We start from the raw sequence: 52,504 nt of genomic DNA on the forward strand, positions 1-52,504 counted from the left end.
CAATGTTCCCGGCGCCCAAAATGCTCGACGCCCAATGTTCCCGGACACCTATTGGCAGGGTTCCGAGTCTGAAGGGGGCCTGAGATATTTTAAATGAGGGGTGAAAAAACCCCTAGTTTTCACTAGGATGTGACAGATTCAACTAAATACTGTAAGTTGGCAAGATATTGCATTGGTCTAATTTAAATTTTCGCTATACGAGTATTTTCATCGCTGAATTGCATACGGGAAAGCAAGTCTAGACTACGATAAACTGAATCTGAAACAGGAGAAAATTTCGACTTCGAAGGAGAGCTCCTGAATATAGGCAAAGTTAGGACTGAGTTCCAAGGGGGGAGAGGTATTATTATTATCATTATTATTATTATTATTATTATTATAATTATTATTACTATTATTATTATTTTCGAGCAACATTAGTTGTAATCAGAGCAAGATTTAGACTTGAAGACTTAAACGGAATACCTAAGGTATTTCAGGTATGAGATCCCTGAAATCACCAGCGATTGTCTTAAGTCTACAATTGAAGACTTTGATGGAAGAACCAGTGAAGTCCAAACTTTTCCTTAAAAAAAATAATAAATTCATTTTTGCATATGGAGAATACAGAAGTTCCGACTGGTACAACAACGGGACACAAATGCAAGATCAGACCTCTGCTTTGTAGCAAATAATGCGGGAAAGATATTAACCTTTCTATCGGACAGTGGGACACTGATGTTATTTGTTTGTCTTACCAAAAAAGAGAAAGTCTGGGCTTACCTGGTTATTGCATCAAGGCCCTCAATTGTGTTTTTCATATTTAAATATCGAAAAATTGCCAGAAAAGTCTTCGAACCTTCGCCATTCCTTTAAAGTCACTACGGATAGCTTAAAATTTCACTTATAGAAAGTTTTATGGGAGAGATCCGCAAGCTTTTTATCTGCAATATAGCCTAAAGTTGATTTCAGTTTCAGAAAAAAAATGCCCAGAGGGAACTAATGTTTCCTCCAGACCAAAAAAGGGGCAGTGTGCTTTCAGATAAAATGGTACTTTTTAAGAGAAGTTTTGTCAAATAAAAAAGGTGCTTCTTTTACTTTTTGGTATGCTGGGTACATACAAAGAACAAGTGTTTCCGATAGTAATTATTTTTAAAATATTGAAAAGCATTTTGATGCTTTGTTTTAAAGGTAATGCAAAAAACATTCAGATATATTCTAATCATATTCTTGTGGATAACTGATTGAAACGAGAGAGTGACGTTTCAAGGACAGGCTTGTGTGAATCTTTACCTTTTGGAAAAAATTTCGCCTTTGGTAAGTTTTGTTTAAAATTTTAAGGGGCAAAGAGGGTTGAGTAAGTTTAGGGTCAATGGCATGGCCGACGCCAAGGGGGAGGGGTGCTACCCCCCAACCCCCAGGTTTTCAGAAGTGGGGCTGCCAATTTCATTTTAGCGATGCAACAAAGAAAAGGAAAAACTATTCGTTGTTTAAAAAAATTCAAATAGCAATTATAAATGAACAATTTTAATAATAGTGACAAGAAGTATCTTTTCTGTAAAATTTGAACAGAAAATGTAATCTTAAAATACAATTTAGGAACATCCATGATTTTCTTTTATTAAGATTATCTAAGTAAGGGCCGTGAAAATGTACGCTTCGAACATTTTTTAACAAACTAAAAAGTATTCAGTACACTGTTCACTAGGTCGCAGAGTGGGTATGTCTGCCTAGTCGGAAACTATGGGCGCGGCTCCAAGAATTGTGCATAGAGTAAAATTAGCATAATGGAAGGGAAGACCGGTCACAAAACTAATGGTGCACGCCTTGTCTCTCGACGGTCCGGGTTATACAAAACCACGCTTCATGGTTCTTCAGTTAAAGTAATAATAATAATAATAATAATAATAATAATAATAATAATAATAATAATAATAATAATAATAATAATAATAATAATAAAAGATAAATAAATAGGATGGCTTTATAGGGACCGCCGAAACATTCCCACATGTTTTTTTTTTTTTTGCTGAAAAATATTGTCCTGAAAATCATTGCTGAGTGGAGAAAAATGCATGGGTCGCAGAAATATATTTGAAATAGAGAGAGGGGAAAAAAAGAACAGTTTAATGCGAAGAGAGATTCAAAGTATTGTGATGAATACTTAAGCAGTAAATGTTTGAAAGTAAAAACCGTAAGTAAATTAAAGCTTGATCAAGAGATGCAAGAGGCACAATTAAAATAAAATGAAGTGGAATAAAGAGGACCTAAGGTATCACAGAAAACTATCACATCCGTTCAAAATGTTAAAAGATCTTTTTTCTGGGGGCGCAGACGCTTGTATTTCAAGAAAACAAAAATATTAGGCTTTGAAAATTTTATTATGGAAAATCCAAGAATTGGAAGAAAGTATTACCACAATATATTTATCAACAATTAAAATTTAAAATGAAGATAGGGACGTAGCCAAACTGAGGGAAGAGTGGGAACTCCAAACTCTTCTTTTTACGTCCCCAAAGCTGGCCTGAAAGTGAGTTTTAAAACTTAGGTTTTGAAAAAATTCCGGGAAAACGTTCTCACACCCCATCCTTTGCCCTAACGTCATTAAAGATGTTCTAGACATGAGTATTTACACTTGAGTATGAGAAAAACGTCCTCTCAATCAATCATTCATCATCATTCACGGTCGAATAAATTCCGTATATTGGACTTGAATTTAAAAAAAAAAACTTCATGAGTCTCCATGAGATCCTCCTCCCAATATTATACCAAAGATCCTTTAAAATTTCCTTGTTAAGGCTTCAATTCAGAAAAATTTTCGCGGGAAATCTCCCAAACCTCCTACCCCTCAAACAATATTGAAAAGTGCCTACGATTGCGTTAGTTGAATTTCAATTCTGAAAATTTGTCAGGGAAGACTCCGAATCTCTCCACCCATTAACCTTACCACGAAACCTTCGAAAACTGCGTTTCCTACATATCGAAATTGTTTCGAGAGAATACCCCTCTCTCTCGCCAACATCATCGAAAAACGTCTTAAATCTCGCTTTTAGTGCTTCAATTACGAACCATTTCTGTGAGTGAGACCGTTCAACACCCCCCTCCCATTTCATCAAAGGTTGACTTAAATTGCGTTTTCGGAGCTTTAATTTCAAGAAACTGGCTGTGCACTCAATTTTAACGAAAAAAGCCTACAATTGCGTTTTTAAGGCTTCAATTTCAAAAAATTTCTGGGGGATTACTTCTGCATCTCTCTTTCCCTGAATATCACCATAAATCGCCTAAAGCTGCATTTTTCGAACTACTATTCTCAAATTTTGCCCTGGGGAGAGTCCCCGGACCCGCCGTATTTTTACCAAGGGTAGCCTAAAATTGCATTTCTAAAACTTCCCATTTCAGAGAATTTCTGGAATAAGCACCCGATATTCTATTGTTAACAAAGATAGACTAAAATGGACTTCAATTTTGAAAAAAGAAAAAAGGCTAAAAAAACAAAATTGTGTGGGAACCCCTTCTTTTCTCTATCCTCTAACGAAACCGAAAATTGTAAAATTACAGTTTTTTACATCAATTTTAAAATTATCGCTTGGAAGGGAACTAGAACCCCTTCTGCAGATTCTTTTCTCCTTAGCCTATATAGATCAACCAATTTTGAAAAATTTCCGGGGGGATTTACCTGATGCCTAATTTTCCTCGTGTTCTTATGTTGTCAGTATAGAAACTTAAAAATGTGCCTTTTCAGACTAATAACCATTTAAATTCTTCTTTCAAATCACATAAAATAAGTGTCAGTGTTAGCTTTATTTTACATTTCCCAATTTTCTGTTTTTAGAACTTCAAAACTTGATTTAGGAACTTAAAGAAAATAAGAACTAGCGGTTTTAATGTCTTTGCTCGACTCAGAAAAATCGAGATTTGGTACTAGTTAATTTAACTTTTTTAATTTACTTAGGTGGGCCAAAATACTCTTTTGCCGACTGGGCCAAAGTCAGCCAGTCCGCCCCTGTATATATATATATATATATATATATATATATATATATATATTATTTTTTCAATTTAGTTGTATTTATATTTCGCACTGGACTTTCGCAAGCCAACTTTCATTTTGACTTATAAATAATCCATAAAAAATGCATATAATTGTTTCTTGGGGTGCCGAGAAATGAAAATAAGACAAAGGATAATGTTTTTAATTTACAAATTTTAATTTTTAATTCAATAATTAATTTGAAAACTTAAAAAAAACACAAGTAAAAAAAGTTTCTTTCTTTCTTTCTTTTTTTTTTCTTTCTTTTTTTTTTTTTTTTTTTTTTTGCAATTTTAGGTTTTGATTTTATGAAGAGTCTTTTATTAATTTATTTATTTATTATTAATTTTTATTTTTATGTTTAACTCTTTGAGAAACAAGAGACATATTTGTCCTCAAAGTTCAAAATTTATTTTATAAATTATCGAGTACAAGTAAATAATAAAATACTATTTCCATGTATAAAATACACCGCCAGCTCAGTTATTCCATCCGAGGACTGCAATTTCGTGCTTTTTAGTACTCATCAGCCCGGAATAGAAAATAACTGAGCTGGAGGCGGAAAACCTCTTAAAGGATCCAAGAGAGTCAAACACATTGGTAGCTATTGCAGAATTGGAACACCAGACGAGTGACCGCAGCAATGGTGCGGTTCAACTCAAAGATTGAATGAGACACAATTATCTTAACGTTACCAAAAAAACAATAGATTGCATTGACCAAAAAAAAAACATTTTTTATCTATATATTTTTTTACTTATTTATTTATTCATTCATTTACTCATTTATTTATTAATTTGGAAACATCGCAAATTTCCATACTCTACCCTACCGCAAAGCTATGATCCTCAAAAAGTTGAGGGTTTTGTAGGGCTCATCCAGAGCATTAAAACCTACCCTCTACTAAAACCATTACGTCAACAATGCAACAAGTACAGAAATACATTTGTGCGAAAAGTGAAAGATAATACTACAACGTTAAATTGCACAAGTTTTCTGAGAACTGCAGACACGTGTTTCGAGGATACAAGTAACCCATTTTTCAATGCTAAGAAACGAGCTTATGGATGAATATCTTTTAACCTATCAATATGTTTGAAACCTTGATTTTATTCCAAAAGCAATCCAGGGTGAACAATAATAAACACGTGATGGTTTAGCTAATTTTGTTGTAAAATGCATTTAAAGCTACATCTAATTTCTGGTCAAGTGCAAAGTCGTATGATAAACACAAATGTTTCCCAATTTTATGACCAGAAAACAAGCTAAAAACATTTTTTGTTATGTCATGTTTTTCCTTACATTTCCTTACATTACGTTAATGTCATCTTTTCCTTACATAGTTTTAGTTCAAAATATCTTCTAATTAAAAATCTAACCGTATCTATCCAACTATTTATGTCTCTCGAACTCCTCGCGAACGGCAGAGAATTAAGGGTCGAACTAGGCATCAAAATATTTGAAATTTTACGAGGGTCATGAATAGCCTGATCACATCAATGTACCACTAGAATCCGTAGAACTTTTAAAAGATAGAACATTCAAAACGTCAATTTTCAGCAATGCTTCATCCATTCCGGAGCAGTAGCTCACCGATTGTCAAAAATGCCAGGTCCGAGCGAAAGTGAAAGTAAAGTTATCTGCTTGCCAATAATTCCTAGTTAAGGAACAAAAAGTGGATTAAGTAAAGTGCCTTTTTTGATGCGACGCATTATGTTTCTCATCTTTTCCTTAGAAAGCATAATTTTTCTCTCAAAATCGTCAATTTTCACTCTTTCGATAACTGAAGCAGCACCAGGGAGGTGTACTATACACCACCCTGCGATCGCAGCCAAGTAAGCTTGCCGGACTTATGACCCAGTAAAGAAATCCTGTAACAATAACATAAAAAGTATGAGGGTCATATGCGCAGCTCACCAAATGAATTCCGAAGATCAGAGAAAAATTGGGATGATAAACACTTTTAAGCAAATGTAACTCTTTTTTATTTGTGAAGAGTATCAAAGGTATCTACACTGAAGACCAACAAACCCCTTTCATATGTAACACGATATTTACTTTTCTAACTCAACCAAGGATATAAAAAGACTTTGATCTAACAAAACCACAATGTCGCATTTACATCAACAATGTTTCTTCAAACAAATCGGATCACATTTCCATACCTTTCAAGAAGCATTTGCTTTCCACACCACTGGAAAAGATACTATAGCAGCATTAGGCGCTTCTAAAAAAAGGAACTTTTTCCTGCAAAATTTAAAGACAAAAAAAAAAAAGATATGAAAAATGAATACTACGTGGGTGGAATATTATACATACTTTCAAAGGCTAACAAATTTTCACTCTTTTCATTTTACTAACAAAAGATACATGTTTATAACTTTAATATATTTTTTGGATTTGTACCGCAAGTTTAATAATTGTATAAAATTTGATACTGAGAATGTTTTAAATTTAATATTATTGTAATGAATGGCATTAAACAAACTAGCGTTATGAATGATGTTCAAGGAGAACCAACTATAAAGCTATTAATCAAAATAGCGTGATTTTGCTAGCCAAAATTTTCAATTCATGGTTGAATAATTTATAGTGTATTTTTTATTTAATGCTGAAAAATACAAATATTATCGCGATACGAAACATTAATGCAAAATATATTTTACTTAAAGTTATGAAATTTGATGCAAAGAAACATAAATAGTGTTATATATACTCAGTTTTACTTTGAGAAAAAATAAGAATATTAAAGTTATTGTCGAAATTTACTTCAAATGAAGCAATTTAAGAATTTATGGAAGCGTTCTGAACCCGCTGTCCAAATGGTCAGTCGGCGGATTTTCGGAGTGGAGAAAATCATCAACGCCCCTGTCAAATGAATATGCAGCATGCTAAAGACCCCTTGAGTGCCTGTTTGGCTCAGACACTCTCCGTCAAATTAAATTCCTGCTGCAATTTCGCATTCTGAGAGCCATGTGTTTCCATTTGGTGGGAAACTGGGAATCGAAATTCTCTGGGCCATTTGACATCGGCGCCTTAATGGTGGCACAATGCAAGACTGGATGCCATATTGGAGGATCACACTTGTGTGACCGCGTGAAGCATATTTGATTTAAGTCATTTTAAGAGTAAAATACTATGATTTTTTTGGTCAAGTTCGTATCACATGAACTAAAACTGCACGTGAATATTACCCATGGATGTCCAAGGGATGGAGGGTCACGGCGATGCCGCTGAAATTTTTAGGAGGAATTCATTTTATAGGGTTTTTGATCTCATTTGAGGAAGCGTCCAACTCCCGAAGATTGCTTCTCAATCATATTTGATTCGCGAAGATTTAAAGTGCCGGTTTTGAAGAATCGGTTACAATACACATTACAATTAGAACAAAATAAAAATCACAAACATCCTCCCATAGAGAAGAGAGTTTTAGTAAAACACTCATTAAACATAGAAAAATATTAAAATCCCACTGCAACCTGAAGACAAAACGAACTTAATTAAAATACGAATACCAAAATTGTTTTTAAAGAAGCACTTCAAAGAGTACCCCTATTCCAGGGTCGTCGGAAGAGGAAGGCGAGCGGGGCGATCGAAACGGGAGCCAAAATATGAGGGGATGTCATAAACTGAGCTGTTGCTGTATTTCTTTTCTTTTTTTAAAATTCTTCTGTTTTAAAAATAGTTATCTAACACATTAGATTTAATTCCTGATTTTTATGTGATACACATACATTTTAGATTACATGTTCAATTATATAATAATCAATAGAAATATTTCCGTTATCCGCCCAGCATTCTGCTTGTGCGTGGGAAAGAGGGGGGTGCACCAGAAAATGTTCGTCCCGGGTGCCGTCATCTTTTAAGACGGCACTGCCAGGGTTCAAACTAACTTGTAAAAAATTTCACAGCTTAAATGGCTACCTGAGCATAGCAAAACGGCAGTTTTGTATGTTTGAAAAGTCGCTTTCAAATTCGGGGTATCTAGAAATATATTTTGCTCTTTATCTCTGGGCTTGAAGTAAGTTCAGCTTAGGACTTTTCGCTAAAATCGAAACCCTTATATCTGCTGTTCTAATTGAGAAAATTGGGACAAGCTTTATTTGATGCAAAAACAAAATCTCTTTCGAACGACATTGAATGTTAACGGGTGTGGAAAATCTTTCATCCCTTTAATAGACAATTTACGTGAAATTTGAGCTTAAAAAATTAATTACAAAAAAACTAATTCGAAATTGAAAAAACAAAACCCGAAATGTAAACCACGGGGGCTCGAAGTAATTTAGTACAAAATTTCAATAGGTAGCAATATAGGGTCTCCTGGACGCAGGCCCGCCACAGATTTCCTTTCACAATTTCTTTGACCTTTACTCGTACTTTCTCGCCTAACCAAAGGTTTTGCTCTGTCTTCCACCCTGTAACCACCCTTTTTGTACCTGTAGACAAAAATTGTTTACTTTAAGTTGTTCTTAACAATTAATAGTTCTTCCTTTAGTTTTATCCTCCTTTTTTTGTTATAACCTTCCTTAAGTACAAATAAATGCCCTCTCCATTATTTCCTCACAAAGGTATAGAGATTAAAGTTAACGTATAACATGAGAATTTTTCTTTTAGTCCTTTAATTTAACTTAGAGGAGTACTTAGGGGCAACTTATGCATTGCCTGTCTTACCAAAAATAGTAGTCTGAGTTTTTTTCTAAGGTCAAAACTTATTTCAAGTCGAAAAAATATTAGCGATTGAGAAAAATATGACTTTTGAATTTATATCACTAACAATATGCAAGCTTTTTTTGTGTGTCCGTCCCTGTTTGTATGTTGTCAACTATCGTGAAAATCCGACATAAAAAATTTTTTGACCTGGAAATTGATTGAACAGTTAAAAAATAAGATTTGTTTCCACTTAATGTGAAAAAAAATATTTCAGTGCTCAAGGTTCACTTTTTGTGGAATCGCCCTGTGCATAAAATTCCCATTCAGCACTAAGTACAATAAAAATGCAGTGAGCTTTGTCTAGCTGATATTTTTAATGTCTATCTGAAATTTTACATGTGTATGAACATCCTGTGGGTGGAATAAAAAAAAGAAAAGAATTTAAGATAAAAGACCTGTGACCCACTTCCCCCCAATCGACACTAATTTGAATTCTGAAACTTTGAATTCAAATAATGTTTTTTGCAATCACGAGTTGCGACAAGGTCCTACTCATTGGAGTTGTTGTTTCTAGAAACGCCCCCCCCCCCCAAGCATATCCCTTCTCTTGTGTGGTTACGTGCGTCAAGTTGAGTGTGTGTGTATAGGCTTACTTGTGTGCACGTATGTGTGTATGTGCATGCATGTGTAGGACATGGACGCCACCACCCAGCAGAAGTGGATTCTGGGTGACAGTGCTCAGGACCAGAGGAGCCGCGCCAGTGGGCGGTGGCATTGCAGAGGCTCCTGGTCCAAGCTGAAAAAGGAACCAAGGACGGTCAAGTGAGAACAATAAGCAATCATGATTGCTCAAAAAAAAACAATAAATGGCTCATTGAAAGTCACTTAGGTACATATTGCATATGTAATCTGAAAATTTAGGTGCAAAAGAAATTAAGTTTACATTTGTTCTCATTGTAAATAATGAAAACCAACATTAAAAGCAAAACTTGCATTTCACACAAATAAAATCTATTTTGATCTTTTTACGTTGATGCCTAATTTTTATAAATGAATATATTATAATTATTTTTTGTATGTATGAATTGTTATAGATGACCAAATTTCAAAATAAGATTAAATACAGGTAAAGTAAAAATAATTTATTATTTGTACAAAATGGAATGATGATAATGCAATACTGAATAACATATGGAATAACAAAGTTTAAAAGGTAACATGAGAGCTCATGAACTTCTAATCATGTTCTAAATGCAGGAAAAGATTGTACATGTGACATATAGTATCTCCCAAGAGCCAATAATTTAAGTTCAGTGCTAAATAAGCACAAATAGACAAATACTTTATTCAAGTAGGTGGCCAAAATATACCAAACATTTTTTTTTTTAATTAAGCACTTTTATCACATTAGTATAATGATGTAAAATATAAGCATAAGTTTAAGCACCAATTTCAATTCTTAAATGAATTACAGTCATAAAATAGAGAAACTCGTAACAGCAAATACCAAAACATCCATTTCAAGAAAGTAAATATTTCATCCTGTTTTAATTCCCATTACATTGCAACAAAATTCCCTTTACAATGAACAAAATTTTTGGCCCCTTCAAGTTCATTGTAAAGAGATTTCACTGTTGTGCTTGAATGCTTACTTGAAAGCAAAATGATAGAGAATCTATAGATCGTAAAAAAATTCTTTACAAGGCACATTTCCTTTTATTGATAACCAAAATGTTTACTTTGGTTCAGGACAAATGATCGGCGTGCCGCAAACTGTATCACACTGCAATATGATATACTCTGTGACAAAAAGAATATGAGTACAGCAGCTAGAAATCCACAATATAATTCTACATGTTATTTGAAAGGAGCATATTATATGTGGCACAAGTAGAATTTTTTTGGACCATGTATATATTAAAATTGGAGCCAAGTGTTCTTTATTAGGCATAAAAAATTTAGCACTTTATAGTAGATATGGATTCATTTTCTTTTTTAAATAATTCAAAAAAAGTGTGCTTTATTGAAGATGTACAGAAACATTTAAATAGTTTTTAATGCATATGGTTCACATACACATTTTACCTACAGAGAGTAACAATATTGCATGCTTTTTACAATGTGTAAATATTTCAGCCCTAAAAACGACGTTAACATTAAAAATATGCAATAAGTACACTTTTAAGAGTAAAAACATTTTTTAACATACAGTGAAATGTGTTTAACGTGAAATCGCTTAAGATGAAAAATTGATTAACACGAAGTGACGTAGCGGTCTGGACGGTATAATTTGCAATTTAATACACATCTTTTAATAAGAAATAACTTTAACGGAAAGTATTATAAGCTCTTAAGTTTTGTGTTAAAACATGTTTTACTACTTTGGATGTGCCATGAGGATCCTTGCAGTTTTTCTATTTTGACAAGCTAACATTTACGAGAATCAAAGGATTTTGTACATTAGCAGCACTTTATGGCATCTCTAATATTTTTCTGGTTCTGGTTATGATATTTATACAGGTGCCGGGAAAAAGACCACTTTACCTGATGTTTATGGGAAGGTAGAAAAAGTCTAATTTGATGACTTGAACTGGGATCTAGATGGGAAAAGATGAGAAGAAAAAGAGGGGGAGGCAGGGACACTACGGCCTTGTTAGGGCGAGGAGACTGCTGAGCACAACTTAGAGTTGTTGTTGCTGGGCTTGAAGAAGAGCAACAGCTTTGGTGATCGTTGCCAGAATTTGGCTGAAGTCTTGGTTGGAACTGGTGAGTTGTTGAAGGGCAACCGGTCGTGGCAGGAAGTCAGTAGTAGTCTTGGGTGTTGCGCTGAGGGTCCTTCGGCTCCAGGTGTTGTCAATTTGTGTCAAGAATGTCTGAGTCGTCTTGGGTTTTAACATTTTTCATGAACTTCTTATTGGTTTTAAATGTCTTGACTCCATACTTTCTGAACATTTTCACATGTGTTCTATGATGGAAGCTAGCACAGACAAAGGTCATTCAAACCTGGACCCCAAATTGTTAATCAACATGGAGTAACTTTAACATTACTGTTCTTCATAATCAAAGGGTGTTAACACTTTTTAAAACGATTTTCCCTATTGTGTGTTACTACATTTATGTGCAGTACATTTCACTTTCAAATAAATTCATGTTTACGGTCTATTTAAACTGTGCACAGTTTAAGGTCAGTTAGCTCAGCACGACAATAAAAATTTCACTGTACTTGAAAACATTTGAAAATTTGGAAAAATGTAGTTGTGATCCTTGAACTTTAAATTTTCTAACTAATGCAAAAGGAAAGGGCTACCAAGATGTGCCAAATTCAGCTTCTTGATACATCCTGTGAATCAAAAATGTAAAAATCATGCTTCTTATGGCTTGACATACATTTTTATGACTCACATGTTTCTTATCTTGCTATTTATTTGATTCTAAATTCAGTATTTTGGAAGTTCTTTTGTTATTGCTCACTTTTATCTTACTTTTACTGCATGCTTTCAAATAATGAAGCACGAGAAAAAAATATTACACTAACTTTACTCTATTTTGCGCTACTTGTAGTTGAAGAAAGAAAAATAACAAGAAATCTATAGCTTTCTTTTTTAACTTAAAATAGGTATTTTTACAAGGTTAGAACAATTCTGTAAAACTACGAAATCAAATATCAAAATGTTAGAGACTAAAAAGTGCAAATGAAATACTTTAATTGCTAAAACCTGAATTCGCAACTCCAACAAACTATAGGGGGCGCTGCAGCCACTGTCTAATGGCCGATGAAAAAACTAAAACAAACGCACGCTGTAACATATAAATTGCTTCTAAACTTAGGAAATGATAGATATTTTTGTTCGCATGTATGATTTTTTGTTCTTTATTCATTTGAAAAGATTTTTCAAAGTCTTTTGGTTATTCTGACCCATGTAGAAAGAGATTAGAAATTATTGTATAAACCAAGTGTAAGAAATATTGCTTTAAAACACAACAGAAAAACTATTATGTCAAAACCTTAGAGCAAATATTGATCCAGTTGAATGTCAAACATACATACAAACAAATTCAGTAATATACATTAGTGATCAACTAATTATACAAAGTTTACAATACAGTATTTCTTTTTTCTGTCAAAAAATCATCATTGTAGATTCCGAATTTAAAACTATAAATGAATAATTACATTATTAATTTCAATTTTCTAAACCAAAAGTGATTTGGTTTGATTTTTTAGAATTAATAGCGACTTAAAGCTGCCACAATGTTTTATTGAAGACTCGAACCTTGAACATTTTTTTTTCTTTTTAACTGAACACATTCGAGTTTCAAAAAAAAAAAAAAAAAAATTCAATTACAACATTGCATTTGTAGCTTTATGCAGTAACTAAAATGGCAACTTATTTGCTGTATAATATTTTTAAAACAAAATATTTATACACCATAGCATTAATAATGCATCATAAAAATTTATTACTTTTCACATAGTATATTTCAGCTCAGTGAACTCTTATCTCAGAAACTTGTGCGATTCTAAAAGCTGCAGAACTTTCAATTAATACATTTTCAGCATAATATCATACTCGGGATGTTACAGTTATGTATCATCGGCACAATGTTAAACTGATGAATGTGAAAATTTGCACTTTTCACGAAAGTAAAAACAATAATTTTTTTTCCCACCTGAAGCGTTTAGTTATTTTCAATGTTTTAATTTCTATGTATAACTTTAAGTGTAAAACTATCGTTTTAGGTTGTTATAACCAGCAGATGGCCTTTTTTGAATACTACAGCAAACCATCAAATTATAAAAACGCAATTTGTGATATTTCACATTCGTTAGTTTAGCATGGTGCAGTCAATATAATGACGGTTATAAACGAAAATACATCAAAAATAGCTGCAATTAAACAAAGCTAGAGCCATCATTATTTTCTAATGGGAAAGCAGATTTATGATTCTGGTCATGATTGTGATTTGTTCGGTAAGGAGATTTGATGTTCATAGAATTAGATGGATCATTGACATATGATGTACTGCGATTATCCATAGAGCTCAATACTGTTGGCTTTGAAATAGATGGTGGTTTCGATTTGGGCCTGAAAGTGTTCTTGAAAGAAATATTCATATTAGATGGAATATTTTTATTTAACGAAATATTTCTACCATATGGAGTTCCATTGTAGTCTGATACATCATTATTGGATTCAGGAGAATAAGGGTATTTGCTAGATGCTTTAACTGTCATATCATTCTGCACAACATTATTGTTTGTCAATTCTGAATCTTGATCTGAGATTATATGACAACGAGTAAGATCACCCTCACTTCTACTTTCACGTTTGAGGTCAAAATTACCAAGGCATTTCATTTTTAATCTAGAAACTGGAGTGCATGGATTCATTCGTGCTTGAGACCAATGATTCCATGCAGAGCCAGACTGTTCATGCTTGGAATTCCCAGTTCTTAAATTACTATCTGGTTTATTTGCAGCAGCAGAACCATTCCATAATTTCCCATGACCAGAAAATCGAGAAGTAGCACCAGAAACCAAAGAAATGCTATTTTGATGACTCTGAGTATCTGACAACATATCTTCTGATTTGGACCTAGAAAGCCCACTTTGAGAATAATCCTTATTACAGTAAAATGTTGCACCGTTATTGTGCAGAGGAATGTCAATATTGTGCTCTGGTTCTAAGCCACTTTGAGCAGATGTTTCTCCTCTAGACCATGCTCTCATTTCAGAGCGCAAAGCTCTTGTAGTCCTTTCTTGTCTCTGGTCTAATTCACAACGTTCACGGAAAAGTCTACGATCAATTCTTTCAGCACATTCACCCCTTTCAGCAGCAAGGCTTTCTTTTACCCTTTGGTCAAGTCCAGAGAGCCTTTCTTTTGTTCTTTTCTCAAGACCTCTTATCTTAGCTTCCAGATTTTCGCCTTGGCCTTCTAGTTTTTCAAGAAGTTCCTTTTTCTGGGCATCTAATTTTCTTTCAACATGGTGGAAAAAAGGCGCACAATAACATGTGTAGCCAAGACCACGAGGTCCCTAGGAAAAAGTAAAAGAAAATTAACAGTAAGCACACATGTTTACTACAGTATAATTTAGTTCCAATAATATACGTTGCAATAATAATCCTAATATACCTATATTTTATGGTCCCCATAATTTGCATACATAATTTTATTCAGGACAGTTTTTAATCTCTATAAAACTATGCCTTCCCCCACCCCTACACACACAAGAATGATTGTTATTTCCTATCACTCGACATCAATAATTCAATTCAATTTCAAACTCTCAAAAAAAAATCCTTATTTCTCCAGTCTTACCATAAAATTTTCTTTGATAAACAAGTTTAGGTCAATTTAACATGTCAAAAAGAACTCCACGCTCTTCTAACAAATAGTATTACCTAGGATCCAGTTTTCACAGGTTGCAATTGAAATCTGTCTTTCAAAATAATTATTGCATCTTAAATGCATCAAGCCAGCTCAAAAAAACAATGATCTGAGAAGTGGCAGAGTTATCAACAAACAGCACTGTTGCAGAACAACTACAGACAAAACACTGAAACAAATCAGAAGCAGTCACAGACATTTTCAACAGAGAAATAACATTCCTTGTTTAGAATGCTGTAACAGAGCAGGGGTGTAATCGAACAGGACCAAGAGTAAACATAAACCTAGGTTACTCCTAATTTTTACTCCAGCATCCTTCCACTTTATTGAATTTTACTACAAACTGTTTTTAATCTGCATCTCCTTACTTTTTTTTAAACAAAGCTCCCCTCAGTTTTTGATTTCTTCAACTTATGCTTGTATCAGTAAGAGGGCCTCATCTTTCTTACAAGATAAAAGTGACAGAAGCGAGCTTTATAGTGATCTAGGGTTACAGCATATTGCAACATTCTGTTTAATAGCAAGTCAGCTTTAAATAATCTCAATACAACCATACACATGGTATTGAGTAAGCCTTGTATTGTTGTACCAAGATTTAGATAATTTTATGAATTAATATCACTGAAAAAAACTTTTTTTAGCATCACAAATGAAATTAACATTCACAGTTCTTTACTTTAAATTAATATTTATAAGGAATTTTTAAAAATGGCCATTTACCACCAAAAGTTCATTTGAGCATATATGAACCTTGCACACATGCCATCAATTTAAAGGGTTATGCAAAACCTTACTAAAACAGTTAGGACTCAATGTTATCTGAACAAACAGGAATGTGCATACATAATTATGAGGATAAACAACAAAAATAAGTACAAAACAAATTTTGAAATCATGTCTGACCATGCATATAATTACAAGGCCTAGAGATTAACTTTCTTCAAGGGTTGATGTGTTTTCTACATCACCATCATCTACATCATGTTTTTTTTTTTCTTTTTCTTTTTTTAAATTATTGATTCATTTGTCTCTTGCACATTCAATATCTTGTGATGCAAGTTTTAGCATACTTACTGACATATTATGTAAATTTCAAGAAATATATATATCTGTTCCAAGAAGTGATTTTCATTGTTTTCATTGCTGTCATGGTGGAATTGATGCAATACCAGAAAGGTTCAATTTATGAAAACAATGAAAGCATATGAATTCTTTAGTTTTCTCAGTAGCTTTTGATCGGAAAATTCAATTACATTTGTTGGAAGCATTTCATGGAGCATACGCGAGTGTCTGAAACATTTATAGTTAATTTGGATGCTTAGTTTCTTAGCCATTTGAGTGGGACAAAGGGCTATCACTCTTCTCTTGTGGTGTAAAGAATATTCGAGGAAGTGCGGTTGTGCCACTATTAGTTGGTATAATTTTCCAGAAGAAATAGTTAACTGCCCAAAAAATATTTCTGGAGGTGTGGGGAAAAAAACATTTTACTTTAAAAAAAATTTCTTGTTTGAAACTTTCGACAATGTAAGGTACACAGTAAAAAAAATCAATGAAATCAGAAATTGCACTTAATTTGAGCTGCATGTAAAAAAGTAATTCATGAAATTTGGGGAGAAAATTCTCTTGTAATAAGGCAACATCAAAATATTTTTATTGGTAAAAAATCACATTTTTTGAAAAAAATTAAGTTAATTATAGGCGTTTTATTCCTTCCAAAAATAAAATTGGATAAAACAAAAATAACTACGCATTTTATTTTATACGTTTTACAATAGGAGAAGAAAATTCGTCAGCACCCAAAGGATTAATGTACGCAGTATATATTTCTAGCAAACAATTAGATTTGTAGTCTTTTTCAAGAAGATTTGAATTTAAAGATTTATCTAATTTTACTGGCAGAAAAAAAATCATTTCGTTAATATGAGAGTTTTCTATAAGATATTTTCAAAAATTATTCCACAATTTACTTCTGATTCGATGTTACAAATAAATGTCCTGTTGTGTCAAAAAAAGACATCAATTTTATTTTTTACCATTTTGGAAAATATATCTACATGAAAAAGGATAATGCATTTGGAAATAAATATAGAAGCAAATTAAATGCTGAATCTACTGTAAGAATAAAACTACCACATATTTTTGCCTTTCTTTGAGCTTCTTTGTTCCAAAACCATCCCATACAAAGTTTTTTTCAAAATTGAAGCTCAAAGAAAAAAAAAATCCACTGGGTTTATTTTTTACTTCAATTTGTTTTGCATTCATTTTTAGTAGACATTTTAGTTTGCACTTTATATTTTGCAATTTTGTTCTCGCTATTTGTTGTATGTGAGGCTTTTTTTTTTTTGCTTCTTACATATTGCTTATTATGCCGGGGGTTCGCCAACTTCTTTCCGAATTTGAAAGGGGTTTGCAAGGGAAAAAAGGTTGGGAACCGCTGCTGTAGAACATAAGTGCATACGTTGGACATAAAATATTAAGCATGATAAGTATCCATTCTATTTCCCTGAAGCGGCAAGGAGGCTAAAAATGAAACCAATAAGAGCATTTTGATTAGGAAAAGTTGTATGTAAAGTACTTAACAAGAAAAAAGAATTTTGAAAATAAATCCAAACTGTAAACATCAATAACTATCATAAGTAAATTTATTAAAGTTAGTTATTAGCAAGCAAACTATTAAGGGTGCTATGAGAATTTTTTCTTTGTCATAGAAATGTAATAAATTAGTTGCACAAGATTTGCCTTTCCTGAAACCATACTGAAAACTAGTCAATAGATTATTAGTCTCTAGAAAATTTACTATCTTAATTTTTATCAATGTTTCAAAAATTTTGCAAACCACCGAAGTTAGACTCACAGGTCTATAATTTCCCGCACTCCCTTTAGACCCTAAAGGGGTCACACGTGAAAGAAAAAAACATCCCTGCATGAGAACCGCCAAAAAGCTTTACATGTCTTTCAGGCTGCAAAAGTCTGGGTACATAGCATTCCATTAGCCTAGGACATTGAAAACCATTTAGAGTCACAGAATGTTTACACTTCAAAATTTAATTAAATGAAATATAACTGAGATTCATTTCGGCCAAATTAATTTTTGAATTCAAGTAGTGTAGATGGATGATAATAGTCCATGTATCTAAAAGTTGTAAGTTTGCATACATTTTGGGCTATCCTTTAAGGTTTTTGATTCATACTAAAATTGAAATAAAAAACATCTGCAAATGAATTCAGTTAAGTACATTTAGTTCAGAAAATTCCCAACTGAAAGAATAATTCCACACAATTACCGTACTTTCAAAGTTACAACAACAACGAACAAAACACATTGGCTAGGAAATAATTTGACAACTTTTAGACACTATTGCTTTATGGCAAACATTTGGAAAAGATCTCTGGGACGACATATTGCATGGAGAGAGTCAGCAGAAGTACTACGATTGTGGTTCAATGTCAAGAGATATAAAAACACATTGAAGCAGACACTCAATAGGGGACATTTGTTTGCCACCACCGCAGAGAATCAGTGAAAAAAATTTTCAAAGAATTTTTTTCATGATTGGTACATGGAAACCAGGAACGTAAATTAATGTTGATCGGCATACCTGGTGGAACTGGAAAAAAATTAATAAATTCAACACCATCCAAAAATCAATCAACAGGCTTTTGCAATGTTATTTTATGGAACTGCCGGGACTTTATTCAGGGATATAAAAACTGACCATTCCACATTTAAACTACTTTGAATATCTCTCCCAGGAAGACTTCGTATGTTTAACAAGAAAAAACGGGCAATTAACAGAATTTCTTCAATAGGGCACATCTCAGGACTTCTTTTCATGCTTTTAAAATTAAAGACAATATCACAGTAATTTTATTATTCAAATTAAATTTGTCCAATCTATTCAATGGAATTTAACCCTAATTAAATTCACTATGGAATAATATGATTTCGAGTATTGTTCTTACAGCACCAACTGCAGTTCAGTTAGCTCATACTCCTTGCATCCCCCATGATCCCTGGGGTGGTTAAAAAAAAAATTCGAGCTAAAGTCCAGGACACCCCCTATTTTTTTAGACTTACTAACAGTATTATAGAATAATAGTATTTTTGTAAATAATTATTTTAATGCAATGTATATGCATATTACTAGTGTATATTATAATATGCAGCATTGTTTTTTCAGTTTAATGTACTTTTTTAACCCTCCTCCCCATACATATGAAGCTTGGGGAAGAGGGTTGAGCACTCTCTTTCAGTTGAAATAGGAAGCTAAAATTCTACCAGTATGTCACTATCCACAAATCTAAAAATATTGAGGGGTATCCCGTTATCTATGAGAATTTTTCTTTACATGTATTTTTGAATCACATTTATGATGTCCCTGTATATTTCCTTTTCCAAATTAAGTGATTACAATATCTAATGAAAATTTCTTATACCATCATCATCATTAAACATACAACTTTACAATATGTAGTGCAACATTGCATGAGGGAAGATTGTACTATTCAGTAGGAATTATATGTTGGTCTCTCTTGACTGGGAAATGAAATACATAAATTTGCTTCAAATCTCATAAAATCTAAACAAAAAAAAAAAGTTGCTTACTATTAATTTTCAAACTAAAAGCACCTTCATAATAAAGTAAGAAATAAACAACGTTAAAAAGCACAAATTGCAGGTGTATGCAGTAATCTGCAATTCGTGCTTTTTGACGTTGTTATTTCTTACTTTACTTTTCAGCACAAAGGTATTCATTTACCAACCTTCATAACATTTATTTAAGACAGAAAGTTGTTTTTAACCCGAACTAGGTCGAGACAGGCCTCTAGCAATAAATAAAAGAGAATTTAATTTCATTTACGATTGGTAATAAATACCAATAACTTACGATAAGTAAAGAAACTAATAAGATCTTTACTTATAAATGGGTTAAATATCCATTAAAAAAATTTCGTCTTGAACTCACTTTTTTGATGTTCCCTGCAAGGTCTGCATAATACTGCTCGCCACTTTTGAGCGGTTCTTGAGGTAAAGACATTAGCTTGAGAGAAGGAAAGGATTCTGGATCAGGAGATTGATGGCAGCCATAAGGGCTGATATTCCCACATTTGGCTGTCTTTTTCTTCCCATCAGAAAAGTGCACCTTTGAAGATTTCTTACTCTGGAAGAGGTTTAAAAATGTAATTAATACAAATCAGGCACAATTTTTAAATTCCTGAAACATTTTGAAGATTTTTTCTAAAACACACAAAAAGATATATTACAAATCATTCTTAAAAAAGATGGTTAACTACCAAAGAACAGCTGAGAAAGAAAACGATTTAAGGTAGGGCTTCCCAAACTTTGTAGACAGCGGACCCCTTTCGTAGACCAATATTAAGTGTGGACCGCCTCCCTGAAAATAGCTTTTGGGGGGGGGGCTCCCCTGTATGATGTCACACCCTCTCCCCTCCCCCCACCTTGTGACAAAGTGACATACTTCACCTTACCACTTCCTTTTTTTACATGTCACACTATTTTTCATAAGCATTTTGTAAAATAAGATGTGTAAAGTCCCTTTTCTTGTTACCCGGGGAGAGGGGGACAAGAAAACACTTTCCCTTAAATAACCCTATCCCATGTCACAAACTAAAACAATTTCCGAAAATCCTCCCCTCGAAAACATGACTTCCCTTGTGGTTACTAGGCCCAACTTTACTTGCAAATTCTGAAGTACAAAAATCAAATTGATCACACAGAAATGAATTGGTAACAAAACGACGAAAATTCAAAATGAAACATCAAATTAATGGGAAGAGTAAGGTTGGTTTAGCTGGCACAATTTTACTGTATCGGGGTTAATTTTTGATTGCTGGAGTCGAATACCAGGTTCAGAATCTAGACAGCTTCAGTATGTAGTTTTGCAGAGTAATCCTCTGACACTTTTTGAGCACATTTTGAACTTGGACACTTGTTCCCTTTTTTAGAACACTTTTTGAAGCACTTTTTGGAACAGCTTTCAAAACATTTCTGAGACCATTTTTCAAAGCATTATTTGGTTCGGCACAGTTTTTTACACTTTTGGGTACGCATTTGAGAACATTTTTTGAACTCTGACACATCTCTCTTCTTTTAGAACACTTTGTAACACAGTTTTTGGGTCATTTTTTATGGCACCTAAGGACCACCCCTTTGATTATACCAGTAGTTTTTGTAGTTAATTTTACAGCAGTATCATAGCGCAACTGTCAATTGCCGCCGGCAATGAAGTCTTCCACAAAGGAAGGCCATCCTTTTTCCCTCCATTCTCGACACCAACCGACAGCAATTCATTGCGACAAATTTTCTGGTAATATCATATCGAGAGTTTATATTGATTGGTACTTAAAGAAAGATGTTGAAATTACATTTGCACCACAGAAAACAATAATTTCACAAGTATACCCAAATATGTTCCCAAATGTTCCCAATCTTAAATTCAGCAATTGAACGTATCACATTTGGATTAAATTTTAAAAACATGTCAGTACTTTCTTTTTAACAGAGCTAATTTGGAACATATTTTAATGCACATTCAGGCAAGTGGAACACTTTCTGTGAATTAAAGTATTCCAAACCTGTTTCCAACATGTACTGAGAATTTGCACTGTGGTAGCTGCATGATCTTACAGCACTATTTCTCGAGATGTCAGGAAGTAGTGTTCAAAGGACAATTCTATACTTCAAAGGTGAAAATTCTGATTTTCAAGTATAAGTACATTATTTGAATATCATTTAACGTGTTAATAAAAAATTTTCTCAAAAGTTGTGGCAGATCCCCCTCTAAGGCTCAGCACAGTTTGGGAAGCCCTGATTGGAGGTATTTAGCAGTAAGTTATTCTGCAAGTAGCAGAAGTAGTTGTCTAGCAAGTAGTTCTGCCACCCCTAAGCAATGGCTTAGGGGTGGCAGAACTACTTGCAACATACCAGACATTCTGGTATATTGGATGATTTAAGGTCTTTAGTAGCATACTTAATAATTTTCTTGGAATTTGGGACATAATAAGTAACATTGCTGCTTTGCACCGTTCATCCATTCTTTACCTTTTGAAATTTGTTAGTTTCAGTCTGTGCATCAGATCTCTAAATGCAACAGACCATTTGACTGAAGGCAAACATTTAAACAATCGCTTTTGCTAATAGACATGTGACCCTTGCTTTCAGGTCCTATCAAATTTTTGCACTAACTAATGTTTTAGAGTGCTACTAAACTTGTTATGCATGAAGTAGCACATAAATAAATGGTAGGGGAAGGGGGGGAGGGATATGTGAACATGGTATGTTTTACTAGTTTAACGTGAAGCAAAATATCTTGAAAAGTTCTAGAGTAATGGCAGTACCAGTCCTAGTTCTTAGCCAAACTTTCAGAGCAAGGAAGCAGTTTATCTGCCTGTTGTGACTGCTTCTTTGTTTTAGCAGTTGCAATTTCATCAGTCTTTTTCATGTAAAAACATATTTTAAGATAATAAGCAAAACTAAATTATTGCAAACCATTTTATGAACACTTAAGTAAATTTATGATGCTGTGTATTATTCTTATTATTATTACTATTTATTTATTTATTTATTTAAGAATTCTTTTTTTCCACAAGTTAGTTCAAAAGTAGATGATGGGGTACTTGCGAACATAACATATAGGGGCACTGTAAACAGTTCTCATATCCTTTGTGCAAATATTTAAAATTATTATTTTTCCACAATCAGTTGGTAAATTTATTGTTAATTGTTATTGTTATTAGTATCATTTTAATTTATTTGTAACATAGTAGTTGGTCAATAGTTTAGTGTTATACGATGCTTAAATAAAAATATCTTGTCTTTTTTTTAACTTAACTATAAATTGCAGTTTAAAAATAATTTCTTAATTCATTCCCATGTTCTATATGAAACTTAACACTAGAAAGACGGAAGCGGTCATTTTGACCGCAAACGATTTTCAAATGCTCATATTTGCTGCATTTAATTTTCAAACTCTTTTTCCTTCATTGACTTTTCCTAACTATTTATTAAGATCTTAGAACAGTAAATTTTTTTTCTTTAGGATTATTATTACAGTCGCTACAAATGTTTATACCTAGAAAGACTGACTACGGTCATTTTGACCGCTAAGTGAACCTTTCTTTACGCATCCGTTTTATTCTTTTTTCTCTTATCAGTTGTATGTACTATGGACTATTGTTAGTTGTCAGGGTGAGTAATGTTCTTTTGAGCTTGAGTAGTACCTGCTGGTTAGGTTTAATTCTTTGAACTGTTAGGAAAATGCGAAACACCTGCTGGTTGCATGGTTTCAGTTTTCTGCTATCTGCACAGGAGGCAAAGTCGAGAAAGGTAAATTTGAAAAGCATGTGACTGGACACGTGAAATTACTTTGGGTATAAAAGGAAGTAAAAATAAACAGGTAAATTCTGAAAATGTTTGCTGGAATACTTTTGTGCACCAAAACATGTGCTTTGCTTGAAGCATTGACGTTCGTTTTCTTAGATGATAATGAAGTGCTCAGTCACATAATTATCTTTATAATGTCGAGAAGAACCGTTGACAAGCGAAACTTATAGGAACATTAATTCCTGAAACTGTTGCAGATTTAACTAAAATAGATTATGGTTCGAATGAACAGTCTGACTTATCTGAAGAGAAACATATTCCTAGCGATGAGAATAGTTAGCTTTCATGAGATTATTGTGATTATTTTTCAGAGCCTAGATTTGCAGAAAAGGCTTATTCTTCTGAGTTAGAATCAGAAGAAACCTCACTAATAAAAACTGATGATCAATATATAAAAAGCAGTGAAAGAAAAGGGGAAAAGGGCCCGACGCCGAAACAAAAGGGGAACATTTCAAAAACATAAAAATCAAATATTTCTCTAATTTCCTCCAAGTCACCTCCACTGATCAATTTTGCTGCATGTAAATAAGTATCTACCTCAGGAAAAAGATTAAATTGTGTGAAATTAAACTAGGCGGAAATAAATCTACGAGCATTTGTTCTGATTGCCAAAAACAAAACTGTTAATGGCTAATATACAGGTGACCTGATAACATAAGTATTTTGATATACTGTAAGAGATAGTAATGTACGGTATCTTGCGTTATTTAGATATTTTTTACACTAAACACATGCATGGTTGATTATAGTACTTGTTAGTTATTACATGCTAAGAAAATTTCCTCTTTTTCTGTACAAATTTGCTCTTTCTCAATGCCAATTGTGTAAAGCATGTATTTTACTTCATCGAACATAAAATTTAAAAAAAAGCTATCTGAGACTTATTTGCAGACTATATTACGATTAAATTGCTAAATCAAATTCTGACATGTTAAAACAAATCTTTTCTATGGTTAAAAATTACGAAGGGAGGAAATTTTCAATCTTTTCAGTATGGCGGTCAAAGTGACCGCTGCTAGTCTTTCTAGGTATACGCAAAACGCCGTCTTTCTAGTGTTAAACACACAATATACCAATAATTTTTACAAAGTAAAATATTCTTTGTATTTTCCGTCTTATAAGTTAGTCCAGTGATCAGAACATGTGATGAAACATGAAAATTTTTTAGTGAGCAGAGTTATAGTTTAGAAAAAATATTTTCATTCAGTTTCTTTAATTTTTCTGTAGAGTAATCTGACACAATATAGGTTACAAATCCTTCACTGTAATTGTTATATATCTATATATTTCACATTAAAGAGTTTTTTGTTAAGATATGATGCTTGTCCAGCATTTTTCATATGTTCCCCAGGGATGGATGTTCACACAACTAAAGACACTTTTTAAAAATTCCACAAAGTAAAAAAAAAAAAAAAATTCTTAAATCTGAAAAAAATTCATGTCGCAAAGAAAAGATTCTTCAATCATGGGAGTATCTTTACTGTGAGGAATGAATAATAATTTTTAAAAAATAAAGAAATAAAAAAAATGGTCACACGTGTCCCTCTTTCCCCATGTCTGTAAAACCAAAATGCTTCATTGAACCAATCTTTTAAATGTTGTTTACTTGCCATCAAGGGCGGATCAGGCTCCTAGTTATGGAGTGGGTTATTTCCAGAAGAGGGGTTCTTAAGTGTCATTTTTGAGCACAAATAGGGTGAATATAGGTGGTGAATTTTTCAAAATTAAGTTCTATAAAGGACGGCTTTAAGCTATTTTTGGCCACTTAAAGATAAACCATGACTCTCCTTAGGATCTGCATCTGCTAGCACTTGATTAAGTTACTGTAGTGTACTCATGTTTAGGCGGCATAAAAGTGTCTCACAATGTTCATCATATTGAGGTACGTTGTGATTAATGAAATTAATGAATTTTATTTCGTGTTTTCAAAACAGGATGCCGATCATTAACGGAAGGGAAAGTATTGATAAAAGGAGTGAATAAGAGAACAAAGAAAACCTAAGAAGGCAATTGAATGGATTATTAAAGTATGTGCTACTTCATGCTAATGATTGTTAGCTGAAAATGCATTGAAAATTACTCTAAAACTCGGACTGCCAATGAATGAATTTTCTGCTTTTTAAAGTGAAAATGGATGCATGACACTTGCTTTCTGTATCATAAAATTTCAGTTGTCATGCATTTAGTGATATTTACAAAATGTTAACTTGGATACATTTAAAAAAAGAAAAAAGACATTCATAATTATTATATTAGAATAGGAAAACACATGTACACAAAATTCAAACTGGGTTTTAAAAAAAAGCTAACCTTCTTTTTCTCTTTCTTTCCCTCCTGTGAAGTTGCACTATGATCTTTATGATGCTTCTTTGTAGAATCTTGGTTATGTTGTACAGGAATTCGAGTGACAGGGGGGTTGTCCAATAGCTCAGCTACCTCATGGAAACCTTTTCTCTCAGCTATATCCCGTGGAGTTTCTCCTTGCTGTTTAGAACCAATTTAAATGTATATTAACTTCTAAGTTACTTAACATTTAAACAATTTTTTGGAAAATATTTTTTAACGAGTGTGAATGATGAATGTTACAATAGGATTCGCACAAGCTTTTAAAAGATACCAGGAAACGTTTAAAAAATAATAATAATAATTAATTAATTGATATAGCACATCGTTGATTCCTTAAAATATGATTTTCAAAGTTACCATGATCAGCATCACACTTACTTCAGCTTTCATTAATCATAGAAACAGAAAAAACTAATAAGTATGACATTTTAGAATCTGTACTTTTGTACAATACATATTCAATGAATCAATTAACCACTGTTTTGATCCAAAAAATTTGCAATTTTGGTGCATCAAAACACAGTTTAATTGATTCATTTAATTTTCAAGCAAAAAGGTATTTATTCGTTATAATACAAATTCAGTCATTAAAATCATCCAATAACCCTGCAACACATTGGAAAAAATTAATATTAATTTTTAATATTTTTATTAGAACGCAGTTGAAACATTTTCTGGCAGAATGATTGCTATTGATTTTAAAAAGCAACTGCACAGATGCTTTTCTTACATTTACCACAAGTTTTGGTGATTGAATCAAATCTTTCAAAGATATTGTTAATTACATATCAGTTCATGTAATCAGAACTGTGCTTTAGCATTATCATCAACACAGTATAGATGAACTTTATGAATGAACAAAATATGGTACATATTTTGAAATAAGCCATATCAGGAAAAACTAATATAGTCGAACTCGCTTATGAGCGTGAAGGGACTGCAATATTTGCTCGTTATATCTGAGTGCTCATAAAAAACTAGTTCATGGAAAGAAAACAAAAATTCACATCACTTTATTTGTTTTTTATTTTCAGACAGTTCAGAAGATGTTAATTTTGCTTTGGACTACGTTATTGACTTTCTTTTGTTACTGTGTTTGAACGACTACTCATGGATCAAAAAACGTCATTTGCAACTCTACTCTGACGTTGAAAAAAAAATTCCTGTGCACTTAAAAATCATCGAGTATGCTGGTAGTGGTTTATTTTAAAATTCCTTACATTTCTCATTATTATCCTTATTTTAATCTTTTTTATTTTATTATTTTTATTTTATTTATTTTTTTAAATTTCAGATCCCTTCATTTGTTCTGAGGATTTATGATGCATCACTAACTTTCAATTGAATTTGGAACGCTAAAGGAATTTTTCCAAAGAAAGATTAACAGAGCTGGAAAAGTAGAAGTCAATAGAATGTCATGAATTACAAAAACATTGCTCACTATATCTGGGATTTGCTTGTTTAAAGCGAATCAGGCTCCCATTGACTCGACATTATACCAATAATTTCTGATTTCCTTATTAAATCTGACTGTAATATGTTGATTGAAGTGGATTTCTTAAATATTTTTTTTAATTTCAGAGCAAAAGACTCAAACTTCACAACTACATATTAATCTCAGCTAAATTCATGTGATTTGCTACTAGAAATAAGCACAAAGAAAGAGCAGCACAAGACATATTTATCATACTGCAGTAGATCATGAAAAAAAAGACATACATTAAAATTTAAAACATAATAACTATTTTCAGGCCTGGATCGGCATACCCCCAGATCAAGCAGAGCAGGGGAGCCTATGTCCTTAAAGGGCCTAATGGCCCAAGAAATTGAAAATAAACTAGCACTAAGAATAATTAACATCACAAGTATACACTGCTGGCCCCTGGGGAGGGGCTGTCTTGTTTCATTAGTAGCGATGCACAACAGCAATAAGCTAAATAGAATTATTTACTACATAATTGTTACAAACAGAAGAGTAGTGGACACTACATGCGCTGACCTCTTAAACATCTACATGCATATCAAAGAGTCACACTATGTACAAGTTAAAGTTGCAGTTCTACAGTTACAGTTAATTACATATATTACAGAGGCCCTACAGATTTCGTTGCAGGAGGGCCCAAAATTTATAGATCCGGGCCGGGTCTGATTATTTTGAATCTCATCATAAAAATTTAATGTGAAAGATTCCTCCCATTACAGTTCTGAATTATTTCCTTCAGATTGATGACTTCAACTTTTAAATAAATTTAAATGAATTGGTATGAATAGAATTAATCATCAACATAAGTAAAACATCAATTGTGTTGAGAAAAAAATAATGCAAAGACCTAATTCAAGGCTACAGCGCCTTGAATTAGGCACTGTATAGCACTACTTGCATGCCCTTGTTTTGCATTATTTGTAGCATTTTCTTTACAGTTTGAAATTCATTAATATTGATTATTGGTTTGATTTGCATTCTGACCCATAGGAATTCTGGTTATTTTTTATAATAGTACATGGGTATTTTTTTTATACCTGTGTATTGATTTTGTGCATGAGTATTCATAATGGAGGCTCAAGCCTCCTCTGACTTTGCCTTGAATTTGGCACTGTATTACACTACTTGCATACAATTGTATTGCACTATTTGTAGCATTTTCTTTACAATTTGAAATTTATTTATATTGATTATTGATTTTATTTGTATTTTGAGCCATAGAAATTCTGATTATTTTTTATAAAACTACATGGATATTTTTTTTATACCTGTGTATTGATTTTGTGCATGAGCAGGGGCGGCAAACAGGGGGGTCAAGAGGGGGCGGTTGCACCCCCAAATTTTTTGAATAGAATGATAGAAAATGGGTGAATTCAATTTATGTAAATGGGAAATCAATGTTCATTAAAAAAAAATCTCGCTGGTTCTCAGTAACTATTTGATGAAACTTGACACATTCCTAGACTAGAAAAAGTGTTTTTCGTTATTTGGATGACGACTTGGAAATTCATGAAGTATTTTCCAGCCTTTTCAGAGATAGAAAGCTGATAGAGAACCATGGTTAATTTTAACTAAAGAAGACATTGCCTCATATAGGCTAAATATTCACACTTGTGTGCCCAGTGTAACGATGGTCTGTCCAATATGAGAGGCCCGTGCAAGGTGGTGTGGCTGCAAGGTTTTCACAAGAAAATTCTTTGATATTTTACATTCACTTTTACGCTTATTTTTTAAGTGTATATTTATTTAATGAGTGTTCATCGCTTTCTTCTGCTAGAAACACATTTCAGCTGCTCAATGCATTATATGCTTTCATGGATACTTCTTAAAAATGCATGTGATTATTGAATGAAAAAAAAACATTCATTTAAAAAATTTCAACATAAGCTTTAAATGAATAATTGACATTTAAAACCTTCTTCACTTTAAAATTTTTGTAAGTGTAATCTGCATTTATTTTGCTTTTAGAATTATGCATTTAATGCAGCAAATTTTCACCTGTTTTCTGAAGAAAACAATAATATAAATTCTTTTAAAATAGCTAAATGTTTCTCTGAATTTCAAAAAAGAGTTGTTTCATGAATCTTTCTTTAATTACTTTGTAAACAAAGGAGGAAAAAAGTAAATTTTTTTTCATGTTCAATTTTTTTTTTTTTTCATTGCTTAAATCCTTCAAACTAGGAAGGTGCTGATTATTCAGCACTAATCTGTAATCAGCCAAATTGATTAACCGGCTGATTAATCAACCCTGCCAATAACTCAGCCGATTAATTGGTGATACATCAGTTTCTTTATCAGCGCATCCCTAATTGAAACATATAAATCCATGATTTTGTGTACAATTGTTTTGTATCTGGGAAAAAATGGCAACTCTAAAGGGACTTCAAATGCATTTTTCTAACTAAATTACATCAATATTTCTCTGCAAAATTCCAATGAAAAAAAAACTTACATTATTCTGAATCTTGCAGTCTGCTCCAGCTTCTAGCAGGACACGAGTAAGCTTATTCCTCCCCATTGCACAGGATATGTGTAAGGCTGTATCACCATTCTAGCAAAGGAAAGAATCCAGTTTCAAATTCAAGTGCCATGAATCAGACAGACATTTGTTAAAAATTCAGTAAATATTGATCAAACAGAATCAGCAGGGATTAGCAGGGTTTTAACGCCTTAGGTTATACTAAAACCAGGAGTGTCCCCCTCCCTAATAGCAAGGGTGCACCCCCATAAGGATCCCCCCCCCAAAAAAAATGAGAAAAATACAGCTCAAAACAACCCCCGCTAAAAATGTCAATGGCGCAGTCTGCACCACGACACCCCCCCCCCCAGGTGGGTTCCCTTTCTCATTAGTGGACAAAAGAAATTTGCAAGGGGCAGGGTCTAAGTCGAAAGCCTCATTCTTATATCACACCTCAATGCACTGTAAAACATTTTGACTTAATTTTATCAATTCCCGAGAACGAAAAACAGTAAAAAATAAACTATTAAATAAATAGTTATCATCATTGAATGAAATGTATTTAAATAACTAACCACAAAGCAACATAATTGACTTTTACTTTTCTCAAAATTACAAAATGGAGTCAAAGGGAGGGTTCAAAGAATATCATTTTAATCTGAATTACAAAACTAAAAACATGGTTATTACAATGTATTCATTTATAATCACCATTCTGCTTCTTATAGGCCATTCATTATATAGGAAAAATGCACAATAATTTTTAAAAACCTTTAACATGAGAATTTAATTTTTTCACTTATTACAACTGAAATTATTGTTACATTGCTTGAAATTATTTTATGTACAAAATACCTAGAATCGTAACCAATCAAGGAGGGGGGAAGCAAGACCTATGGGAGGTGTCTGGACCCCCGGGACCCCTCCCTTGTGTGTGTCATTGCCCCTGCTAAAACTATAATGACATATCGTTGACTCAAAGCAACAGGAATAACAGTGAGATATGATACTGTTGCTTCGAGACGATGATAATATACATATGAAGTGTTTAATATCAAAAACAAAAAATAAGGATTTCAGTCGGTTTCAGATCATTCTTTAATGTTTCCACATACATACACAGATTGGCCAATGAGTTCAGCAAACTTAGATTAATGTTCTATTAGACACACCTTTTGCATGGATAACAGCCCCCTATTTGTGTCAGCATCAATTCTACAATCTCCTGGAGAGCATTATGTCCAGAGAATACCATGCATTAGTAGACTTTTAAAACCCTTCATTTAGGAGTGTCTGGGGCATTGATTGCTCCCCTTACTTCAGAAAATCAGTGGTTTCACTCTTCAGTGGGTGTGGCATTTGCTGTTTTTTGGAAAATTTTCATAGAGCATACAACCTCCAGCCCACAAAATTTTGAAATATAGGACCTGCTTAAGATCCTGTAAATTATATGGAATAGGAGGCCTTTGCTGTTGCTAGCAAAGGTGACAGAAATCAGATTGATGTTCATTGAATCAGTTTTGAAACCTTCTGCCACAATGTATAGTTACATTACTGTAGAGTAAAAGTATAACATTGCAGAATGCATTTAGTTTGCCGTTATGTCCAGGTATTACAAGGATTTCTCTTATACTTGAGATATACCATGGACAAAGACTGTGGGGTCGATTTCCAACTTTTGAAAAGTTTAACATGGCTGCTTTCTCTCTCTCTCTTTTTTGAGAGCCCAACAAGATCTTACCTGCTTAATGAGCAGTAACAATAAACCCTTTTTCAAATTGTGAAAATCAGTCATTTTTCCCATTCTGCTATCTTTATCAAGAAATGCAACCACACATTTTACCTACACTGCCGTGCTAAGCATAGGCACCTATATGCAAAATTTTAAGGGGGGTGGGGGCTCAGACATCTTCCCCATGGTTTAGCAGGATATTTTCCCCCTGGAAGCTGATTTCAGTACAGATTAGAGTTTTTAAAATTTGACATTTTCAATAACTTATTCATTAATGGATGGAGAAAAAATTATTTTACACTTTTGGAAAGAAAAAAGCACTAAAAGCAAGAAAGTTCTAATTTCTAAGGAGGGGGGGGGCTTGAGCCCCCATTTTCACCCCTATATGGGCACCTATGGTGCTAAGCACAAAAGTCGTATCTACCCTTTTTATCAAAAATTGAGTTATGGTCACTAAGTGATTCTTTGTAACATATTTTACCTTAATACAATGTTTTATGGTTCTTTGTGAATGGGATATATGAGGTGCGGCTAGAAAAAAACTGAACTAGCACAGGTGAAACAATAAAACGAATGCAATAAGGCTGAAAGTCGCCTGGCCTGTCACGTGACTCTTGCTCCACCTACTGCTCGAGTTTCATCTGCCTCCTGCACTCAGTCTGCCCGTGGTGTCTGTTCTAAGTAGTTGACGTTTTGTCTGTGCGTCGGAAAAATGTTGAGTGTACAGAAAGAACAGCGTGTTAACATCAAATTTCTTTTCAAACTTGGAAAATCTGCAAGTGAAACGTTTGTAATGTTGCAACAAATTTACGGCGATGATTGTTTATCGCGAACACAAGTGTTTGAGTGGTTTAAACGATTTAAAGATGGCCGCGAAGACACAAGTGATGACGCTCGCACTGGCAGACCATTGTCAGCAAAAACTGATGCAAACATTGAAAAAATCAGTAAACTTGTTCGAGAAGATCGCCGTTTAACAATCAGAGCAATGTCTGAGTTGACAGGAATTGACAAGGAAAGTGTTAGGCAGATTCTTCATGAAAGTTTCAACATGAACAAAGTGTGTGCAAAAATGGTTCCAAAGTGTCTCACAATTGAACAGAAGGAACGCCGAAGAATGATTTGTTCTGACATCCTAGAAAACATTGAAAGAGATCCCACCTTTTTACAAAATGTTATTACTTGTGATGAATCGTGGTTTTTTACTTACGATCCCGAAACCAAACGCCAGTCGATGCATTGGAAATCTCCTGATTCTCCACGACAAAAAAAAGCACGAATGTCAAAATCGAAATTCAAGGCAATGATGATTGTTTTTTTTTTTTTGATGTCAAAGGGATTGTACACATTGATTGGGTACCAGAGGGACAAACAGTGAATCAGCATTATTACATTAGCGTCCTGACTACCCTACGTGAGCGAGTACGGAGAAAACGGAACGATTTGTGGAAAAAAAAGACATGGATCCTGCACCAAGACAATGCCCCAGCTCACAATGCGTTGTCAGTGAAGACGTTTTTAGCCAATCACAACATTGCCATCTTAGACCATCCACCCTACTCACCTGATTTGGCAACCTGTGATTTTTTTCTTTTCCCTAAAGTCAAGTCAGCTTTGAAAGGAACTAGATTTGAGAGTGTTGAAGCAGTAAAAGAAAAAGCGACGGAAGTAATGTATGGACTTACCGAAAATGATCTGCAGCATTGCTATGAACAGTGGAAAATTTGTATGGAGCGGTGTATAGACGGAGAAGGAGAGTACATTGAAGGAGATAACATCAAATTGTAAATAATGGAAAATAAAATTTTTTTATAGCATCAGTTCGGTTTTTTTCTAGCCACACCTCATATTGTTTTGCAAAATTCTGAAAAAGTTGCCAGCCATATCAAATACATGGAGCTACACAACTTTAAGTGGCAATTCCTCATTTTAAACTCAGATGAAGATACGACTTTTGCGCTTAGCACGGCAGTATTCTGATAGTGTGAAATTTAAATAGATTTTACATACTTCCCCATTGGTAAGCATTTTATAGAAAATTTTACAGATTTCTAATTAATTGACCAGTGTATAATTTAAAAATTGATTTCTGAAAATAAATAATATATATATAAGAAGTAGAATCACCTTCACTTTTGAAACAATCCTGTATTTTATGTCCATAAATGCATGAAAAAAGATAAATTTCAAAATAAGAATTAAAAAAGGAAATGTTTCACTGAATGTTAATAAATGTTTTTAAAGCATCACTGATGATAACTATAAGAAATAAACTGCAAATATTTTTAAATATGAACTACTTTCCGCTTATTTTCACTATGCAGAATCTTAAATAAATGCAAAAATACTGTCATGTCAACCGAAATTGTGACACTGGTATTGATGAATGTGTAAGTATTACAACATCAGCTACTAGAAAACTTTTTTTTTAAAACTTGCTTTTTTCTACTGTTCATAAATAATGTAAAATGATAAGTTTTAGTTTTCATCTGTTTCTACTTCTTCTAAATAATATCATTTTCAAATAAGTTCACTATAAAAAGAACACATTTGGGCAGTTTAAACAAAATCATGTTCAGATAAAATAGGTTTGTTGATGCTGTCTTTTCCAAATAAAGATGTTCTTTGAAGGTTAAACAAGCAGAGATATGAAATAAATCTAAACTGCTAACGATACACATTATTGTTACAAATGTGTTAGCTAAAAATTATGAATTGAAACATGTACACTTATAGATATCAGGAAGTAAATGCTCACTTTGTTGGTTTCACTAACATTGCAAAAAGCACTGATGAGAATGCGAAGTACTCCAACATGACCATATCTTGCACTCGTGTGCAGAGGTGTGTCTCCATACTGCAATTAAAGGAACGTTTATAATATTATCAACCTCTTAAGATTAAAGAATAAATTTGAATGAAAACAAAATTGTACTTACGCTGTTCCTGATGTCAGGCTTACAAGCTGCAAGGAGCAGAGTTCTGCAACATTGGTTGTGACCTCTTTGGCAACTTAAATGAAGTGGTGTAAAGCCACCCTAAATATAATAATAATAATAATAATGACAATACTTGCAATTTTGAATACATTAATTGCAGAATAATCATTTTAAAAATGTTTTAGTAAACCACCATTCCAAAACAGTAAATGCTTATTATGTATATTAATTATTATTGTACAAAAAAAAGAGCTTGACAGTTCTTACAGGTCAGTGACACAGCTCAAAAAGTCTATTCATTTTTTCAAAGGGGGTAAATAACTATGAAGTATGAAGTGAAAGGGAGGGGGGGCACTTGAACTGAGTGCAAGCACAGGTCTATTGTACTGTCCCCCTTTAACCACTAATAGAGCTCAATAAAAAAAAAATTTAGCAGTTGCCTAACGTAAATAACTATTGTCTGTTCCAATCTAACTTGGCAGCACTGGGAAAAGTACGAGATGTGTTACTCCGCGTTGAGAAATAGTTCTCTTTAAGAGGCTTAAAAGGGTGTAAATTGACAAATGATGTGAAAAAATAGAGAATATATTTGATTGAGACATATAGTTGAAGCTATTATGCATTTAATATATTTAATTTGTAAGTATTTGATTACAAAAGGAAAATCAAACTGCCATAACTCAACTTCTGCCTTGGCGAAAACTTGAGTTTTCAAGGTTAACCTTGGCATGTTCCCCGTAGACCGGCAAACTCAAGAACTCCCTTCTTCCCACTTCGTATCGCTCAGGGAAAAACATCTGATTGTCATTAAAACTGTTGAATCAGCATCCCCTCATTGTGGTCAAAGCATTTCCGTCTGGTCTGTCGTTATTTTCAAGCAGTTGAATAAATTTTTAAAAAGTTTCCGTGAGTAGGAAATCAAAAATGAAATGAAAACATTAGTTTTCAATAATTTACTTGCTGCAATTACAAATACATCGCGGGGGGGGGGGGGGGGCTTTGAATTTGAAATTTATTACTTGGTAGTTTTAAAAAGATTTCGTTTTTTACATAATAAACCCGACCTTCAAGAAAATTGCTGTGAAAAGATCAAGAAAACTCGAATTTTTATTTGAATGTAATGAATACATGTTATCTGAAAGGGTTATCTTACACATTACAGATCCTTGTTACGGTAAAAGCCATTTTTTTTCTTTGGATGGCTTAAAAAGCTTATGGAAGAAAAAATAATGCTCTTATGCACATCTGTATAGATTTATATATATTACCAACTTTCATTGGTGAACTGCTGGATGAAGAAGATTTACTTTTTTTGAAACATTCACATCTCCCTCCAAATTCTCCCAAATCCTACCCCCAGGTTTCGAACCCCTGCCTAAAATTAAATTTTCATAGAAGGAAAATTTACTCACTCCCAACCCCAAAGTATACATATAAAGTAAGCTACTTTAACTACAATAATGTAAATAAACTAGTTTTTAATCTAGTTTCGGTTTTAATCATTTACTTCCACAGTCAAGCAAAATTGAGGGCCATATTTTTTCTATTTCCACAAACCTCGATTTCCTTTTGTTTATTATTTTTAACTTCTTTCATAAATAAGTTGAGCTTAATATTGTGTGTGCGTGACAGGCCCGTGTCCAGGATTTCATAAAGGGAGGGGTTTTTGCAGGCCTGTCATTTCAAAAAAAAAAATTTTGGGGGGGGTGGGGGGAGGAAGGGCAAAGCATTTGCTTGATACATTTTATCCAAAAAAAAAACAACAAAATACGTACAAAAATGCTTAAATTCATCATGTTTGTAGGGATGTGCCAGCTGCGCCAAACTGCTCCAAAAGACTGCTAAATGAATTTTTCTGCTCCAAAATCGGACAAACTTGGGCCAAAAGTGTGATTTTGCATTTCATGTTGCAGTTCCTTCAGCATATTTGGCAGTTTTTGCAAATTATCAACAAGTTTATGCATTTGGAGCTTGTTTTTACGATTTTTTAAATATAGTCCCGATTTTTTGCGCATTTCAAAATCCGATTGCATCCGCTTTTGAAAAATTCAATAGTTTCAATTTATTACGTGGTTTGGATCTCTAGAGTTGCAAAATTTTGCATTGAGCATTATTTTCAACCATTCTTATCTTTTGTTTTCAGAAGAAGTCTTGTAAGTTCGTCTTCTTGCCACGCCCACTCAAAAATATCAATCCAGTTGCATCCAAATTGATCTAAGCAAATGCCATCTGTAAAAATTAATATTGTTCACCAGTTTTTAATCTTGGGTTTCTTAAGATTTTAGGACAGAAAATTGATCCCTAATTTTGGTTAAAAACAAGATAGCAAAAATCGGGGAATTTTAATGCTCTGGCAATGAATATGTACACATTTACAGTTTCTGAGATTCAAGCATTATTTTCCATATTCTGAGCCTGCCTCAAAATTTTTATTTTTATTTTTTCATATTTTTTTTCACGTGTATTTTAAAATTCCTTTTCTTATGACATCATCTCTCAAAAGCATTTTTTTTTAATTGTAATTTCATTATTAATTTTGTGATTAAATATCAAACAGTTAAAAATAAAAGGTTTTAATGGTTGCCTTTGCCTTTCCTTTTTGATTTGTTAATCAAGTAGCTCAGTATGTAACATATATGCCTATGTGTATAAGGTCAAATGTTAGTAAATAACTTACAGGTACCAAAAAGAAAAAAAAAGATTAATTAATAGCTCTTTAACACTAACTTGCAACTTGTTTAGGTAAAGTTTTTCAATTTAACTATTGTTTTTTGCTTTTTTCTTTTTTAAAGCTTTTTTGAATATGTTTTTGAGTTTTATGTATATATATCTTATGTCGTTTACACGTATGTATGAACTACATAAAAGCAAACAAAATTTAAAAATAGATATCAAAGCACCAAAACTTAAACGTGAACAAAAGCAGTGATGTATTAAGCAAAGTAAATATGTGAACTAAATTTAAATCAGTGTAAGAGAAAAAAAGTAGAGCAGCACACGACTTGTTTTTTGTGAAAAATATTAAATAAAAAAGAAAATAAATAAATAAATATAAAATAAAAATAAAATAAAAAAAATAAATAAATGTCATTAAGAGAGCTTCAATTAGTAGTTGGAGTGTTAAAGTTATGGTCTTTTGCATCCTTAATCTCCTTTTTTATTATTTTATCATGTCACAGGTTTCAGTGCGTGAAATATACATAGTTGCTCCAAATTGATGCAAAATTTAACTTTTTGCTGCTGTAAGCTGCTCTAAATCTGCAATTTTACTGCTCTAGGCTGCTCAAATTCACCGTTTTACTGCTCCAAACTCACCATTTTCCTGCTAACAAGATTGCTCTAAAAGCGAGTTTTGGACGGCACATCCCTGTGTTTGTAAAATCCAGAAGAGGGGTAGCAAGTGACCCCCCGATCTCCCAAACCACGGGCTTGCTTTTGGCTTAAATTATTTTCATTTTTAGTTGCATTGTCAGGAAAACACGACAGTGTACAAATAATTCTTCATTGTTTAATGGTCACAATGAGGGGCATGGCGGTTTGGAGGGGAGGGGGGGGATAGTTCAAATTCGCAGAAGATTAGGATTAAGTAATATACTACCTATGTTATTAATGTATTTTACACACAGCAGAACCTCGTTTATCCAGCCCCCGTTTATCCGGATCAAATTAGTAGAAAAAAATATATTTATGTAAATAATCATTTAAAATTATAATTTCAAGAACGGAAGTTTAAATGCGCCAAATACTCAGTTTTAATTCGATTAAGCATACTACTCCTGCATAGAACGTACAATAAAGTAAAGTACTAATTTAGCAAACAATATGATATACTTTGGATGTTAGCCCGACACTATTGCAGCTGAATTATAACCGATGAAGTAATTGTGAAAAAACGGTACGATATAGTTTTGTTAGAAAGCATTGTTTTTTGGTGTAATTTTAGATAAGTTTGCATATTTAAGAATATTATTGATTATTATCAGGATTTTCGTTTCCTAGGATTGCCTTTGGTCCTATCTAGTCCGGATAAATGAGGTTGTATTGTACAAGGAAATTTCTGGTTGCGCAAGGAAACCTCAGTATTTATCCATTTTACTGCTTGCTTAGATTCCAACCTATTATCTGTTTACTGTGCAATATATTGCAACAAGTACTGAGAAAATTTCATTCTTTTATGACATATGTTTTCAGGTTTTAATATTCTAAGATAATGCTTAGCAAACTAAATAGGAAGAGTTTCGATGCAGATGTAAATTACATTAACAAACACTATGCATCTACAGAGCGGCAACACTCATCACTTTTTCTGAAACGTCCCAGATCAAAACCCCTTATGAGGAGCAAAATTAAACGTGTATTGACAGCCCATTCAACTGTTCCTCCATCTCTGTTTCCCAAAATATGATTTAAGTTGATTAAGAGAAGACAGTCCTAAGTTGCCGGGCAACTTGAAAGAGAATGCCTTTTAAAAAAAGTTTTGTACACAAATTTCAACATTAAAGCTACTTTTTTAAAGCTACTTTTAAGTCAAATATGCACAATTCTTCATTTATTTTTTTATTATTTTTTCCTCAATGGGAGGGGTTTAACCCCTAAAACCCTCCCCTTGGACACGGCTCTGGTGCGTGAATCACTTTTTAAAAATTCAAATTTAATATCTTCTGTAAGCTCCGAAATGTAGTAATAGCTAATTGTTTCCATTTAACTCTAGTAAAATTCCTAAGCTTTTTTTAATTAAATATAATTTTTAAAAAAGGGCATTTTTTTTTCCTCCAAAACTGGAGAGTTTATCATTGCTCTTTACCGTTCTTAGACAACGAAAACTCCTACACAGAGTTGATATATATTATTTTAGATAATAGAACAACGTGGGGTCACACAAATTAGCCAAGAATTGCAGACACATAAAAGGGGTTTCAAGGAACACCCTTTTTAATGCAGAAAAGTGAGCACAAGCTTTTTTTCTGTGGCGAAAAAGGGGCTCCTTGAAACCTCAAAACAGGTGTCTGTAGTTCTTTTGTGCGATTTAAAGTTGATATTTTCCTTTACTTTTTTTGCACAAAGGTACTTCTTTGATTCAAACATATATGTATAAAGAGACACAATGGCAGCTTTTCCAAATGCCGAAGCAATGGTTGCCACATTTGGATTTTTAAATCAGCGGACTTATGGAAAATAATCTATAAATATTAAGAGTTTTTTTATTATTATTCCATAGATTTAAACGAACTTAAGATACATTTCTCAGCTCCAGAGAGCAAGTCAAGCACACATGAAAAAATAAAGAGAAATTATTCTAAACAGAAGTAAAGGATGTGGGGGGTAACAAAGTTAAGCTTTCCATGTCAGGGGCAGGATAAAAGATCCACTTCTTAACAAACTAATAAAATTGCAGGCAAGGACTGAAAATTTACATTTTTTTCGCTAACAGTTTGTTGATGAACTTAAATAATCTACAGTAGAAAAACGAAGCTGAGCTTTGAAGAACATACCTGGAAGTTTTTCATTTGTTATACTTCTGAAAAATTGTGGTTCTTTTCGATGCCTTTAGAACCTATTATTACCATGGCAAATGTTCGCAGCTATTGTACTAACATTCTCCTCACCTATAAACTTCCGTCATCTTATCTTTTCTTTTGAAATAGATGAATATATATACTGGATGGTCAGTATTTTGACAAGTGGGCACATGCTTTTTATCAGCGAAGAAAGAAATCACCAGAGACAGTTGATGCATCTCTGCCAGAGCATGTTCTCTTCTTTTAATTATTACTGTTAGTTAGTTTTCCTGCTATTTTTTTTAAAAATCATTCAGAATTATTTGTTAATTACTTCGGTGATAAGCAGCTCTCTGCCGTTGGAAAACGAAATCTCATTCACAGCCCTGCATTTGTGATAAAAATATGATGAAATATATTTGAGACAAATCTAATTTCTTTGCAAAATTAAAAAATAGTTGTTTCATTCTTGATATTTTAAATTATTTTTTTCCCTTTGCCAAGTTTGGCAAGTCGTCCGCTGACTAGCATGCGCCCTATGTAGAGCAACCTCGTTTCCTTGACAACGGCTGCAATTCATTCGCCTAGCTTTCCCTTCAGTGCCAAGTTAGAGTGAAAGGAAGTTTAGTAATGGGCAAGGCTAAGGGTTTTTTTTTTACTTTGATTGTTGTACTCTGTTACAGTTTTGGTTCGTGGAAAAAAAAAATTAATTCTCCTGGTGTTAGAACTTAGATATTGCACTTTTATAACTGAAATTTGTATTAATTTTTAGCTATGATTTGTATATATATTTTCACATAAATTAGAATACAATAGTTTGACCAGTTATGATGGCACTCACTTAGTTATGGTCATACTAAAAATTAGTAACGGTCATGCTAGCTAAATTACATTAATTTCAGAAAATACTCAAAAAAAGCTTTCAACCTTCTTAAAACATTTATTTTTCTTAAAATATAACAAAATTTCAACTTACCAATTCAAACAACATTAAAATTAAAAAATGGATAACAAACAAATAGCTTTTGAAAGGCTCCTTTGAACAACAACTAAAATAAATAGAACTATTCTACAGCTACATTTTTATTTATCATCTGCCAAATTTAGTTTATGTTTTATCAGCAATTCTATAAAGATTTTGAATAAGAATGGCTAAAAATTCAATTATGGTCATTTATGTTCATAACTGAAATACTTAACTTTACTTAACTAGTTATGGGCAATGGGCACAGCAACTTAAAAGAATCTTAAGCATATATTTAATGGCAAAAAAAACCTATATGACAAAAAAAAGCTAAGGAATGAGTATAAACTAATAATACTGTAATCAGCTAAAAAGAAGCAATGTCAGGCCCTTAAGAAAAAAACCTTAAAGACTGAAATGCAGAAGAAATTGCATTTTTCTCATTTTTGAACTTTTTTTTTCCAAACATAAATACAACTTATGTTTGGAAAAAATGTGGTGAGGATGTTTTTGAAAGATGATATTTTGGGAAACCACTGATGGGTATTCCTCCAACATTGATTACGAACTTGATATAGATAATACTACAGCCGCTATATAGATAGGCCGACGCTTCAGCTTAAGCTTAGCCGTTTTGGATCGGATTTTTAATTGTTGAGCTGCTAGGGTTACCATCGCAAAGTTTCGGATTTCGTCAAATTTGCCGAAAATAATATTTTATTTAATAAACACTTTACGTGCCCCTAATAATTGCTCGCAGTGAACAATCACCAAACACGATTACTCGCCAGAAAAGACAACCACTCAAACACGAGCAATCCAAAATGGCTAATCTTAAGCTGATGCGTGGGCTCGTACATATAGGGGCCTTGGATAATACAAGACAAACCTGCCCACTATTACATGAAATACACTGCCAGCTCAGTCAATACCAGCCAAGGACTGCAGTGGGTGCACATAACTAGGCATTTACCATCTAATGTGCATTGCATATATGCATCACTCATATATTTATGCATTTTATTAGGTGAATTTTTAATTACAGATTTACTAGCAATAAATACTCTAAGAAATCAAACATTAGTAATTATCACACCTTCACTAATGACAATTATGATATTGAAGCATCAAATATTATAAAAATTCCTAATGAATCAATTTTTGATAAAAAGGGCATTACAAATTTGTAATTTAATTGTAATTCATAATTTTAAGCCAAATTCTTCCAAAAGCCTAGCTGTGTTCAGCATTTATAAATAATATGGCTATTTTAATTGATTTTAAATCTATTTCTAAACCATGACCATTTAATCTTCCACAAAGTAAGACTGCAAACAGTAAAAAAGAAAGAAAAATAATGGCCCTATAAGAAGTTAAATAATACAGAGTAAAACATGAAGGAAATTGAAGCATGAAGCTATAAGGTAATAGCCATAAATTCATTAAGCTATATACGTCTTTGCTGTTAATGGGTGTCATTGTATAACATTATAAAAACATTGCATTATGTTTTTAAAAACTTTAACATCAAAACACTTATAACTAGAAATATTGCTATTATCAAATAATGCCAAAATAACGATTATCATTTTCAAAATTATTGCTGCAAGCAAACCAGTTTAATATGAGAATTTTTCTTTTTACAAAAAAGATTAGTGGTATGTCATTTTCAAGAAATATATTTTCTAAATTCTAGAATAAAAGAAAGAAATGAGATGGCATGCAAAGAAATTTAGTTTTTCAAAATTTCTAGATTCACTGCTGTATTTTGAAAGATACTCACATGATTTTTGATGTAAAGGTTTGCATGATATTTACACAAAAGTTGAAGGGTGCGACTGAAACCTTTCCAAGCTGTTTCATGTAAAGCTGTATTACCATGCTAAGTAAAAATAAGAAATAGTTAAAACACTTGCCAAATTTTCATATCTTATAAATCTTATTTCAATCACTGGCAATAAATAATTTAAATTCCTTCTGCTCTATCAAAATTATGAAACATTAAGAAGACTAAGTTCAGTTTAAGTTTTAAGTACATACACCTTGAAAATAATACAAAAAAAAATCTTTTCTATTAAACTTAAAAAATATGATTACTTTAAACCAATTGTACAGCTAACTAAAAAGTAAAAAATAATCTTTGGATGATAAGCATATAAAGAAGTTGACCAAACACTTAATTTTAATGTAATAAAAAAAAACGTGGCATGCTGTTGATTTACATTTTTGCATGAACAACAAAAGGAAGAAATTCAGGATAAGAAGCCCCCACACTTTTTTGTATTACATTAAAATTAAGTGTTTGGTCAACCACTTTATATGCGAATCATCCGAAGATTATTTCTTACTTTTTAGTTCATTTTGCTACAAAAATGGTTTTTTTTTTCTTTTAAATTTTTAAACTACTTTTTATTTTTCTCTCTTTGTTTTTCTGTTTAGTTAACTTGTTTCACGAAAAAATATTCATTTCAACACAATTCAATATCTTTTGTATTTATTAAATTTTCCCAAAAAAAAAACTACTTAAGGTCTCGGGCAGCATTCGAAACACAGGCTCTCAAACTTCAAAAAGAAGAATCACAGTGCTTAAAGTGTAATAGTCAAGCTCTAAAAACGTTCAACAGCGCTGATGAATTGCTTGTTGTGTAATTGTCTAATCTAGCTTATCCATCTCAGTCATCGATGTATGTGTGCGTAAATTAATATTTATCTTATATAATTAAAAACTAAGCATATGTGACTATGTATCTATGTATGTATACATGTATGTCCAAGTTACTTCTCCCAAACGCCAGTGAACTGACCATCGAACCAGGTATCGATGGATTTGTAATCTTCCTGTCTACATGTTTGGGTATTTAACATAATCCTCTGATAAATAATTAGTGGAGACATCAATTAAAAACTCTTAATTATGACAAATAGATTTTGACACAAAATCCCTATTTTTTGAAGGCTTTCATCCATTCAAAAGCACTATTTAAATTATTATTCAGTGATTCATCTCAACTTTCCTTAACAATACGTTTATTAAAATTTGTAGCGTGAAGAAAATCATTGAGGAGAAAGATCTGTTGCCATTTTTTTCTCGAATATGAACAAATAAAATTCTGTTTTTTTTTTTTTTTTTTTTTTTTTTTTTTGAAGGCTTTTCCTGTAATCGGGGAATTTAAAACGTTTACTTTTTAGTTATTTTTCCGCAATCTACCACAAAATTTTACTGATTCATCTTTTTTTTTGTTCAAGCGTGATTGTTGAACATGTATCACTTGACATGACTTTTATTTTCGAGGGGGACCGTGCAAAGCCGGGCGATGTAGTTAGTATTACTATGAAAATTCGACCTAAAAATGATTTTGAAAAGACAATTTTTCAAAATTTTCTGGGGGAACATTCCTCTAGTTCATTGGAGGGGGAGGGTCCATATCCCTAGTCTTGCTTGTGCATTTCTTTTTTTTTTTTTTTTTGAAAACTCAGCTCTTAAATATGAATATAGCAACTCGACTGTTAAACAAAACAATTCTTAATATTGGTATCTGCATATTATTTCAACAATAATATTATTAAAACTCCTTAAATTGTAATGTTAGTGGCAAAAGAAAATATGGCTAACCAAATCGTCTTGTGTATCCACATGACACCCACGTTTCAAAAGTAGTTTCACAACTTCTTCATGACCTTCAGTTGCAGCCTGATGAAGAGCACTGTACCCAGACTAAAAAGTTAAATTTCATTTATTAATATTTTTAAATACTTGTATGACAACTTGACAGCTTATTGTTTTATATTAATCTATTTCATAACATTTAAAATAATGAAATTACAAGATAGATTTCAGATGTAGTTTTCCTTGACATAATGAGACCACACGGTGGTCAATTCAGCATATTTCTTTATAACAAACTAGTCACCTACAGGGATCAGGTGATTTTAAAATTATATATTGATAGCAATATGATAATAACTACTGACAAAAATTTTAACACTTTGATTTTAATAGCCTGAAAGATTTAATTTCAATAAGTAATGATTTCGAAAACACAAACTTCAAGAGCAAGTTGAAATACATTAGCATTCTAAACATACTTTAATGATAAGCCGAAATTTAAATGTATCTACTGCTTTTGCATTTGGTACTCTTTGGGCTAAACTTAAACACAGTGGCGGGTCCAGACGATCCTGTTGGAAGGGGCGAAGGAGTAATGCATAAAAGGGGGAGGAGGGGTGACTAATGAAAATAAAATTTTAAAAAAGTTTAAGAACTGAAGCATGACATGTTTCTTTCTTTTTTTTTTTTTTTGAATAATGTATATGATTCAAACAGTTTGAAGGAAAGTTAAAAGTGTTTTGAGTACCACACACACATACACAAGGATAAAAAATTGAAAAAAAAGGAAGAATTTCTACTAATATTTTGTATCCAATATCCAAATTAAACCCTTCAACGCATGATTCGTTTGAGGATCCGCAAAGTATGTTCAGTAGCTATTTAGGTCCTAAATTGTTTTTTTTCATTATAAAAGAAAGGCTGTAGTACCAATATTGCATATCTTTTTACCAGTTCTCTTACTAGACATAATAAAATACAAAAATTGCATTTGTAATTACAATTTGAAGAAAGTTATGGATTTGTTTGTTGGTTTGAGCAGTTTAATATTCGCGCATAAGTAGGAGAGTTTGCGCGCTCTAAGAAATTTTTTGTTAGGAGCGCATTTTTAGACTCTTTAGTGGTTAATAGGAGGAAGGGAGGAATGGAGGTCCCTCTCCGGAATTTTTTTTGAAATTTAAGGTTTTATTTTGGAAAACACATGCTTGCTTGAAGGGAAGACTGAGATTTAGGAACCTTCCCCAGTCGTTCCTTTTCTTTGAGCTTTAAAAACTCAGTTTTGGATATCTTTATTGATGCAAAAAACCAGGAAGTTCGGGGGGGGGGGGGGTTCCCCCGGAAAAAATTTTGGAATTCAAGTCTTAAAAACACAATTGTAGGCCACCTTTGATGACGTAGCAAAAGGCATGGGGTTCAGAACTTCTCCCCAGAAATGTTTCGATGTAGAAGTTCCAAAAACACTTTTTTGACGATCTTTGAATGATGTTGAAAGATGAGAAAAGAAGGACATGGGAACTCCTCTCCAGAAATTTTTCGAAATTGAAAATTAAAAAGGCAGATATAAGCCATCTTTTATGACGTAGGGGGAAGGAACCAAGAAAATCATTCGAAATTGGAGCCTTCAAAATGCCATCATTGACCATCTTTGGTAAGGAAGGGATGAGGTCAAGAGCTATCCATCAATTTTTCAATATTGAAATTTCAAAAATGCAATGTTAGAGGTTCTTCATTGATGTTAAGGAAAGGGCTTGGGATCCGGGGCTCTCACCCGGAATTGTTATCGGAATTAAAGTTCTAAAAAACGTAATTAACGGCCCTCTTTAAAGACATTAAGGCATGAGGTTCAAAACTCTCTCGCTGGAAATATGTTGATATTAAATTTCCAAAAACATAGTTTAACATAGTTAAGAGTCATGAAAATGTAATTGTAGGGTAACTTTGGTAGCATTAGGTAAAGGGATGGGATTCTAGAAATCTTCTCTGGCGATTATTTCAAAATTGAAGCTACCAAAAAATTAAAAATTTTGACAATTTTCAATGACATAGGCATTTATGGAACCTCCACTAAAAATTTTTTTTAATTAAAGTCGTAAAAAATACAGTTGTAGGCGATTTTTTGTAATGTGTTTAGGGGGGCGATCACCCCAATCCCCCCCCCCCCCCCGTGGATCCGCCACTGACTTAAACCGCTAATCAACTTTAGGAAATGTGTCGAGCTGAAAGATTCTTTTTTCATGAGAAAAATATTTCTGCACGTTGGAGAATGAACTACTGAAAGTAAAGAACTGTATAAAAAGGTGTAGAACTAATTAAAAAAATAAATTTTAAAAACAAATGTTAAACCTTAAATCTAAAACTTTCTTAAATGATGTCCTTCTTTAAGTGTGACATCACCTTTTTTTCAATAAAAATATGTTTATAAAAACAACATGACATGTGACAAAGGGAGAGGAGGGGGTAAGATGAACTGTGACACATTGTGACAAAGAGAAAGGAGTTCAAAAATGCTGAAAGAAAATGTGACATCTCAGAACAAATCCTAAAGAGCCTAAAACGCATTTTAGAAAAGAAGAAAAAAGGAAAACTGATTTAAAAAAAAAACTATCTGTCAATCGACAAACACTTCAAATTCTCCTTGAAATTTTGATGATAATGCAAAGTAAGGTCCAAAACAAAATAAATTTTTTTTAAATCTTGCAATGAAAGTTTGACAGCGCAAAATAACGAACAACCCCCCCCCCCCCCCCCCCTCTTTCCTGGAATTTTCATCGGGTGAAAGAACCAAATATCCGCTCTGTCTAATCCACCACCGTCATTGGAAATGTATAAAAAATATTCAGAAGGCATCGATTTAACAATCGTGAGGAAAATAGAACCTGCCTTTACAAAATCGCGATCGCAAAATCGGACCATTCTCCGGGCGGGAATACGAAATGTTCTAGCTTAAACTCCTTCATTATATTTTATTTTCAATCTTTCCATCCAACTTTCGAGCTATTTTTTAAACGCATATTTAAAGTCACGCGAGGTATTCAAATTGTTATAGGTGTGAAAATATCTGATCTGAAATGAATCAGTTACGAAGGAAGGGGGGGGGGATATTATTTAACATGCGTTTTCAAATTGATAAACAGTCAGTATGCATACATACAAAATAGGCACGCCATTTAAATTTGGCTAACGAACTGAATATTAAATGAACGCACATTTAATCTTGCTCGGGAAAATGAAAATGATACAAAAAAGAAAAACAATAATCTACACTTCTGAAATAAAATTTCAGTCCTGGACTCGCAATTGCGTGATTCACATCTTAAAGTAGAAAAGATGAGAAAAGAGGGAACTTTGGCGCATATTAGCTATTGAAATATTGAAGTTCTAAATGTTTACTTAAAATGCTAAGTGAGTTTTCAAAATTCCTACAGGGTTTCGTGATATAGTTCTAGATCTATAAAAATAATATCAAAAGCATAAAAATAACTTAAAACGCATTAATCTTCTCAAGCTGGTTGTATGGTAATGCCGTTAACGGTCCAGAGGGCAGATGCGCTGGAAAAAAGCCATCTGCTGATGCGAGAGCGATAGTAACTGACAGTCATCCATGACCTGCTCTTAATGAATATCAAAATGTATCAGATGAAAGCGAGTCAAATGTATTGCAAAAGCTGACGTTTCTAGACTAGAGACAAATTCATGTTTTTTTTTTTTTTTTTTTGATTGCAGAAAAAAGTTTTAAAAGAATAAAAAAAGCAATAGATGTAATTTTATTACAAAAATTCGGAAAATAATATCATAAAACGAAAGATTTTAAAAATAATAACAATTTTTATATGTTTTCTCCCCCCCCCCCCCCAATATTTTCGAATATTTTCAATTTAAATAGTTTTTTACAAAATTTAAAAGAACATCGAAAATATTTCGAACTAATTCAGGAATACCGAAATCAATGAGTGATTCTTAACCTGTGGTCCGCGAGAAATTTTTTCAAGTAGTTCCGCTAACAACTAGTGAAAATTAATCTGTATCATTTTTATAGTTGTAACTAAATTTATTAAAGAAAATTTATGGATTAATCTCATTTCATTTAATATAATTACTGTGCAAATATTATTTCTATCGTATGTGATCCGCGTAGGATTCGGAAGAAGCGTACCCAGTGTTCCTCAAAAGTGAAAAAGTTGAGAACCACTGATACACAGCAGCAGGGCCATCCGAAGAGCTGATGGCGTCCAGGGTCAAAGTTTCATAGCGCCCCCCCCCCCCCCCCCACGCACAGGAAAGTCAAGATAGTTATAACATCACTGAATCATACGCGTGAGCACGCGTCATACTTGCACATTTCAAATATTAATCAACAAAAGAATCAGAAAGCTAATGGATAATACAAATTAAAACCCAAACAATGAATCTGTTTCTAATATTTATTATACACTAGTGGTATTTAGTTCGCCCGTATATTTACAAATAATGGATGATGAGTTTCTCGCCAATTTGCTATGTTAATATTGGCTCGCCTTTTTTTTTACGGTAATTTGCTCGTCCACGTTATGGTAATTTACTCGTCCACGTTATGGTAATTTACTCGTCCACGTTATGGTAATTTACTCGTTCACGTTATGGTAATTTACTCGTCCACGTTATGGTAATTTACTCGTTCACGTTATGATAATTTCCTCGGTAAAATGTTCTTAAAATTAGAATAGAAAAAGAACAAAGTCGGATTTTCAAAAAATCGCTTCGAGATGTTCACCCGTATGCTACGAACTAATTTTGTGCCAAATTTCATGAAAATCGGTCGAACGGTCTAGGCGCTATGCGCGTAACAGACATCCAGACAGAGATCCAGAGACAGACTTTCAGCTTTATTATTAGTAACTAGTGGCAACCGCCCGGCTTTGCCCGTAGTAGAAAATTAAAAGGTCATTTGGTTCGCCTGTATATTTACAAATAATGGATGATAAATTTCTCGCCTATTGGTTATGTTCATTTGCTCGCCCATGTTACGGTTCCAGGTTATGATAATTTCGTAATCTACTCTTCCACGTTATGATAATTTGCTGGGTAAAATGTTTTTAAAATTGGAATAGAAAAAGAACAAAATCGAATTTTCGAAAAATCGCTTCGAGGTGCACACCCCCATGCTACAAACTAATTTTGCTCCAAATTTCGTGAAAATCGGCCGAACAGTTTAGGCGCTATGCGTGTCACAGACATCCAGACAGAGATCCAGATATCCAGACAGAGAGACTTTCAGCTTTATTATTAGTAATAAAGATTTTCTGAAAATCGGCCGAACGGCCTAGGCACTATACGCGTAACAGAGATCCAGAGACACAAACTTTCAGCTTTATTATTAGTAAAGATCAAGTTCCAAAAATATTTCAAAAAGTGGAAACGTTAAAAATCCAAATATTTATCTTGTTAAATGTTATCCCACAAGATAAAACAATTAAAACTGAATTAGTTACTCATATTGATCAAACTAAGAACACGAATAAATTATAATGTATGTTTAGAAGTTTCTTACATCAAAATTAAATTTCGATCTGGACTATCCCAGTTATTCTTTTTAAGAGTTTTTGATTTTACTTGAACCGATTTAATACCAGCTTTCATATCTGTTAGTCATTTTTTGCATCACATTTTCGTAAGTTTCAAGAGAAACCCCAAATACTCAACAACATCGAAAATGGCTTAGAATTGCGTATTTGGAGCTTTAATTTTGAAAAATTACTGGCCCTAACACAGGGGCGGACTGGCCACGTGTGAGATGTGGAAAATTCCACATGGGCCGTCCTTAACTCGGGCCGTTTTCTGTGCATTCAATGTGTATGTGCGGTTTTTCTCAATTTTATTTAAAAAAAAAAGTTTTCAGCTAGGCCGGCCGTTCTTGTGTCGAGGGCTGCAGCCAGAACAGCTCTTTTTTGGGGGGGGGGGGGCGGAGGGAGAGGAGAACGGCCGCTCCTTTTCCAACGGTCACTCTCAGGACGTTACTCTGTTCTTACCTAACTATTACCGTATCTTGTTACGTAGGGGACAATGTCTTTGTTGGGTGGTCTTCGTCCGAAGCGAAGCCTTCAGGGTCCATGGGTGTCTCTCGTATCTGTTCGGGATTGATGTTTCCTGGAATTCTGGTAAGGAGTTTTATTGGGGGTGGGGATCTTTTTTTGTGGCCATCTGAGACGATCTGATCCGAGACTGTCTGGGAAAAGATTACATTGAACCTTTTTCAAATGAAATAAGAGAAAGGCGCCATCCTAAGAATAGAATGAATAGGAGCAAAACGTCTGCTAAAAAGCTTTTTTTTTTTTTTTTCTTTTCATCCTTCGTTTTTTTTTCTTCTGTTTCCCAGCACTTTGCAATAGATAGATCCACGACTTTCTCAACCAATTAGATAATTTTGAGAACTCCACAATTTTGTCTCCGAGGAAAAAAAACGAGTCATTTGTTATACACCGTGTTGACTGCTCAATGGGATTGCATGTGTTTTAAATTCAAGGGTAACAAGAATTTTTTTAGGTAAGTTTAATATTTTTAATCATCATGTGTTTTTTAATTTTTTTTTGTCATCAGCACTTTAAATAATAAGAACTTGAACTGTCAGTTATAATTATAACAAATTGACGGTGTTACACAAAAATGGGTCAACCCACCAAGCAGTACTTTTGAGTAAATTGAGTTCTAAACTGATCTTCATAGATGGCATATTAATAGAAATCGTCTTTGTATCCCCGTAGTGTATCAGTTTATCTGCCAAGCTATGTGAATAACTCATTATTTTTTTTTGAAAATTTTTGTTGGATAACTCATTTTTGTATAACACCGTCCAATTCATCTATTTTCGTTTAGCAAAGATAAAATTTATAAAAGAACAAACAGTATAAATATTTAAAACAGTGATTTCCAACATTTTTTTATCCGTCGCCCCCTTACCTTTTTCCTTGAAAAAAGCAAATTTTAGAGGAACGTAAAATCGATATTAGGTATTTTTTGCATACAGTGAAACCTGTGTAAGTTGACCACTCGCGATGCAGTACTTTGGTGGTCAACTTATAAAGGGCAGTAATGATTTTTTGAAATATTTTTTGTCATTTCTCGCACCGTGTATTCATTTTTCGAGGAATTCACCCTTATTACTCTTTCTGTTCAACTAACTTTCATTGTTTAACATTATTGAAAGTGAAACCATAATTAAAAATACTATTCAAATAGTTTTATTATTTTTTCCTTGTTTTAAACTATATTAGACGCCGTAGTTTTAGAAATTCCATATGTGTCAGCTAATTTTCTCTGGCTTTCTCCTTTTTGAATTCATTTTAATATTTCATACTTCTTATTGATTTCAAATTCAAAACTTTCTTTTTGAAGCCTTTTTATGTAACACTTACAGCCCAAAGAGCAACAAGCTCGACTCTCTCAGTTCATAAAGGCAAAATTAAAATGTCCTATATCTTAATCCCTTACACTCGAAATAAGCCAGAAGGGCTCTTTAGCAAGCCCATATCTTCGTACCCGCAGTGCGGGGGGGGGGGGCTCACTTCCTCTAGGGGGCTGACGGCCCTAGAAATTGAAGGAAAAAAACTAGCATTGAGACTTATTAACTTTACGCCACTAGGGAGATGTTCTACCCATTTTGTTGCAGAGGGCCCAAAATGTACAGATCCGGGCCTTAGCGCAATTCCAGAATTGCCACAACCTATTGCAACTGAAAGAAAACACTTTGTACTTTTCTACTGACACCTATTTTTATTGAACAAAGTACAAAAAACTATCTCAAATAGAACAACAAATGAAAACAAGTTTGGAGAATAAAGAGCAGCATAAGCTTTATGCTGCTTAGTTAGTAAATTGCTAGTCCGTCATCAAAGCATTAAAAACATTCTTGGAAAGCTATCAAATAATTATACAATAATAATAAATTAATGAATAATAAAATAAAATAATTTACTGAAGAAAGTAAAAAAAAAACCAAGTGATAAACTTACAAAGGTTTTTTTTTACAATGCTCCAAACCAAATTTGGCG

At 33.0% G+C, this 52,504-nt stretch overlaps 1 protein-coding gene across 1 annotated transcript; it reads right to left on the reverse strand.

Annotated features, from left to right (window-relative positions):
- Positions 1 to 13,553: 13,553 nt before the first annotated feature.
- Positions 13,554 to 50,096, reverse strand: LOC129218677 (ankyrin repeat domain-containing protein 6-like). The gene is made up of 10 exons (XM_054853000.1): positions 50,070 to 50,096; positions 44,487 to 44,588; positions 42,657 to 42,755; positions 34,412 to 34,510; positions 34,231 to 34,329; positions 29,735 to 29,833; positions 25,764 to 25,937; positions 20,017 to 20,211; positions 14,084 to 14,696; positions 13,554 to 14,032 (listed from the first exon to the last, which is right to left on the reverse strand). Exons 1-10 carry the CDS (start codon positions 50,094 to 50,096, stop codon positions 13,554 to 13,556), a joined length of 1,986 nt encoding a protein of 661 aa, XP_054708975.1.
- Positions 50,097 to 52,504: the final 2,408 nt, after the last annotated feature.

Source organism: Uloborus diversus, chromosome 1 (genome assembly GCF_026930045.1).
Source record: "Uloborus diversus isolate 005 chromosome 1, Udiv.v.3.1, whole genome shotgun sequence".
Lineage (NCBI taxonomy): Eukaryota > Metazoa > Arthropoda > Arachnida > Araneae > Uloboridae > Uloborus > Uloborus diversus.

Coding starts and splice junctions, on each gene's coding strand:
- LOC129218677 (XM_054853000.1), bottom strand. CDS start 50,096: ATGAAAGCTGGTATTAAATCGGTTCAA. Junction 25,938..29,734: donor ACTGCAAGATTCAGAATAAT/GTAAGTTTTTTT, acceptor GGTTCTAAACAG/CAAGGAGAAACTCCACGGGA. Junction 20,212..25,763: donor GAAAGAAAGAGAAAAAGAAG/GTTAGCTTTTTT, acceptor AACCTCTTCCAG/AGTAAGAAATCTTCAAAGGT.